The sequence below is a fragment of the Phaenicophaeus curvirostris genome, chromosome 17, assembly GCF_032191515.1.
Source record: "Phaenicophaeus curvirostris isolate KB17595 chromosome 17, BPBGC_Pcur_1.0, whole genome shotgun sequence".
NCBI classification, from domain to species: Eukaryota; Metazoa; Chordata; class Aves; order Cuculiformes; family Cuculidae; genus Phaenicophaeus; species Phaenicophaeus curvirostris.
The window spans coordinates 6892680-6953627 of record NC_091408.1 but is presented as its reverse complement, the minus strand read 5'-3'; the positions used below and the strand labels follow the sequence as shown (position 1 = coordinate 6953627).

Here is a 60948-nt window from a genome sequence, read left to right as displayed (position 1 = left end):
TCAACTGGGAGGCTGCATATCTCTTCAGGCCTCAGCTATAATCCACTTGCAAGCTCACACCTTTACAGAAACCATTTTCCTCAACTCCTTTAAATATAGCTTATAAAACAGCCCCACTAAACCCAGCTGCAGCAGCAGACCCAAGGTCAGAAAAGCATCCTGACTAGTTAGGACCATAGGCCAAACCTGGCAGGTATAACAAGGCACACATATCTTTCTCACTGTGTTTTCTCAGCCTCCAGCTGTCTGTGGTTACAGACTTTCAGTGCTCACATCCTTTCCTTCTACTAGGTTATTTCCTAGACAGATTTCCCCTCACAGCACAACCAACAGAGCAATATCAGCACCTACAACTGCTGTTGCTACTGATGGTGCAACAGCTCCTTAAAATTTCAGCAGGTATAAACAGCAACTTTTCTTTTCCCTGTGATGTCTAGGAGAAAAACTTAAAACAGAATGACTCCTAGAAATACCATCCTCTTCACAAGCCAATCCAACCCCTTAAGACAAGCTTAAGGGTTCAATGGAGAGACTAAAGGCCACAAGAACTAGTTTGTCACAGAGAAGGAACTGCCAAGATCAAGGGCAGAGCCACTGTCTGAGGTCCTTAAGAAGGTGGGAAATGTTCTCAGTGAAATAAATGCTTAGCATGATCTTTAAGGCATGGAGAAGTGACGATCTCCTCAAAGGCAGGTGGAGGATTTCACGTGATCTTTTCCTGAGAGGTACATGCATGGGTGGAGGCTGAGAAAGAAAACCCTCAGCCCTGGGACGGTGCAATACTGTCAGTTGTGATGGGCTTATGATAAGCTAAAACACATCCATAAGCATTCAACTTCAAAAGCAGGGAAAGGAGGAGGGGAGCTGCAGAGTCAAATGCCTGGGGCATCCCGTTTTCAGTCAGCCTAAGGAGGCTATTTTTAGAAAGCCTGCATACACCTACAAGAGTCCTAAGGCTGGAAAGGAATTCTTCATTTTAATGACTCCCTTCTTCACACAACCTTACAGGTGGCATTTCTACAAGAGCCACTCCATCTGCTATCACCCAAGAAAGCTGCCTGCAACCCATTCTCCCTAAAAAAATATCACGACAAAAGGCATTAGCAGCAAAAAAAAAAAAAAAATTCCAAATGTAGACGCACATAAGTTTCTAGTCAGGCCTCTGTTACCCTCTGCACAGACTCCGTCCCACTTCCCATCCCCTGTGGTAGTTTGCATTAGCCTGTGGGAAAAACAGCCAGAATACCCAATGGAGACCTAGAGCTATGAGCTGCCATGGGAGACACGTACCAGGTGGGAAACCCGTTCATGAAAAACAGGCACATGAGACACCTGAATTGCAACTATTGCACTGGTTGCTTCGGGGGCCCCTGGAGGGTAGGTAAATATCTGATCCAAACTGACATTTTCCAACACTTCTTCATATTAAAGAATCACCAGTTTTGAAGGTTACAACCTAAAAGTACACACTTCACTCACACCAAAGACAACATTAGTTTTCTATGGGATGAAGGGTATGAGGATGGCCATGGTTTGTTTTGAGGGTTAAGGTGCTGGGCTTTATTTTTTGTCTTGTCTTGCTTCCAGCTCAGAGGGACATATTACCATCAAGACAAAACAGTGGTAGGTAAGAGCCAGGTTATTTACTTCATCATTGACCATTTTCAGATGTCTGAATACAATGAGAAGTTGGTCAAAAAGGAGACTTGTGGCTAGACAGACAATTGCAAATACCTATAGCCTCACAGCAACAGATGCCCAGTCTCCCCAGAGACTGAGCCTGGCAACTCCTTCTTCCTCCCCACATTGTCACTATCTGGGAGTACGCAGCAGACAACCCCCCCTTCCACCTGGCCAGCTATGAAAAACAGCAGAATGCTACAAGTCTTTTGCTTAAATGAGATGCCATCTTTCATTCCAAGGAGCCAGCTATCTTAATCTCCTCAAAAAACAACCCAGAACAAAGCTGCCAATGATCCTCTTTCCTTCTTCACTGCGCATATCAGATGTTGGCTAACTGATGGAGTCCAAAACATGAACACATGCTTCCAGAAACAAACCACCTTGAATGCTCTATTTCCAATCCTTCTATTTCTGCTGATTATATTTCTCCTGATTAGGAGAAATTCCACCAAGACAAAGCCATCTTTCCATCATCTTCCAACAGTCCTGGAAGACTGGGGAAGTCCCACTGGACTGGAGGCTGGCTGATGTTGTGCCCATCTACAAAAAGGGCCGCAGGGAGGACCCAGGAAACTACAGGCCTGTCAGTCTGACCTCAGTGCCAGGGAAAGTCATGGAACAGGTGATCTTGAGTGCTATCATGAAGCACATGCAAGAGAACCGGGTGATCAGGCCCAGTCAACATGGGTTCACAAAAGGCAGGTCTTGCCAGACTAACCTGATCGCCTTCTATGACAAAGTGACCCGGCTACTGGATGAGGGAAAGGCTGTGGATGTGGTCTTCCTGGACTTCAGCAAAGCCTTTGACACAGTTTCTCACAGCGTTCTGCTTGAGAAACTGTCAGCCTCTGGGCTGGACAGGCGCACACTCTCCTGGGTGGAAAACTGGTTGGATGGCCGGGCCCAGAGAGTGGTGGTAAATGGTGTGAAATCCAGCTGGAGGCCAGTGACAAGTGGGGTTCCCCAGGGCTCAGTGCTGGGTCCAGCCCTGTTCAATGTCTTCATCAATGACCTGGATGAAGGCATCGAATGCACCCTTAGCAAGTTTGCGGATGACACTAAGCTGGGTGGAAGTGTCGATCTGCTGGAGGGTCGGGAGGCTCTGCAAAGGGATCTGAACAGGCTGGACCGCTGGGCAGAGTCCAATGGCATGAGGTTTAACAAGGCCAAATGCCGGGTCCTGCACTTGGGGCACAACAACCCTATGCAGTGCTACAGACTGGGAGAAGTCTGTCTAGAAAGCTGCCTGGAGGAGAGGGACCTGGGGGTGTTGGTTGACAGCCGACTGAATATGAGCCAGCAGTGTGCCCAGGTGGCCAAGAAGGCCAATGGCATCTTGGCTTGTATCAGAAACGGCGTGACCAGCAGGTCCAGGGAGGTTATCCTCCCTCTGTACTCGGCACTGGTGAGACCGCTCCTCGAATACTGTGTTCAGTTCTGGGCCCCTCACCACAAGAAGGATGTTGAGGCTCTGGAGAGAGTACAGAGAAGAGCAACAAAGCTGGTGAAAGGGCTGGAGAACAGGCCTTATGAGGAGCGGCTGAGAGAGCTGGGGTTGTTTAGCCTGGAGAAGAGGAGGCTGAGGGGTGACCTCATTGCTCTCTACAACTACCTGAAAGGACGTTGTAGAGAGGAGGGTGCTGGCCTCTTCTCCCAAGTGACAGGGGACAGGACAAGAGGGAATGGCCTCAAGCTCCGACAGGGGAGGTTTAGGCTAGACGTTAGGAAAAAATTCTTTACAGAAAGGGTCATTGGGCACTGGAACAGGCTGCCCAGGGAGGTGGTTGAGTCACCTTCCCTGGAGGTGTTTAAGGCACGGGTGGACGAGGTGCTGAGGGATATGGTTTAGTGTTTGGTAGGAACGGTTGGACTCGGTGATCCGGTGGGTCTCTTCCAACCTGGTTATTCTGTTATTCTGTTAAAGCCGCATTCCACACTCCCAAAACCAATCCAAATCAATACCGTTTTGCACCTTAGCCTATGAAGTTACCAAACAAGCCAAAAATCTCAACAAGAAACGCCCACAAAATAAATATTTGCTAAAAAAATTACTGTTCTTTGTCCTTGCATAAAATTTAAGGTATAGCAAAGGTGGAGAAAGTAGATTAGGAATAGAAACCCATCTCATTTTTCTCCCCAGCTTTGTCATTAAAACTGGTCAGGGACCAGCACATCTTCCTCTGTCCGCTATCTCTTCCATCATGGAAACATTCTTCAGAAATTCTTGCCTGTTCAAATATTTTAAGATGGCAAAGAGAAACCTTCTCTTGAAATCTTGATAGCATCCCTTTAAATGAGCATTGTGGTTTCAGCTCAGCATTTTTCTTGTTTGCATGCTAGACACACACTTGGATGGCACAGTGTTTCCCAGCTGAACCCAACCGCATCCCTGCACCTGCATAGCTAGCAGCAACATGAGAAGTCTTCAGCACACAATTCAGATATAGATCTATTCAAACAGCTTTATTGATGTTAATGGAGTTACTTGGGATTTACACACACATAAATCAGAGCACAGGTGGATGATAAATTCTTGCAACTGGCAACAATATAGGGAAGGCAAATTTCACCCCTGGTATAACACTACTGATGTCAAAAGGCATGCACCAAGCAGCAGCTGTGTTCATAAGCCACCTTAATCAGGCAAATCTCTGCATTGCAAGTAAATCTGCAAATTCAGACAGAATCACTTCTAGCTCCAGCAGTGAGCTACACAGCTTCAGGACCCCACCCAAAGAGATTATGTTGCAAATCCACTGCTTTACAGCACTGCCTTAAAATAACATTTCTAGTAGGTACGGGCATGCAATAGGTGCAGTTACGGTAACGCAAGATCATCTCATCCTTCACAAAGACATCACTTTTGAACACGGATCGCTTTGTTATAGCGGTTGCATTTGAAGCCGCAGCAGAAGGTCTTGGGAAAGTATAACCCAAACTGGCCTTCAAAACACCTATCAGTGTGACATGCAAGAAGGGCAGCTGGTAAGAGCTTTCAACCAGAGACACAAAAAGTTGTGGCATTCTTGTGCACAGCACTGCTCATCCCTCGGCACAGCTGACTGGGAATCAGGATACTTTGTCTCTTGCATTTTAATCATTTGCCTTCTCATGTTAGAGTTGGCAACCCACTTCCCCATGGTCACTACAGGCCTGACAGGTCACTCAGCAGTGGTTTTTTCCCCCTGATTGAAGCCTATAAAGGCAACCCAATTTCCTGGACCTTCGTATGACAAGAGAAGCAAGAAAGTCAGCTTGCAGTACAGATCTCAGCATTACCTAAGAGGAGTTGAGCAGCAGTCAACTAATACACTCAAGACCTGTTGTCCTGTGAATCCCGAGTATAATGATGACCTGGGCAGCACAGGTCAGAAGCAATCAAGGTCAAAGATACAAGAAAGATGGTAAACGGCTGAGCTACAACTTTCTCCCCTGGCTACAGGACAAAACTCTGAGTCTTACAGCAAGACTAAGTACTACAGAAGTCAGTCAAGCAGGTCATAACTAATAGGGACAACTACAGACAAAACTGAGCAGATTACAGAAATATGGATTGTTGCAGGAGTCTCAGGCTCTCAATCCTTCCAAACAGGAATTTCATAGGCAGATGGCCTCAAGATGTCCTTGCTTCTCCATCCAGCCACCAGGGTGTATTCACTCCCCAGAGGCTGCAACTCACACTCCCAAGGCTTAACCTCCTGTTCCATTCATTGTTTGCCATGACTAATCTGGATTTACAACCTGGAAAACTGTAGGAAAAGAATCTGATCAAAAGGATGATCTCCACAGCCAGAAAACAGGAAAGAGCTGTGTAGCCAGTTGTTCCAGGACACTCAAGCCTTCCCCATTCTACCCTTGGGCTTAGGCCTAGTCAGTTGTGATTTGCTTAAAACCATGAGAATTCCCTCCTCCTCTCAAAAAAAAAAAAAGCCAGTAGTAAAGTTTATCAAGAAGGGGAAAAAGCAGGGGTTCATGCTGCACTTAAACATTATGAATCTGTCAACTGACAATTCTCCATCTGGGGCATCTCCATGGTTCTGAACGCCAAAGCAAACACTTCATTTTATCTAAAAGTCTTTGCTTTCACCTGAGCAAAGGCTGCTCTTATGCCAATAGTTACACCACAGGTCCAGGACCATGAATCCTACAAGAACATCTCTCAGCATCTTTTGGGTTTAGCTGCTACAAAAACACCCAAGTTAAGCCTTATTGCAGTATCACTCTCCTACTGGGAGGAAAACTAGAATTTTGGGTCCAGTTTTTTCAAAGAGAAGCCACACATTGTCACAGAGGCCAAGCAAGTAGCAGGAGTCGTAAAGCATCAGTCACCCTCCTCTTATCTAATAAAGGATATATCAGTTCATGAGTAGCTGAAATACCCCAGTACACACAGATTTATCACCCTTCTATACCCCAAATCCCAATTTCTACCATTTTGGGTCAACTGCTTGCTCCAATACTAAGATCCAGACATTGCCAAGACTTTTTTTCTACTCCCAGGAGCAGAGAATTTCCCTTGGCTTCTAGATCTAACACAAGCTGGGCTCAACCTTTCTCCAGTGCTCTCCACACTTTGAAAGTGATCCAATATCCCCTGGACTCAGAGGTTTTCCATTGGTTTTACTGAGTTCTGGATGAGGGTCTTAAGATGTTTTCTTGCCTTTTTTCCCCACCACTTAGCAGAAGTCAGAACCACTTTGCCTGCAGTTTTACAAGAGGCAGCTGGTGAAAGATTAGATAATCTGACAACATAGCCAAACCCAGGGGAGTCTAAAGAAACCCCTATTTGTGAGCTTTTATGCCGTGTTATTGCTTACAACTTTCTTTTTTTTCCAGGAAAAGGCTGTCTTATGCCAGAAGTTCCTTTCCTCTTTATCTAATGATCAAGTACCCTTTACAAGATAACTCAAAACCACCGACCAGATGTGCATTTTAACTGCAAGTACATGGGAAAAATAGCAATAATCTACTGCAGAAACACCAGGTATGAAAACTGCCTAGCTTGCAAAGTGCAGTCCATCTTTCTTCACTCACAGCCCTTTTAGGTGATGTTCATCTTGAGCCTGCTTTTAGCTGGAGATTGGACAATGATCTCAGTAGGTTACATTCACAGTCTAGATGATTTCCTGGCCCTGTAGAAAAGGTGAACACCTCATAATATCTCCAGAACCCTTTCAGAATCTTTGGCAATGCGGGGCAGAGACACATACAGCACATTTGTACACTGAGCAGGCAGAATTACAGGTGTCTGAGCAATGATACCCTCAAACCTGAAATAGAATATTGTTTTCCATCACGCGTGCAGGAGAAACTCATCCCGCCTTTTTTTTTTTTCCACCAGAGAAAAATTCTGAGAAGAAACTAATCCTATATTCTCCAAAGCAGATAAACAATTTTGTGTGCCTTGTTTAGGGATTAGGCTTGAAACCTCTTCTGAAAGCTGATTTTAGGGTCTGCATTCAGCATGTTGTAGAACAAGAGGAGAAACACCTCAGAGTCCCTACAAACACCTCACACAGATGTCACTGAAAAAAAAAAAGAACCCTATAGGTCTTGAACAAAAAAAAACCCTAATGAAACGACAGGCAAGAGATTGTCTCGCCTGAATTATTTGCTTATCAAACACTGGATGCTCTTCTCTGGACCACAGATAAGATCCCAGGGAGAGTCACCAGACAGGGCTTTTCTATGAGTTCCTCCACCTTCTGGACAAGCTCACACTCTCCACCGTAACAGGGAGATTTAGAAGAACTTACTCTAAGAGTTACAGGCCACTTGAAAAACCCACCCTAACACAAGTCTATTATTGTCCACCCTGTTTACTTAAATTCATTCCACAGCCTGGGAGACTTTGCACAAGGAAATTTACAGCTCAAGTTAATAGAGCAAAATGTAAAACTGCTGGCTTTTGGCTGAGGCTGCAAGCACAGGACAGGCACAGGCTGTGAGTGGGGGTGTTTTCACAGGGCCACTGACACAGAATGCGTTTTCAGGGAGTATTTATTTTAAATAAGGAAAGTTTATACAGCTTGAGAAAATTATTGAGAAGGAAATTAAATCTCATTCTGTTGCTCTTCCGTCTCACCTTGACGCTTGCCGTTCTCCTCCCTCCCCCAGGGCTTGGTTAGGGCAGGTTTCACTTGCAGAAAATTGCCTTCCTCGCGCGTACTGATTTACAACCAGTTCGTGGACCAGCCTTCTACACCCATTTGAGGGGTGAAGGTGCAAGCAAGACCCACTCCTCCCCTACCCTGACCCCAGGCTGCAGTCTGGGAGCACAGGGATTCATGGCAGAGGCGGTTGCATCCCACCCTGAGTAATCTGCAAAGAGATGGGTGGGACCCACCAGTTGGGATCTCCCCTAGGCAAAACTACTCCCAGACAAGCAGGGAATGGGAAGCGAGCAGCTTTTCTCCAAAGCTGCTTCAGAAGCAGCAGAGCTGATGCTACCTCTGCCTGGGAACAGCTTCGCATAGGAAACCACAGCACCAGCAGGACTGTTGGCAGAGCATGGCATTCCTTCTTCCAGCCCAGGCACAGCACAACCACAGAGGGCCAGCACAGCCTGTTACTCTCCTGCCCCAAACCTCCCCACCTCAGTAAACCAAACCAGAAACCCCAGCACCACGCACCAGCAGCAGGGTCCTCCGGTGCAGCCCTGCTACTATTTAGCAGACATCTTTTCCTATTTTTCCAGGAGCATCCTCCCCACCTTGCAGTGATATTTCCAAGGACTCCAGTGAATATAGCAGTGAAGACTTGGATGGTGGACAGAATTGCCAGCATGCTGGTACTATGTGGTGAGAATGACAGAATATAAGGCCAAAAGGAGTCATTTGAGGCAACACCACTCCGGTTTCCTCTAGACACAGCTATCCATGCTGTTCTCCATCCCAAAGGGCCCACTGCATACCCACTTCCCCCTCCTGCGTACCACAAAATGCTCCTCAATTCCCCACATTGCTAAAAGGCCTGAAATTCAAGAGACCAAAAGTCTCAAGAGACACCATGCAATTAGCTGTGTGAATTCATCACATCCCCCACAGTGCCTAGATCACAAGGGCTCCAAGCCTACCACCACTGCCACCTAATAAAGTCGGCAGCAACAAGACTAACAAAGTCTGGAAGTAAAATCCTCACAGTGATATGTTGGTAGGTTCGCTTGCCCAATCCCACAAAACTAGTGGTCTGAGCAAACATTCAAGCACTGCAGAAGGACCTGCACTCCACAGAACAGGCTCAGCTCGACTCCAAACACTCAGGAACCATTCCTGCTCTCTTCTGCATTTCAGCTTCCAGAAATTCCTCCTCCCACAGGTAAAAAGTCCTGTCTGAGATCTTCAGCAGGTGTCAGGCAGTGCATTTCACTTCCCTTCAAACCCAGCAAAGAGATTGACACAAGCAGGTACTTCCTATGTTTCAGCTGGAACTAAACCTTCCTGACGTAAAAGCAGCAAAATCCAACGCACTGCAGCTTTGCTGAATCCCCAGCCCAAAAGAACTCAGCAGCAAGTTTCACTTTAGCTGTCACAGAGGGAAATTATTCAGTGAACAGCTATTTTTCAGCATGATCTCTAGAAAAAGCACTGGGAGGAAAATAATGGCTCTGAATTGATATGAGGCAGGGGCAAATATTTTCAGGACAAAAGCTCCTGGCTTCAGAGACAAGGTGTCTCAGGCTTGTTGCTTCCTTTCTAAGTTGTGCTTAACTGGATTTATCCGTTGGTATCCAGCCCCTCTTTTCACGGTACGTGTTATTTCAGCTCACACTGGTTATACCAAAAAAAGAGCTATTTGCCCCATGGCCAAAATGTAGATAAAACATCCCAAACTGAGTAAGTTCAGTTGCACCAGTTCCAGCAGAGATATGGAATTCAAAGGATGAAAGATGCGTTTCTCAGCTGGATGACCTGAGCTCTGTCCTGGGGTGTTACCACTGACAGCCAACAGCCACATATAAAAGAGCAGCTTGTCCCAAGGTTTCTATCTGAAGGCTGGTTTACTCTTTTGAGCAATGGGTCTTGCTGAGAAGCCTTCATCTTTTCTCTTTGACCAACTCCTAAATCAAGCTGCTCCTAAGAGCATAGGTATTTTGTCTTGTGCACCATCAGTTCCTACCAGCATCAACAGGCACAGACAGCTCTTGGAATTTTTTGAGGGCTTTAGCTTGTGTCACTGAAGGGACCTCAATCCTTCAACATCAGTCTCTCCTCTAGGAGACAGGAGGCAGTAGTGTCTTGTAAATTCAAGCAATAGGATGCACAGGGGTTTTTCAGAGCACTTGAAACTTGATGAGTAATTAACTCTGACACCCTTGGGTGTTATTAATCCCACTAAACAGGGAAGGAAACCTAGAAAGGAAACCAGACAAACCTTTGGACCTATTCCAGGGAGCCTCAGGAGCAAAGCTTGGAAGAGCAGCATCACTTGCCTCAGGCGCCACAAGCAAGTCCATATCAGAGGAAAGAGGGACGCAACTTCCCTGTCTGCTCTAGAGCAGGTACTTCCCCAGCTGGCGGCAAGGTGCGAGGCAAGGAAGAAGACTTGTCAGCCCCAAGGGGAGTCTGCCCCACAGCCTTCCCTGACAGCGCTTACACCTGCCTGCAGCACTACAAAGCCTCCAAGATCACATTTTACTGCAGACTTTTGTGCCAGCACATCCCAAAAAGCAGACTTCACAGCAGCTCCAGACAGCTCCTTCCCTGCCTGTGTTTCCCGTCCTAACTGACTTATTTAGAAGCCATCTCCTTCTGAAGGACCACCAGGCCACAGGCTCACTCAATGCCCTGACCCAGCTACTGTTTTGTGGTTCCCCGGGTTAGTGATTTTTCCTATCTCATCCATCACAGAAGCTCCATTCATTAAAGCCTCCACAGGAGCTCATCAGCACCCCAGAGGTAAGCACTGCTCACCTGCAACTATCCACAGCTTCACATCCCTCCTTGTTCCCAGAGGCTGAGGTTTGAAGTATGGACCATAAGCACAGTGCAGGCTCTACGCTCCCCTCCTAACCTTAAGATAAGACCATTTGCTGCCTTAGAAATGAGCACAGCTACCACCTTTACTTCCAGATGACCTGGAGTTATGCCAAGACCTAAATATCCAGCTGGAATCCTTCTTCTAATTGAACTAAGAACTAGAACTATAACCAGAACAAGACCACATCCCCTTGCAAAATCAGCCTTTAAGGTTCCCTTGTACAATAGTATAATGGAAAGGCAACTTGCTTCATCATCCCAGCTAGAAGACAGCGTTCTGAACAGGCTGCCCAGGGAGGTGGTTGGGTCACCTTCCCTGGAGGTGTTTAAGGGACAGGTGGATGAGATGCTGAGGGACATGGTTTAGTATTTGATAGGAATGGTTGGACTCAATCTGAAGGGTCTTTTCCAACCTGGTGATTCTATGAACAGCAGCTCTGAGCCACAGTTCCACCATTCCAGCCAACAGGCACCGGGGGTTTACTCATCACAAGGCTGCGTGTGTCATCGACCCTAAGACGCGACTCCAGGCACAGCTGTTAGTTCGGTTTCAGGTAGAGAGTGCTTTTTATGGGCTACTCAGGACTCCAAGAAACTCAGCTAATTCCCCAACCCAATTAGGACCACGGCGCTCAGAAACGCAGCCTCCAGGCTGGCTGTAGAGCCACATGCCAGGTTTGCTGGGCTGCCACCTGCTTCGCCACTGGGTGCTGAGACAGGGCACGCCGCAGGAACAGGCAGCTCATGCCATTGTGAGGAGGAGGCACCACACCTGCATGCTCGCCTGCACCCCAGAGCACGCTCCCATGGCAAAAGACCCAACAGAAAGCGTTTTAAAAGATAAGGCTGTGTGGGAGCCCCAAGTTCTCCCCTTGTTCTTTCCCACCAGTGGTGTCAGAGCGGTTGGACTGTGCCAGCCCTTCCCCAGAGCAGGGAGGTGAGCAGCCCTGAGGCTGGGCCAGCCAGGTGCCTGCTGAAGCTGCCCTCGCCTCGCTCCCTGGGGCCCCACAGCCTGAACCGCCTTCTTCCTGGGGCCATCTAGTGGCATATTTTAATATAGTTCCTTAAAACACAAGCACGTTCACCTGGGGTTTATGCAAACGTGGCTCTATGAGAGTTTGATGTGCATCCTTCTGCATCCGAGCACAAACTGGCATCTCCAGCACAGCCACCACCTCCGGCAGCAGCTCCCCAGCTCCTCATCAGAGCCAAGCCATTCCTCTGACAGATCAGTAGCAACATATGCTCCCTTTTCTCATCTATTTACTATCTTTATGCACAGAGCATATAAGGTTTCTTAATCCAATACGATGCTTTCACCAAGGCAACAACTGATTAATCATGAAAAAGCCATTTGGGTCACCAAGCCTGGCATCACACAGCCAGGTCAAAAGGATCAGAATTGCTAACTTCAAAGTAGAAAAGCCCCTTGAAGTTAAGGGCTTAGACATCTATGCCTCTACATCCATTCCTTGGTTAAAGCAGACATGCTCCAAATTATTTTTCACTTAATGTGTACATAGCCATCCCTGTGCATTAAGCCCCAAGAACGTCCTTCTGCCTGAAGTGATTTAAACAGAAAAAAAATTCCAACAAATCCCACTCAAGTCTAGAAAAAGAATTCCTCAGTCTAGGTGAGGCTACATCACTGTCAGGTCAGTGAAATGCTAATGTTTTTCCCACATACAGCAAAGTACTGTTGTCTTCAAACCATGGCCCCAAAAGCCAGCCCTAACAGACCAAGTTATCACCATGGCATGAACTAAGAGGATGAGGACAGCTCTCCTCTTACATTCAGGTTGCAGCTATGCAAAAAAAGACAGGGACTTGGGCCAGCTCTTCCCATGCAGGAAGAGATGTTAGTGGGCACTGGAAGTTATTTGCAGAGTGCTGCTGGGTTCACCAGGAAAGCAACACTTCTCTCAGCACAGCCTCTCAAACAGCAGAGGAGACTGATTTCTGAGCCCAAGAATGGCCAGAGCAAGGATCTTCACCCTTCCCACTGATCTATTCCCTCAGCACAAGGGCAGAGGTCTTGAGTCTGTTTACCCACCAACTGGCTCTTCAGCCCTCAGCTGTAAGACATGTCCATAATGAGCCCATTCCTCCCCTCTGGGACTGACAGGCCATCCACAAGTAATCAAGAGACCAGCATTTTTACAATGGATTTGAGTCAGGTGTGTTCCTGCCTCATGTCCTTCTAGAAGGAAAATGGACTCCTAACATGAACATAGCAGGTATGTTGCTTCTAGAAACATAACAGAGCCTAGAAGGTTGTGTTGTTCACTCCAACATACATCATCTCATTTTCTTGCAAAAGAAAAATTAATCCAGGACATTAGTTTTCCTGGAAAAATAGATCTTTTTCCTCAGTGATCAAGTACCTGGTATTGCCCTTTAAGTTAAAGACATTCTGCAGCCCAGTGACAAAAGGCACAAGCAACAGTATCTACAGCTTTGAAGACAGCAATAAGAAATAAAACTGTTCAGAGGGATTATTAACCACTAGAACTAGTCAGAGAAGCGAGGGCGTCTCCTACAACCTTGATACCAAGTCAGGATGGACCTTCAGAAGCTCTTTATCAGACTTAAACAGGAGCAGAGCTGGATGAGGCTGAACAATCAATAACATAGAAGATCATATTAGAACAAAGCCAGAAGTGATCAAATGGTCCCATCAGTTATGCTCCCTCACAGCAGGGGAAAAAGAACAAGGCCAAGGACTTGCAAAGCAAACCTGGCACTCCGGACACTCTGGCAGCCTGGCAGATTTCCCACCAGTAGACACGCCTGGATCCACTCTTCCCAGGACTGCTACTCTTTCATTTTGCTGCATTCAATCTCTAGAGTGGGCAACAGGTTGCTTGAAAGCCAAGTTATCACAGTTCCCTGGGAACAGTTCCTTAAAAACAATACTTATTTCTACTCTATTTCAGATGGAATAAGACCATAGTTTGAGTAGCACCCAGAAGCTCCTATCACAACTGCCACCACATCCCTGCATCCTGGTTACTGACAGTACTTGCCCCCGAGCACCCACAGCCCCAAGTGGGGGTTGTTATCAGCAGATGTCTGTCCCAGATTTACCAAGGTGTGCCTTGCCAAGAATGGAAAATTATACATTGACTGAGGTCCTTAAAAATAAGGAACATCGTAGGTAGTCTGGGGACTTCTCACATAAGAAAGCAGGTGTTGAACGGACCAGCCAGGCTGGCAGATGAATGCAGTATGATAAAAGGCTGCCAGGCCAGCTAGAGGCAGGGTGTCACTCGTTTATCAGGTTCCTTCCCTTCCAGCTATACTCCTGACTCTGGAACAGAATCTTTGTCACACTCATCCCCAAGTTTCAACATCTTCCCCAAATCCAGGTTGCCTCCTTTGTTCTCTAGCCAAGGGACTCCAGAAATCAAAGAGCACGAGAGACTGATACTACAGGACCACGTGTATAACTCAGATCATTTCACATCCACCGTCAGGCACAGAACAGATTGGCTACAAGCTCTCTACAACGACTCCTTGGCACCTGGGGACCAAAAACCAGGTTGGGCTTGCTTAGCTTTAGTTTGCGTTCTACAGACAAGCAAGAATAGGTCTGGAAGAGCCTCAGCAAAGAAGAAAGCCAGCTTGATATCTCCTCAGGCACCACAGCAAAAAATGGACCTCCTGTTATTCTTTAACACTTCACCTGACCAGCACTCATAGCCACGAATCATAGAATCACCAGGTTGGAAAAGACCCACCTGATCATTGAGTCCAACCATAACCATCGAGTCCAACCATAACCTTCGAGTCCAACCATGAGATGAAGGCCAGAAGACCCAGTATCAGCTGAAGGACTCGGGTGATCCAGCAGTCCAGGGAGAAGAAGCAACACCACAGGGAGCCTCTACCCGAGCTCCTTCCCTCAGGTTTTCACACACACTAATAACAAATTTACACAGAGCAGCTTTCTCATCCACATTTCAGTTCCATGGGAATTACATTGCTTGCATCTCTATTCATCACTCTGGTGCCCACAGAAGCAGTAACCAGAAATGCCAAGCCCCCAGAGCCCTCCAAGACACAAGAAGAGCACAGCTAACAAAGCAAAAGACCAGCCTCTCAGCTCTTAAGGGTGGCAAAGAAACCACACATCAAACATTTCTAGTACTGTACCAACACCACATCCCCATCGCTTCCCTCCTACCTCCAGAGTGAATCCAGAGCTCCCCATTGCTGTCACTTACAAGTCCTCTCAACAGCCTCTCATATTTCTCTTAACACTGCAGCCTTCCAGAAAAGGCTCTCCCTTGGCCTGAATCAAGCTTATAAAGACTCAGGGCCTTCTTCCTCCTTGCAGGAAGTTCACACCTTAATTTTAACTCTATCAATCACAGCTGATTCCCATTGCTCCTGCTGGGTAGAGGCTTGCATGGGTGCAGACCCTGAGATCTGCAGCACAAGGGGTAGCACTGTGCCAAGCAGGAGAGGCCTCGCAGAGATCGCAGCATGGGGGGCACTAAGCTAAGCTTGGTTTGGGTCCGTGACCAGAGACACGTTGGGTCCTGCTCAGGGGTTGGGAGGCATTTGGAGGGGTGTTCAAGTGTTAGGGTAGGAACAAAGGGCAGTCTTAAAAGCCCTTGCTGTCTCAGCTTACAGATTGTCCACCCTTTATTTTTCTATGAGAAATAGGGTTTAGCCCCAAAATGGGTGTCATTGCTGTCACAGCTTGTTTCAGTGCAAGAGGTCCCCAAGCCATGAAAGCTGATTAGAAAATATCACCCTCTACTACCATGTCTTTGGGTCACAGGCACAAGAGTGTTTGCCCAGACCCAGAGCACACAGCCAAATCAGACCCTGCTTGCTATTTCTTCCGTCACTTGCTCACGTTAACACCTAACAATCTGATGGAAATACTTTTTGAAGGGAAACCTCTGTGCACTTGGAGTGGTCTCACCTCCTGATTGCACTGGAGTGATGTGATTTAAGAGGAAGCTGAAAAAGCAGCAATTGATTACCCATAAAACAGGGTTATAATCCAATAAATAAATGATAAATCAGCGTGTCTCCTCTTAGTGAGGAGCTGGAGACCCGAAGTTCCCCTCAAAGGAGCTGAACAGAATATCCATTATTCAAAGCGATCACAGCTACCCAAGTGGAAAGAGCAGCTGTGCCTTCATGTTTCCTGACACTTTTTCTCATGCATTACACCAACCTCACTGAAAATGAAGTGATTTGGACTTGAGATAACTCATTAAGGAAAGGCAGGGATGGCTGTTTTCCAGATTACCTAACTCCTGTCAATTTGGATCAGAACCCAACACGCGGGCAGCAAAGCAAAGTTACTTTGATACACCTCAAATTAATCCTTCTACTCCCAGTGAAATCACTGCCCTTGCAGTTGTGGATTCCCCCAGAGCTCTGTTCGTGCAGCTTCACTAAACATTTTATATGCAGTTGCACAACGATCGTCCTGTCACCCCTACCCACCACTCCTGGAAGCACTGAGGCTCTAAGGGTTTAACTCTTTCAGAAACGTTTCAGGCTGCTGAAACGCGGGAATTACCTTGAGCAGAAACTCTGTCCACCCCTCCCTGCCAAACAGCTCTAACGCCGACATGCACACACACAATTCAAGGGCCTTAATGAGAGCACGCACCAGCCTGGGCAGGGACAATGGGCATTTCTCATCACCCATCAAAGACAGTTGGAAAGTAGGACACCACTTTATTTGGAAGCCCCGCTGGATCTGGAAAGCCACTTCCCTACAGGATGCCCTGAGATAAGGTCCCATCTGCACTGGTCCAGAAGTTTCACTGAAACATGCGTGTCTGCTACCAGTGTCTTAAGTGGGCTTATTTTCTTTCCCTGGGAAGGCTTTCTTCCCCATTGTGTGACCACTGCACATTAAAAGGCAATCAATATCATTCCCATTGTTTACCCTGAAGGTTGATGCATGTCTTCCTGCTTTTACATCCTTGTTCTCACATTTTAATGCCCCCAGTTCCACCACAGTAAGTTGATCTCTGGCCCAGAGTGGTGTGTGTCATGCAAAATGGTAATTTCTGGTGCAGAATAGTTTCGTAATGAGGGAGGAGGCAGAAAACAGAAATAAGGGTATAATAAGACAAGCTGCTTGTGAAGCTCTGTGTGTGTAAGAGAGAGCGAAAAGTGTAACACAAATAGAACGAATATAATTATGTGGCAAAGTCTGGTTTGTGTGTGCATGTAATTAAGTGTGTATGAGTAAGCAACTGGTAAGGAAAGCATATAAGACAAAAACATGGAAGCAAAATAGCTCAGTACATGTGTGCATGTGGATATGTGAGGGAGGGGAGCAGAAACCCAAGGAGACAAAGCAAAGGAGGCCTTGTGCCACACAAACCGTCCCGCAGGTGCAGCTGGGGGGTGTGATGGCTCATTTTAAGAGCCCTCCTGCTTCCAGCCCAGCCACACACACTTCTAGAACTCTGAGAGGTTTTTTCCTACAAAAAAAACCACCAGGCCTAATTCCACTTCCCTGTGAAAGCCTAGAACCAGCGTTCTCATGTGGACTCCACTGAAATCTCTGCCGGGAGCCGTCGTGTCGGTGCTGACTGCAGTCTCTCGCACACATGCTCTCAGCTCCCCTCCCCATGATTATAAGCGAACAGAAGGAGGGTGGGCACGCAGGATGTCCAGAAGACACCCTTCTTTCTCAGTCTCTGAAGAAGAAACACTTTCAATTTCTATTATTTCCCTGCTAATGCCGCTTTTTGCATCCTTAGCCACCCTCGTGCCCGAGCAGCTGGGGATCCCCAGCCTCTCCTGCCGCTGCCCCGCTCCCCCTGCCAGCTTTGGGGAGACCCTTCCCGGGGCAGGGGGGTGTGAGGGACCCCTGGAACCGAGCCCTGTCGGCGCTGCCGAGCTGTCCCCACCAGATGGCACTCCAGGAGCGGCTGAGCAGCCCCGGGAACGGCCCCGGCTCCAGGGACCCCGGCGGCTCCCCCAGCACCGGGGCTCCCTCTCCTCCTCCTCCTCCTTCTCCTAAACCTGCGGGCGAGCTGGCACCCAAGTCCTGGCTACTGCTTTGATTTCATGATTCCTCAGTTTCATTATTTCGGGATTCCAGGGCGGGGATGGAGCTCCTTGTTGTTCTGCCCGGTGCAAGGGAAAGACTCTGGCACCGTCGGTCCATCCCCTCGACAACAGAAGGTTGGAGCCGTGGGATGCCGAGCTAGGGAAAAAGGAAAAAAAAAAATAGGAGGGTTAGATTTATGTTTTATCTCTCTTCCCCACCCCGCCCCCAGTTAAACATTTGGCAGAGGGAACAAACCAGAGAGCCGGTTGTAAAAGGGGTGTGAACACAAGCACCGGGGCTCCGGGGAGGCTCCCACACCTCGAGGGGCGACGAGCAGGGTCCCCCAAACCTGCCCCGGGGGTGGGAAGGGAGCCCGGCGCTGCTAATATGAAATTGCGGGAGACAGCGAAGACGATGCAAAGCTCACCGATACCAAATAGAGCCTCCCAGCCCCAGCCTGGCAGCGCTGCTGTGCTCGGCCAGGCGGGACAGAGCCTGGGAAAGTCGGGGTGGGGGTTGTTTGAGGGCTCCCGGGGACAGGACACCCCGTGCCCCGTGTCCTACACCGCGCACATCGTGTGCGGAGCGAAAGGAATGCGCGCACAGCCTCGCCTCTTTGCATCACCTGTCTATAAAGACACACATATTTTAACTATATAAATATTTGAAACCTACAAGCCTGCCCAGCGCTTTATACTTCCGTACGGAGAGGGCTGTGTCTGAATAACGTGATATACAGCTACGGAGAGGCTTTGAAGCTATGCATGTGCTATGTCTGCAGTCGCAGAAATGCGTGCATGGCTACACGGCCCTTGGAGCGACGCTGCCGGGAGCTGCTCCCCGAGATGGGATGGGAGCTGCTGCCCGGGAGCATCCTCCGGTCCCCGGGATGGGATGGGAGCTGCTGCCCGGGAGCATCCTCCAGTCCCCAGGACGGGATGGGAGCTGCTGCCTGGGAACACCTTTCTGGGATGGGATGGGATGGGAGCTGCTGCCCGGGAGCATCCTCCGGTCCCCAGGACGGGACGGCGGCAGCTCTCCCCGCTGCCCGCGGACCCCGGCGGCTGCTCTCGCAACTCAGCTTCTTCGTTTACCCCGTCGTAATTGTTAAGAATACTGAAACACACCGCAAGGTTCATTAAACAAAGCCTTTGCTGGCCCAAGCCGCCGCTTTACCCGGGAGCGAAGCCTTCGTGGTGCAAACCAAAACCGTGTTTCACCAGCGATGGGTTATTCGTCCTCCTCGGGACGGGTTTCTGGAGAGAAATCATATTTTAAACAAACCCAAGAGCCGCAAGACCACCGCCGTGGCGCGGCTCTCGGGTTAACCCCCCCAGCTAATGACTGACGGCTGGTGCCACTGAGACAAATAAATACATCGTAAGGAGGGCAATGGGTCGCGAGTCGTTTTGGCCCTAAGGTGAGATTTAGCAATGACCGCCTATTAAAACAAGCTTTTCACTTTTCCTAGGGGTAGCTCCTACCCCCACCCGCTCCAGCAAGCGGAGCCGGGGAGCCTCCCGACCTGTCTTACATTTGTATTTAAGGTTCGGGGTTTTTCCCCCCCCCCGTCTTTGTTGTTTACGTCGGAGTCGGAAGAATGAAAATCGGCTGAAATAGGACGCAGAAGAGCGGAGGAGTTAAAAACCGCCCCTCAAAAAATTATTGAGAAGGCCCTGAATGGACAACAAGCTGGAAAAAAAAATATAATTTTCAAGAAACCTGCGGAAAAATATAAATGCGAGAGCGCCTAGGGAAGGTTTCACGGCAGAAGGGAAATAATCCTGCCAGAAGATCGGGGTGACCCCTTTCCCAAGGAACGCGATGGGGCAGCGCGATGCCGGGGTCTGCGCCGGGGGAGACCCCCTGCCTGCAAAGAGACCAGCAACAGGACTCCACATTTTGCATAAAAGCTTGGCGCAAACCCTTCCAGCTCCCTTCCTGCCCCAGGAAAGGGTCCTTATGTCACCCATTCTTCAGCCCAGTTGGTGGGATGCTCCAACCCGGACCCCCTCTAACCCCCAAACCCAGCCGGTCCCCCCACTTCCCTGGAAGGAGCAGGTCCGAGGAGGGGGGAAGCATCACTGGCTTTTTCTATCGAGCTAATTTCCTTGTTACCTTTATTTTGTCAGTGGCGCTTTGGAGGCTTGCAGGGAAATCGAGCTTGAAAGGATTTCGGAAAAGAGAGAAGCCGAAGCCGGAGGGGGCTGCCCCGAGACGGGAGGGGGCCGGGATGGTCGTGAGGGATGTCTCTTGCCATCAAGGTTGGTTTTTCCTTTTTCAATGCCATGTTGAAAAGCGTCCTGCTCTAGGAAGGGCTGTATTTGGGGTAGTGAACGAACGCCAAGTTTGCTGAAACCAACGTGAAATTCAGCAGAAATTACACCCACCGTTACCTGCACTCGAAGTCGAACTCTTTTCTTCGGCTGAGAGCAGTTTAAAAATTTTTCTTTCTCCAAAAGAATCTTTTTTTTTTTTTTTAATAAGTGGATTGGAAAAGGGAAAACCCAAAGCTGGTGTCTGCGGGCTGAGCTCCCAAGGAGGAGCGTTAGCAGACGAGAAGGATGAAGCTCCCGAGCCCCACAGAGTCAGGAGCTCCAACCCCACCTTGAGCGGCCACTTCAAGCTTTCCCCTCGCTGTGTTCTTACACGCTGTAATTGTTCACTCACAACGCCGGGTTTGGGGAGAAGCGCGTGGGAAATTTGGGGCTGGCTGGGAAGGGAAAAAACCACCCAGACCCCCAAACCCACCCTCCAGAGCCGGTTGCCCTTGGGTTTTTCCTCTCCGCCCGCAAGCAGAAAGGGTTCAGGTGTAAAGGGAGCTGGATGCTCGGAGGGGCTGGATGGACAGGGAGAGGCTGGAGGGTCAGAGCGAGCCTCGGGGCGTCCCCGGTGCTCAGCGGGGACAGGACGGGGGCTCGGGGGTGCCCCGGGGTTTCTCCTCCAGCCGTGAGTAGGTGCTGCAGGAGGGAGGGTTTGCCCGCCCCGTTTCTCCCCCAGAGCTCCCCCCAACCCCGCCAGCCCGGCGCCTCCAGCACGGACCCGCCCGGCCGGTGCCCCCACCGCCCCCGCCCCGAGCCGCGGTGACAGGGACCGAGGGGACAGGGAGCGGGGGGACCCCCCAATCCCCGGTGACCGGACCCTCGGAGAGCGCTTCCCGGCACCAGGAGTAAAGCTCCAGCTGCAGAAAGAGGGGTTACGCACCCCTCCCCCGCACACCCACGGGCACACGGAGCCGCTTGGGGTTCACCCTGAACCCACCCTTGCGGGGGCTTCTTGGGGGGAGTGGGGGTGTCTCAGACCCCGCGCCTCGGGCTCCCACCGGGACCGGTGCTCACTCTCCTGCAGACACACGGCTGCTAAATTTCAAGCAACTCCTCTTTTTTTTTTCCTCTTTTTTCTTTTCCCCTCTTTTTTTCCTCTTTTTTTCCTCTTTTTTTCTCTTTTTTTTTCCTCTATTTTTTCTCTTTTTTTTTCCTCTTTTTATTTCCTCTTTTTTTTTTTTCCTCCTCCCTTTTTTTTTTTCCTTCCCCTTTCCAAAATCGTTTCCCGGTGCAATCCTGCAGCCTGGGGCGAGGGAGGAGGCGGGATGGTCCCCGCTCCCGAGACTTCTGCGAACAATCGTTCAAGAAATCAACCCTTTTTTCTTTTTTTAACCCCGGTTCGGAGGCCGGAGAGGTCCCTTTGATCTGCGAGGCCTGGCTGCTCCCAGCTCGCACGCCGGCTGTGTGCGGGGTGGGGGCCCGGCGGGACCCCCCCAAGCCGAGACATGAAAGAAACGGGGGGGCGGGGGGGGAGAAAAAATAAAAGGGCAGCCAGGGTACGGCAGATCGACCGAAGGGCTTAAAATTTGATATTCCTGGAAGCTGTCAAGGCCAAAAACAACAACCCGCCTCCCTCCCTCGGAGTGTTTGCAGAGGGCAAGAGCGTGTGTGCGTGCGAGGGGGCCGGGGGGTTAATAAATTTTCACTTGTAATCAATCAATAATTAACTAATAGCGGAGCGTGGGCCGGCAGGACGGCGGCTGCAGCGCTGGGGGTGTCGGGGCGTCCCCCCCTTCTCCTTCTCCCGAGGCTGTTGCGGATCCCGTGCCCCCCCCCCCCGAACAGCAATGCAGCCCCTCTATTATTGCGCTGTTTTCCTAAAAAACCTGCACACGGGGCTAAAAATAAAATCCAGTGGATAAAGCCAGAAGTGGGGTGGGGGTACCGTCTCACCTCCCCCACCCTCCCACCCCCCCATTCCATTTCCATGGATCCCCTCGGGGGATGCTCGGCACCATCTGAGGGGGAGGGAGAGAAAAAGTCTCCCTAAAACCCAAACCTCCCCATCCCTGGACCCCCCCCCCGTCTGTTCGTGCCCTCGGGGGCCGCTCGGCACTGCTGGGGCTGCCCGAGAGGTGGCGCCGGCTCCCCGCGGACCCCCCCTTCCCTCCCTCCTCCCCGCCGGACACCCCCCCCCCGCCCCCCATCCTCCACCCAGCGCCGGGTCGCCTGCATCAGCCATAAAACCATTGAGGATATCAAGACAGGCGCCAGGTGAGTAATAGACAGGATAATCCAGAGAGATTGCTCGCTGTTTACCTCCTTCCACAAGCGCCACAAGAGTTACTCATTAACGTTACTATATACAAATAAGATACACAAGAGATAAAGCCATTTGCAAGTCAGAGTTACACCTGCGGTACTCGGATTTCTTGCAAGGGCATTGGGGAGGGGGGAGGTCAGCATTAGGCTTGTTGGGGAGGGGTGGGGGGACACGACAAATCAATCACGCTGCACCCACAGCCTTTAAATAAAAGAAAGAAAGCGTGAGCTCGGGTTTTGCGGCTCCCCGGTGCCCGTCTGGGCTGCGAAGAGGCTACCGGACTCCTGAGTGGGTGGGGGGGGTGCTTGGGAAAGGTTTGCTTTCCTCTAAATATCAGGAGCGAACTCCCTCTCCAACGAGGAAAATCTGCCCCTCAGAGCAGAACAGCTTTCCCTCCAACAGAAATCTAGGGTCCAGCAGAGGGGGAGAAAAAAAAAATAGAGGTTCCAGCGTCATTCCTGAAGCCAAATAAATAAGAGCGAGATCTGAGTGGAAAAGAGGGCTGGGGGCTGCAGGAGCCGCCTGCTTCTCGGAGTGGGTGGGTTTAATCTCTTTTTGCGGACCCAACAGCATCTCTTACCCCCAGAGCCCCCGCCTGGCTCAGGCCAGCTCGGAGCAGCATCAGCTCCAGTGGCATTTCCAGCAGCTTGGGTGAGGGAAGAAGGAGAGAAAACGTCCTGTTCAACCCAAACCTTCCTCTGCTGCAAACGCTGCAGATTTAAAACATACCCCCCCCCCCCCAGTCTGAATTGGGAGGGGTCCTGTCCCCCAAAGGCTGATATGGGAAGGGTCCCGCTTCTCCATGAAGGGGACTTGATGTGCATGGGGAGGTCCCGCTGGGAACTTGTTAAAAAAAATGAGGGAGGGGGGCTTTATAGCCACTTTTACCCCCTAAAAATCTCTATCTCGCCGGCGCAGGAGCCGGGGGCCACGGGCCGAGGGGCAGGCAGAGCATAAACCAGGATACGGGCTGGAAGTACATCCTTATAATATTTATTACTGGCAAAGGATGAATCACTTTCCAATATACGAGCCGCTAGCTGTTGAAGGGAGGGGAGAAAAAAAGAAAATCTCTTTAACTAAAAGAAATATGTATGTTCTGCTAAAGGATGTGCTCACGGACTGGCAAAGGGACAAGAAGGGGCTGCAAGTCTCCTTAGTTCTCTTCCCAGTGACTTCCCTGGTCCAGCCTGGATGCTTGTCGCCTTTTCAGTTATTTTCTAGCTTAATCTCAACATATAATGAGCCCACGGGCGAGAAGGGGCGATTCCAAGGGAGGAAAAAAAACCCATCATGTATTTTGAGGTGATAACTAACTGGAAAAGCCAATTCCTCTGCCGGGACGAGAGGGAAAACAAGCCCAGCGACACCATCGTCTCCTGAGCACTTTACCTGGAAACTTTGGAGGAGGGTTCCGCATTAAAAATTTAACCAATCTATTCTCTAATTTTTCACTTTTTGCGTTATTAATTTATGACAGATAAAAGCATAGCTGAGCCTTTCTCATTAACTTTTCAAACGCCACTTAATATTGTTCCATTAAAAGAGGTGACTTAGTAGCCTCTGGATCGACTTTAAAAGCGAGAGGGATGAGGACGGAAAAGGTGCATTAAACAGCTCGCTTAAAGCTCTTATTTCTCACCAACGATTAAAACACCATCCCGACTGGTTCGTACTAGCTCCTTCCAGGAGAAATATCTTAATATTGGGAAGGGGAGGAGGAGGAAAAAGGCAGAAGAGAGGGTTATATATCTTTCAACCCCTCCACCCTCCCAGGCGTTTTCAGGAGGGTTGGGGTGAAGGCATTTCACAGGACGCCCAAGACATTTCAATAAAAATTTATTGAAACTTCAGTGACTTTTAAAAGGGAAGAAAAAAAAATTACAGGAAAAAAAATAGCAAGAATTCTCAACATTTATATAACACAAAATATACCTTCATGTTGGTTTTTTTCTTCTCCTTTGAACCAGCTCTGAGCACCTGACTTTCAAGCCAAGAAAATATGCACTCACTCAAACAAAGACAACAATGAGCACAGTAGTAAAACTCCATCGTGGGGTTGGGGGTTTGACACACCAAGGAAATGGGGGAAAATAATACAAAGTAAATAAAATCCTAGAATCTTCTTATTTTTTTTTCTCTCAAGCCACTGGAGAAGCCTGTGGTCGTGTATTAACGTATGTAATTCTGTTGTTGATGATGTTTTAGACATGAAGTAGCGCTCTGAACACTGAAAAATCGAGGATTAAAAGCTACAATGGCACATTGCTTTTTCTTTTTCTCTTATTTTTTTTTTTAAAGGTCCCTGATTAATTTTGTTTCTGCTTTGCCTTTTGAATTCAGCTCCTCTACAAAAGGACGAGGTCAGGTTTTCCAGGGTGAACTCCGATTGAAAAAATGAGCCCTCCGAAACGGGGTATTTCTCCTCTAGGTCGGGGTGTATGTTTAAAGGAATTACGAACTTGAAATGAAAACGACTAAAAATAAGAACAGAAAGGGGGGGGAAAGACAGCTGCAGTCGTATTTACAGAGATATGTACAATGTCAATAAATTAAAGTTTAATTTCGAGTATTCATATTCCACGTATTTACAAGAGTTATCAAATAATTACATAAATACTTTGTTTTAATAATAGTGTCCGCTCTTTTCTTCTTCTCAGTATGTTTAAACCTTGTTATTGCATATACAATTAAAGAGGGAAAGCTGCGATCAACCTACAGTCAAGCTACAGAGTTGTTTAGATAAAATAAATTCACTTTTTTTTCCTTTCCAACTACATTTCTTACTGTTGTTGCTACAGGGAGGATGGTTAAGGTAGAGGGATGAAGGTCTTATGTTTGTTTTTATTATTATTAGTATTAGTATTTTTTTCCCTGGGATTTGAAATGAGCATTAAAAATAAACAACAAAACCCCACCGAAATAAAAAAATACCCCCCCTCCCAAAAAAGGCAGACTACTATGGAACATGCAAAAAAAGCCACCGCCTGGCTCTCAGACATCACAATAATATTTTAAACACACAGCTTCCCTTAATATCGACTAAGGGGGTTGCCGTTAACAACCCACCCAGGAAACAACTGTTGAAGAACCGATATGCAAGTTACTTACACACTTTTCTGTCGGAAAGAAAAAAAAATCACTTCTATTACTTAATTTTTATTCGTATGTTTGTTTGATTTTTTTTTTTATTTTTCCTTTTTTTTTTGTGGTTATTTTTTTGGTGCTTTTTTTTTTTTTAAACATGTTTGAAAATAAAAAACACAACAGACCAGAGGATGCCACAGCCCCAGCCTGCTCCAGCTCTCCCACCTCGGCTCTGCTCCCCCATCCCTTCCCTTACAGCACTGTTTCACCAGATACCTTTTTTTTTTTCTTGCTGATAAGCGCACACACAACACTGGGGGACTTTATATTAAAAAAAATAATAAGAGAAAGAGGCGGGGGAGGAAATTAAAGAGCGGGGGGAAAAAAAAAAACAACATAAAAGAGGGGGGTAAAAAAGAAAAAAAAAAGAAAAAAAAAAAGAAAAAATTGCGGGTGGAGGATGTGGTTTCTTTTAAACAAAGTGCACTGCGAGACTGATTTGAAATGCGCTCCCGGGGTGCGGGGGGGTCACGGGGAGCCGCTGCGGGGTCTGTCCTGCTTGGGGTCGAGCCCACTGACCAGCCGCTGGATGTTTTGCAGTTCGCTGGTGGCCGCCTCCTTGTCCAGTTTGGGGGAGAGGGAGACGGAGCCCGAGGAGAGGGTGGAGGAGCGGCTGGTGAGGTCCGAGGCGGAGTCCAAGGGCCCCGAGCCGGGGCTGGGGGTCAAGCCGCTCGCTTTGCCCTCGGCCGAGCCCGCAGCCAGCCCGGGCAGGGCGGTGGTGAGGAGGCTGCTGCCGTCGGGAAGGGGCACGGGCAGCGGGTAGGGGCTGTAGCGGAGCCGCGGCCGCACGGCGCTGAGGAACGGGTGTCGGTGCACGGAGCTGGAGGCGGCGCTGGAGGCGGCGGCGGCCGCTGCCATGTAAGTGTAGGGGTAGGGGAAGAGGCTTCCGAAGGGAGACATGGCCAGGCCCTGCGGGAGACGAGGAGAGAGAAAGGAAAGGGTTACCGGCCTGAGCATCCGCAGGGATGCTCCACAGCATCGCACCCCGCACCCCAGCATCCCCTGCCCACACCAGCGGGAGAGCCGACAGCGCTGCTGCCCAGGGCAGGGCATGAAAACCCGTCCCCCCAGCGCTGAGGCTTAACCCCCTACCAAAGCAGCCCCTGCCCTGTGCAGCCTGGGAGCGAAATGAGACAAAGGCCGTGGTGTCTCCCCTCGACACTGTAAAGCCACCAGCCCCATTGCAGGGCAGCCCCATGCACCTCCACCCCAATGCATCCTCACCCCACACATCCTCACCCCAATGCATCCTCACCCCACCCTCTCCTGTGGAGCTGGGACAGCCCCTGGGGATGAGGAGAGGGGGGTGGCACACCGAGACCTGGCTCCAGCAGTGTCCCAGGGAGCACAGCAGCAAGGGGACAGCAGGGAGGGTGGAAAAGCTCTGGGAGATCAAGCTGGGCCACCCCTCACTCCCCCTCCTCGAGGCTTTCCCAGCTCCAGCTTTCCTCCACAGAGTCAAGGAGGGAACCCGCAGTGGGGAGGCTAAAGGGGTGCCACACATTCCTCCCCGCATCCCCCTGGGATGGGGCTCCAAGGGGCAGCCATATGGGGTGGGATGCCATACCTGAGAGGCCAGGACATGCTGCTGCAGATGGAAAGGCAAAGCAGCCGCTGATGCTCCGGAGAGTCCTTGGGCCGCCGCCGTGGCCATGACCGTGTTGTCCAGTCCCGAGACCCCAGCAGATGCCCCGGAGACGGTGGCGAGCAGCGGCCCCATGCCCGCAGCCATGCCGGAGAAGGCCCCCCCCATGGCGAACTGCCCGGGGTGCAGCAGCAGCGGGTGCCCGTTGCCCAGCGGGTTGAAGAACTGCTGGCCGGCCAGGGCAGGGGGAAACCCGAGGTTTTGCAGGTGTCCCTGGCTCAGGTGGGCCGCGCTGTCGGTCTGCACCGTGAGCGGGGCGAAGGGCTCTTTCCCCAGCAGCCGGTTCTCATCTACTTTGGGGCCATCCCTGAGGGGGCTTTTCAGTTCCTCGCCACTCAAGCTGCCCCCCCGGGTGCTAGAAGAGATAGTGGCCGGGCTGTGCCGGGAGTCCGGAGGGGCTTTCTCCGTCCTCTCTCGGCTCCGATTCCCTGTTGAGTCCCCGGGAAAGAAGTGGCTTTTGGAGGGGCTGCCCCCTTTCTCCCGAGGGTCGTCTCCGGGGGTGGCGGCGGAGCTGCCGGGCGCTGGGGTGGTGGAGGTGGTCGTGGAGATTTTTCCCGACTCGTTGGCTTCTAGCAAGGGATCGTCTTTGCTGTCCGCATCGCTGTCCCCCTCGCTGGGGCAAAGATCTGCAAGAAAAAAGGGAGCCCGGGGCTGGGATCCAGCACTGCACGGCCCTAAACTTCCCGGTCGGGTTGGGAGAGGGGGCAAAGAGGCTTCCTGGCCAGCCAGGGATTTAAATGTAAATACTTCCTTTTTTAATTATTATATAAATAAATACACTTCCCTGGCTCCCATCGCCTGCCCCTGTCTAAGCCAGCCTGAGTTTTACACAGCAAAACTGGCTGTGAAACAAAGCAGTGACCCGGGGAACGACCTGGGGGTGGCAGGGAGCCCCCGGGAAGCCCCCCTGGGACAGCCTCGGAGATGCTTTTCCTAAGAACTTGCCCAAAGTTTTCTTTCCTTTCAACAGGCAGACTTTAAGTACAATTACACACGCCTCCATCACTCCCCGGACACCTCTTTTCCTCCTCCTCCTCCCCAAACGCACACACAGCTTCGCTGGACTCCTCTGCACTTCACCTCCTAATTTCAGCGCCCCAGGTGTGAAGCTCTGGTTTGCTTTTTGGGTCCTCTCCCAGCTCCCCTCGCCTCAGCTCAGCAGGACTTTAAACAAACGAGTAAAACAACAACAAAAAAAGAGATTGTTTCCTCCTCCCCCTGCACCCCCCGCCCCAGAAGGATTAATACACGCGAGCACGGAGAGAAATCGAGGGTGACTTTTCTATAACAAAGTTCGGGACTGTATCCAGGGGAAAGATCCTTCCTCTAATAACAGATTCAGAAAGGAATATTAATGGTGTGACTCCAGTTTTGAACTTTTGCCCCGTGGTCTGTCTTTGCTCCTTTGACTCAGAGCTGGCTTCTTTCTGAACCAGGAGGGGAGGAATGAACATAGAGTGGGAAAAGAGGGAGGCCGGGGGGAGAGGGAGAAGGAGAGGAAGAGAGTGAGTAGCACAGAGAGAGAGGAGGAGAGGGAAAAAGAGGGGGAGAGTTACGGTTGGACTCGGTGATCCGGTGGGTCTCTTCCAGCCTGGTTGTTCTGTGATTCTGTGAGAGCGAAAGAGAAAAGAAAAGGAGGAAGGAAGGATGGAGAGGGATGGGAAAGGAGAAAAGAGAATGAAGAGACAAGAAAAAGAGACAAAAGAGAAAACAGAAAAGGTGGAAAGAAAGGAAGGAAGCAAGAAAAGAAGTAAGGAAGAAATGCCAGTGCCAGAGGGCAGTGGCACAGGCCAGGACTCATCCCCTGCAGAGCAGACACCCAGGCTCTCCCCAGGGGCCGCAGCTCTTACCTTTGAGGCTGGAGGTGCCAACGGTGGGCACGGTGGGGCAGGAGGACTGGGCAAAGCACTTGAAGGCCGTTTGCTCGTTGGACGACTCGTCCGAGGTTGGGTTTTCCTTCTTCTGCCTCTCATCGTACACCCGCATGGACTGCAGGGTCAGCTGCTTCCTGCGGGCACACGCAGCCGCTGGGCGAGCGGACCCTGGCACCCCCTGGGCACCCCCCTGGAGCCCTCCCAGTACCCCCCATCCCTTCCCCAGCCCCTCCTGAAGTTCGTATCTGGGGATGACTGGGGAAGAAGAACTCAGGGCCAAGGTTCCCTCGAGGGGAGGACACAGTTTCTTGCAGGCAGGACTTGGCTGCTAATGAGAGGAGATTTCTTGGAAGCAGCCAGCAGCTCCTCAGCAAGGGCAGATATTAAAGACAAGGGGCGGAGGGGAGAGAGAAGCATTCCCCGGAGATTAGCTTTTAAAATGCGAGGATGTTCCAGAGATATGAGCCATCGTAATGGTTGCTAAGATTGCTAGGAAGTGGTTATTTTGTTAGGCACTTTATGTAATCTTCTCACCAACAATTAACCCGGAGTAAAAATCTATTTATATTTAGAGAGAAATTAGAAATCATTTCCGTCCTGTGGCTCCAGCATTGGCTTCATTTTTACACTGATGGACAAGAGGAGCTGGGGTGGGGGTGTGTGTGTGGGTGTGTGTGTGCTGGGCAGGGAGAAAGGCCTCTTGTTTTACATTACACCTCCCCCTTTTTCTTTTGGGGGGGGTGCGAAAAAAAAAAAAGTAACATAGATTTATTCATTATCTACACTCAACTGCAAATGGCTAAAATACCCTGTCTTCTGCAACAAAACAAAACAGAGACATAACCCCCATTAAAAGAAAAAAATAATCTCTTTCTCTACTTTCTCCGATATTAAAAATAAAAATCTTGAGTCCTGATAAAATGAGTTCTGTCCGTCTGCCTACCTGGGGCACTAACCACGTCCTGTTGCTTTTGGAAAAAAATAAAGAGTCTCCTATCATGAATTGCTTCCATATCCAGGAGACACCTCTCTGCCAAAACAGTTTATTTCTATGCTTCTCCTCTACTTTTCAATACACTCCCTGGGAAAATGCCAAAGGGAATTCACCCAGGGATCAGCTCTGCCCTCACTTCTCTTTCTTTCTCAGTCCCATTCCTCTCAAAAAAAATTAAGGGAAACTTCTTTCTCCAGTGATATTTGCACAATTCCTTTGGCCAGTGATCCCCTGCGATGTAAAAAATAAACGTGGGGAGAAAGAAAGAATTCCCTTGCAATCAGTTCAGCGTTATTAACAAAAAGATCCTTACGAATTTGGGGGGAGAGGATGTGCTTTGGAGATTTTGATTTCTGCTCATGTTGTGAGCATTTACACACAAAAACTAAACGAGGCGCTTACATACGATATAGCCAGACTCACCTTTTTTCCCTCCTTCCATTCCCAGTGTCCCGAAAACCTTTGGCGAAGGGGTTGTTGTCAATTTTTAATTGAGTGATCTATAGGATGGAGACAAAAAAAATAGATAGGCGGGTGTTGGGGCAAAAATAAAGAGATTTTGTACTAAAATAACAGAAAATAAGCGCTCTCCTCATTTTCCCCAGCGCCGGCATGAGCAGGGAGGGCAGGGGGAGAGGTCCCCAGTTTTGGGGTGAATCTCTGTGTTTTCCAGAGCCAGTTGGGAGGCAGCTCGCACCCAGGGACGGGGACCCCGTGTCGCTGCCACCGCAGCCGCGTTAATTTCCCCGTGCAATGCGATCCATGCGAGTTATGCCCGCGCTTCAAACTCTTTAAATGCCGCGATTAAACCGCAAAGGACTCCTACCCACCCCCTCGCTATAATAAAATACTTGGGATAATCGCATTACGCTCCGCGTGTGCGGGTGTATCGGGGCGTGGGGTGCCAGGAGCCAGCTGAATTTCTTTTTTGGGGGTGGGGGGGATGTAGTTGTGGGTTTTTTTGGTGAATGCTTAAAAGTTTTTTTCGGCATTCAGGTTCTAGCAGGGAAGTTTCGTTTCATCCTGCGTTTGGGAGGACGGGGAGGGAACGGAGCATCCCGCAACTCTCTCCGCAGGCTGCGGGGAGGTGGCTCGCGAACGGGATGCGGCGGGGATGGGGATGAGGATGTGCCTGCTCCCAGCTTAATCACCGCAATTTCTAATTAGAGAGGAGAGCAGGACCCCGAGGAGCAGTGCGGGGCAGCACCGGCCGCGGCTCCCGAGCCCCCCCGGCTCCGCACCCGCGGGATCGAGGAAAGAGCACGAAAATCCACTGCTAAAAACCAAACCAGCAGAACTTTTAACCCAGGTGATTTCGTGCTTCGTGACCTGCCGGCAGGGCAGCTCCCGCAGCGCCCGAGCCGAGCGCTCCCGCACGCCGCTTTCCAAGCGATTTCATGGCAATCAGACAAAAAAATGCTCCTTTCTGTCCTTCCCCAGCTGATCGACAGGGGCCAACAGCCTCGCTGATAACTCCCAAACCAAAGGCTACTCTCTGCACACGCATTTTCTTTCCGTTTCCTCGCAAACGGCCGCGCTCAGAAAGAAAGAGAAATAACCCGAGCCTCGGGGGAGAAATGGCTTTGTGGAAATCGAGGGGGGAATGGTGCAGGCAGCCCCCCACCCCCTTAATTTTTAATAGAGAGGGATGTGAGGGGCAGAGAGAGACGCGGAGAACTGCAGCGAGCGGGCACTGAGCATCCAGCCCCTCAGCGCTCGAAAAGTTCGAAGTTACAGACAGGAAAATAAATTAAAAAAAAAAAAAAAAATCAGAGTCCCTTTTTTTGGCTCCTTCGTTTCCTTCCACTTGACTTAATTATCGTAAATTCGCCATTTGCCACTCTCCCAAATATACCACCTCGTCGCAAGCGACAATAAACCAGCAGAAATGGAAAAGCAACCTCTGCAGCGCCGCAAAACTTTCTCAACGCGGGTTCTTTCGGACCTTGCAGCTAAACACAAGCGAGATACCCCTCTCTGATCAGAGCATATTTCTGCACCACAAAAAATCATAAAACACTGCAGGATGCAAAAAAAATTTCATAATATAATAATAATAGGAACCAGACGTGTGCTTCAGCCTTATTGCCAATTGCTGTTAAAGGAGCTAAAACAGCACAAAGGCCAAGAAGAATTACAAAATCTCCAGCCTCGCTGCTCTCCCCCCTCTGTCTTTCGACACACGGAGCCGATTCTGTTTTGGTGTTCCTTTTTTTTTTTCTCCTTAGATTAAATCCACACCGACAGCAGCAATCTCCACCCCATCCTACTCCTTTCCCCGAACCGAAAAGCGAAAAGAAGCCCTAAAAAGCCCCTCTCAGACCTCGCTTTTAATTGCTTTCCCCGAGATCGGTATGAAGAGAGTGCCCGACCCCCTCCTCCGGCGCCTTCCCCAAGTTGGATCAAGGTTTAGGGGGAAAAGACAAAGAGGGGGGATCGGAGCGGGATGGGCTTCGTGATTTTGAAGGGAACAATGCGGAGTAAAAGCTCTCTTAAAAGCCAAAACACGTAAAACAAATCCTCTCCTTAATCTCCTTACCTTATCATTCTGGTATGCGGTCACTGCGATGAATTCAGTCTCCGGGAAAACGTAGGTCCTGAACGTGCTGTAGGGGAGCTTGAGGATATCGTTGGCTCGGACGATGTGGAACCGGGGCTGGTACTTGTGCATGGAGTTTAAAATGGTCTGGGGGGCAGCAACCGGCAGCAGAGAGGGCACAGAGGGGGGGAAAGAAGAGGGTCAGCTGGAGCAGCACCCCCCGCCCCGCACCCCCCCCAGCCATCGGCACTTTCTCCTCCTAATTTGCCTTCCCCTCTCCTTCCTCCCCTCCCTCCTCCTCCTCCTCCCCGCCGAGCACACTCCAAACACATGCCTTGCAGCATCCAACAAAAAGCACTGACAGCTCCAGCTCGCCGGGGTGAGGCTGGACGTCTAGGAGAGGGCGAGGGGGTAAAACCCCTCTCCTAGGAGAGGGGGAGAAGCTGTTTCAACGTGAAAATAAAATTTAAAAATAAAGAAGAAGCAGCAGCAGCTCCAATAGCAACGCCAACACGAGAGCCTTGGCCAGGTCTAATTGCTCGCCCCAATCCACTTAAGGCCTTCTGCGAAAGGCAAAAAATGTATCGTCTAATCAAATCTCAGGCAGCAAATGCAATCTTCGGCACATTAGAGATCCCCCGACTGCGGCCACCAGCAACCTCGGCTCCGGGGCAGCAGCTTTCCCAGGAATAGAGAGAAATGGCAAGGAGCGTCAGGGCACTTATCAGCAGGTTTGTTTGAATTCACTCTTAGGGTGAGTTTTTATCGCTGCACACCCAGTAAATGTAAAGGAGTGGAGAGACATGAATGGGCAACTTGACCTCTGATTTAGGTCCCTGTTTATTTTCACTCTGGCTCGCTTTACATTATCCAGATTAATATATATTTAAATGTTTGCGCACTTAGGCCTTTAAGCCCTTTATACACACACGCATATCATTTTCCTATGCTTAAAAAAGTGTGATCGACTTTATTAAAAAAAATAGAGAGAGATAAATAAAGTCACCGCAGCTCCGAGAAATATCAAGTTGCGCTGGGCTGGAAATATATCCTTCAAGTTAATGCCGAATGGCACGGAGAATAAACGCCAGTGTTTAATCCCGAGCTCAGCAAGAGGGAAAAAAAAAATAAAATCAAGGAATACTCTAAACCGGAGAGCTGTGTGCGTGGAGTGGGGGTTATTCCCAGTTTCCCTGCTCTCCGGACAAGGCTCCGGGAGGACCAGGCGGCGAGGAGGGGAAAGGGAAGGCAGAGAAAGGTGTAAGAGGGACTCACAAATCCGTGCTTGTCAGAGATGTTGTTAGTGAGCTTCAGCTTGTGAAAGGTGACGACTTTGGACATCCATTGTTCGCCGGTGGCCGGGCTGTCCGGGTGGATGTACATTCTCTTTGGCATTTCAGGGTCAGCTTTGCCAGCTACCATCCACCGGGAATTATGGAATTTGTACCTACAATCATCAGCCGCCACGATATCCATCAATAAAATGTACTTGGCCTTTTTATCCAGTCCAGTGCATCTCACTTTAAATGGAGGAAACATTCTCCTATGGGCAGAAGTGTTGGAGGGGTGGGGGGGGTGGAAAGAAAAGACAAGACGAAAATAAAATTAATTACAGCGTTTAAATAAGGTCCCGAATCTCGGTAGCGTTTCTATCACGCTCTCAGAAGCAGAAAAGCCGTGTGTCCCAGCAAAAAGGTTTCCCCTCTCCACCCCCAGCGAAAAGGTTTCTCAAACGCTTAAAAGTTTCAGGAGAAAATGCTCCCTGGGATGGGAAGACGTATGAGTTCCCTAGAAGTCAGCAGGCGCCTACTCTCTGCCATTCCTAAACAGCAAAGCCTCATTTGGGGCTCTCCTTATTTCATTTTACCTGCGAAACAAAGAAATGAGAACAGCTCGCGCCCCGATAAAATAAATATTCTGCATTATTACAGCCCACTCCACCGAGGAGGAGCGGATAGGGGGGTTTTTCACTTTGCAAAGGAGGAAAAAGAAGCCTAGAGGCTTCCCCAGCCTCCCGGTGATAACCCCAGTGTGCAGAGGGCTCTCTGCAGAGCCCGCTCCCCTCCGAGTCCAGCTCCAAAGTGCAACAGGATACCACAAATTTGCTGTTTATTATATCGAGCGGTTGGCATTCAGCAATTCTCAACTTAAAAGGAAACACATGACTTTGCAAACATCTAAGAGCGCTTAATGCTCGCCGAGGCTTCCGCGCAAAAAAAACTTCTGACCACAATTAACAGAGAAAACTTCGGGAAAGCAGTAAAAAGGGCGAGGGGATTTTTTTTTTTTTACCCCCTCCTTGCTGCTCTTAGGGCTTGGTTTTGTTTTTTTTTTCCTTGAGTCTGTAGTCTGCAACTGGTGCTCTGGTAGTAGGTGAAGCTCTGAAGGCAGCTGAAGGCCATCTAAGAAGACTTTTCAGGAGTGGCTCCCTCCTGTAATTCTAGCAAATTACACGCCGATTGTTTGGGAGGTTTCTAAGGAGAAAAACACCCAGGTGCGAAGGGGTTTTCTCCCTCCATGTCATCACAGCGATAGGGAGAGTTGTAAAAGGGCACCGATGTCAATGAGTAGCGAATATAGAGAGGGACTGCAGATAGGAAAACCTTGAAAAAGCAGAAACGCCGAGGGTGCAGGCGCCGTGTCTGTTCATTCATTCCCACGTGAAGGTTATATAAATACAGGCAGCGCGGAGCTGCAAAACCTTCCCTGCCCGTAGTGGCTGCAGGAGCGCTGGGTATTTTTCTCAGGTTTTTGTGCATTTCCAGATGCAATTAGTCAGCACAAAGTCGAGCCTAGATCCCAGCAGAGGGACAGGCACAAGCGAAACAACCGATAAACTGAGCCCTCCCGCAGCTCCTGCCTCACTGGCAGCCCTACACAGCTCCAAATAATTTTTCCTTTATTCCCCTTTTCTGGCTTTTAAGGAAGAAAAACTACACGTAGTAAGGCTGAGATCAGGCCAGCTCCTTTTCCAAGCCCAAATTACTTTCTTTCCGCTCCCAGCCGTCTCCAGAAAGTATTAAGCTACTGAACCATGAAGGGACCCTCTTGCCCCCTGCACACGCACACGCTGAGCGGGGCCGGTTCGTGGGTCAGTGCTCGAGCCTTTCCCTGCACTGGGCTCGCATCTTAACTGCCTAAAACTTCACATCAATCCAGGGGAAAGAAGCTTTCTGGAGGAATTTGTCAGCTTGCTCTAAAGCAGCCAGGTGGAGTGCAGAGATTGAGAGGTACAAGAGAAGGGGTAGGGGGAGGAAAGGTACGAACCCCCCAGCCCAGACCTACCTTCCCGATTTGGTAATCACCATCTCCGTGCCTCTTTTATGGAATTGTTCCCAAAGTTCTTTGGCTTCCAGATGCACTTTCGGATCATCTTCCACCTCTTCTTCTGGCTCCAGAGTTTTTAAAGGCCTCAGATGAGCCGCTGCCTGGTGACCCAGGGAAGAAAAGGGGATACCAGTCTCTGCAGCCCCCACTAACTGATCCATGATGGGTTTAGCCAGAGCCCCGGGAAGGGAGAGGGCAGCTGCCCCGTTGGGAGGCAAAGCCAGAGCCGGGAAGAAGGGAGGCTGGTGTCCCAACACAGCGCTCATGGCAAAGTCCGGTGCCCGGTGAGGTAAAAAGGGATGATAAGCCATGCTTGTCCCAGGGATCACTGGATCTCTCATCGGTATATTCATCCACTCCACTCCTCGCTCTTCCTACTGTTGGAGTAGTCCCAGAGTGGTTTCTAACAGCACATCATGAAGAAGAAAAATTAAGATAATAACAATAACAGCAATAAAGCACCAAAAAAAATTAAAAATAGGGTGGGGGAAAACAAGCTCTAGACAGCACAGTACATGGGAGAGAGGCAGAACTTCTACAGCCTACAACTTCCCGAGCCGGGGCACATCCCTAGCTCTCGGGAGAGCGGATTAACAGGATTGTTCATTATTAGTCTTGCTTTTTTTGTGTGTGTGTGTGTTCAGTCTCTGCGGATTTTTTTTTCTCCTGAGTGGAAGTCCTTGCGCTGGAAAAGAAACGCCGAAGAAAGGGGGAAAAATATCCACCGGGATCGCTGTCTGTTCCTCTTGCCGCAAAAGGGCTGGACGAGCGGAGATCCTTTTTTTTCTTCTTCTTCTTTTTTCTCTTGGTCTCAATCTCCCTTCTCTTCTTCCGTGGCGGAGGGTGACGGTTCGAAGCTGGGTTTTCTTTTTGGGTGGCTGGATCTCGGCCCCCCCTCCCCCCCACCCCTCCACCTTTCCTCCGTTCGGTCAGGCTGCAGAGCAGAGGCTGGAGAGGGAGGGAAAGCAGAAAGAAGCAAACAAACCCACCCCCCCTCGGCGACCGAAGAAGGCTCCTGAGCAACCTTCAGCAGCAAAAACTTGTAGGGAAATCTCGTTTCCGCCTCGCCTTCCCCCCTCTCCAAGCAGGAGCTGGTCAGGGTGCCCTGATTTCCATCAGGATCTCTTCTTTCCTTCACCCTCCTCCTTTTCTGTTTTTTTTATTTTTTTCCCCTTCTCTTTCTCTTTCACTCTGCTTTAAAAAAAAAAAAAAAATCTGGAAGGATTACACTGTCTCCGCTCCAGCAAAAGAGAGAGGGAGAAAGAGAGAGGGAAAGAGAAAGGAAGAGAAAAGGGAGGGGGGAGAGAAAGAGAGGAAAAGAGAAAGAGAGAGAGAGAGAGGGAGAAGGAGCCTCTCAGCTCTGAGAATTCCCTGTGAGTCTGTGCTCTGCGTGCACCAGATTGTATGGATGTGTTGTGGGTTACAAGGGAGCTGGAGCCTCCTTGATTGGCTCTTTGACGCTTTCGGACCAATTGTGTGGCTCCATAGGCGTGGTTCTGACAGGTCGAGTGGAAGGGGGACAGAGCCGAGTTATAAAAAGAAGGTGTCGGAAACTGTAACGCTGCAGCAAAGCATCACTAGTACTCCGGGCCGTGTGAATATGTCAACATGATCAGAGGGGAGGGAGCAGGCAGCGCCGGGGAGGGACGGAGGGAAGGAGGGAGGCAGCACCGACCTCTAGGGGGGGCGCTGGGGGCCGCCTCGCCCCCCAGCCCCAGCCGGGCATCCCCACCTCCCCCTGCCCGCTGCTGGATGAGCTTCCGAGGCAGCGCTGGGAGCGGAGAAAGGGGGGGGGGGTCCAAGCTTAGGGGTGGGGGGGTTGGCTCTGCGCCCCCCCCCCCACCGCCCCCAGCACAGCACCGGGTTCTGTGAGCTTTACCCCCACCAGTAGTTGGGGAGGGGACGACTCCAAGGGCTGCCCCCCACCCGCCCCGCGGGGCGCTCCGGATCATCCCCGCACGCCCATCCCCGCCGCGTCGCGGCTGCCGCCGGTCCCCCCAGCCCCCGGGGCCGGTGTCACCCCTCCTCCCGCTGTCCCCCCAGCCCCCGGGGCCGGTGTCACCCCCCCCATCTGCCGCTTTGCCCCCCGCCCCTCCCCACCGGGAAAGTTTCTTTCCTTAAACGAGACAGTGATACCAGAAATCGGTATCAACAGCACCTCCAGGCCTGGCGCTTCCTCCTAACCCTAAATCTGGGGATGGGGGAGCCGGAGAGGGGGGGAGCTGGCTGGGGAGGGGGGTTCATGTGGGTCGTGTCCCCCCCCAGCCTGGGGCTCGGCTCCGGCTCCCCGAGCCGCTGTTATTGTTGCGGGTTGCGGGCTCCGAATCCCAGTGGGAAAGGTGGTGGCGGGGGAGGAAGGCAGCTGGAAAACGGGATTTTTTTTTTTTTTTTTTTTCACTTATTTTTTTTTCTCTTCCTTTCTTTGGCGCTGAGGATTAAGGCCACTCGGTTGGCCCCGGCGCCGAGAGGGTTACGCTCCTCCACCCCTCCTCTTCCATGAGGTGCGTGGGGAGGAGACGGGAAGTGCGGCTTTCCCTGCGCTCGGGCCAGGGCTGATGGGGAAAGGGGCGGGGGGGGGGGCATCCCCGGTTGCCCCCGTGCCCGGGGTCCCGTGGAACCATCACCCCCCACCCCCCGGGGGGAGCATCACGCGTGGGTCCGGCGAGGGAGGAGCCGGGCAGGATGCGCCTGGGAAGTTTTGTGGGGAGACATTTCCCGGGGGGGGGGTGTGTGACAGCGCAAGAGCAGCAAAAAGGGGGGGGTGGTGTGGAAAGTGGAAGGGGGGGGGGGGGTCGTGGGCATGCGGGGCACCCACGCGTGTGGCAGGCGGGATGTCCCAGCGTTGGGAGGTGCCGAATCATCCCACCAGCCCCCCGGGAGGGAGGGGGCGTCCCTGAGGGATCTCCCGACACCCCCCCCAACCCCTCCTCCCCATCCTGCTTTAAAGAGGGGGAGATAATCCTCCGGGAGCGGCGCGGGACTCGTCGCTGGCTGCGCGCAGATGGGAGCGGAACCTCTAAAGTGATTAGCTCTTCTAACATTGCATTTTTGACGCACATGGTTAAGAGCGCTTGGCGCCAGCTCGGTGAAGTCCCTGTAGTAACCAGCGTCTCGGATCGCTTTGCATCCACCAAAATATCCCCGCTTCGCTCGGGGAGGGGGGGTGGATGGAGAGGAGAGAAAGGAGGGAGGCAAGGAAGCGGGAGTAATGCGTTCAAAGAGGATGGGGGGGCAGACAGAGCCGGAGGGGGGGCAGTTTGATGTGTTCCAGCTCGGCTGGGCTCGGAGGGACCGAGTCTTTTCTGCAGCCTCTGCTGGGAACCGGTTCTCGGGAACCCTCAAACCCTTAACCAGAGCCCACACCAAACGCCCTGCGGCTTGACGAAGTTCGCCTCAATTTGCCCTCTCCCCGAGGGGGGGGGGGGGGCCCGCAGGAGGAGCCCGCACTCTCCTGCACGAACAACCGCGGCCGCTCCGGCCCCGGCGCGCCCCGCGCCCCGCACCCGCCCTCCCGCTGCCCTCCCCGGGCGCCGCGCTGCGGCCGCACCCGATACCGAGCTCCGAGGCCGAGCTCCGCGCCCCATGCCGAGCTGCGAAACCGAACCGCCGGCCGCTTAATGCTTCGCGATTTCGGCGTCTGGCTAATGGCGTGCAAACTTCCGCCAGTTCCGAGTGACCTCCCCGGCGAAGCCCCCTGGAGACTCGTATTGTGGAGGGAGCCTGCGCTAATCTAAGATCAAAAGCGGGAAGGTGCGAACAGTCTTTGTCTCCCTTCGGCCGCCTCAATTCCTCCTTCTGTGTGTGATAAATCTACCCCTGGCGCCGACTGCGCGCTGGATGATTAATTTGCAAGCAAACAAAAGGGACCTGATGGCCACAGCCATCTTAGTTAAATATTGGCCAGTGCTTCCAGCTACTTGTTAGCCGCCTCTTGTGCCAGAAATAAATAAATGAGATAAAGAAATAAATAAGAGAGGTAAAGAAATAAATAAATAAGGAGCACAGCAGAAATGAACGGCAAAGTTTAGGGGTGGAAAGAGGGGATAAGAAAAAAATAAAGAGGAGATGAGGGCGAAGGGCAGGGAGGTGGGAATGGGGCTGGAGGCGGGGGGAGGCAGGGTGATAGCAGGCTGAGATAGCCGGCTGCCTCCCGGCTGGGCTGCACCAAGGCCGGCGCTATCTTGGCTCTTCAAAGAGGCATGAAAGGTCCCCGCTGTCTCCCCGGAGAGTGGCTTCTCTAATCTCGGAGCGCAAAGAGCCAAAGGCCGGGTCGGGGGGAGCGGCTCCCAGCTCCTTCCCAGCTCTCCTGCGCTCCCCGATGCTGCCAGCACCTCCCTGCTTCTTCCCTGCTTCTTCCCTGCTTCTTCCCTGCTTCTTCCCTGCTTCTTCCCTGCTTCTTCCCTGCTTCTTCCCTGCTTCTTCCCTGCTTCTTCCCTGCTTCCAGGGAAAGCGGAGCTGGCCAGACCCTGGGCCTTTAGGTGGTCGAGCGCTTGGGAGAGCCCCGCTTGCTCAGATTTCACTCTCCTAAGCAATTTTTAGCGTTTGTACGAGAGCTCGGGGCGTGCAGCGAGGCTGCCCCGTGCGTGTGCGCTGGAGGGGTGGGAGGAGAGAGGCTCCGGCACTCTCCCGGTGGCCTGAAGAGTCAGCTGGAGGAAGGAGGCAAGAGGCAGCCCAGCTTTCTGCCCCACGTCTTCTCCCAGGCCTGTGGGAGCAGCTCCAAAGCGTGTGTGTATACGTGCTACACAAACTGTGTGTGTGCAAGCAGAAATCATAGAATCACCAGGTTGGAAGAGACCCACTGGATCATCGAGTCCAACCATTCCTATCAATCACTTGACCATGTCCCTCAGCACCTCGTCCACCCGTCCCTTAAACACCTCCAGGGAAGGTGAATCAACCCCCTCCCTGGGCAGCCTCTGCCAGTGCCCAATGACCCTTTCTGTTAAAATTTTTTTCCTAATGTCCAGCCTAAACCTCCCCTGGTGGACCTTGAGGCCATTCCCTCTCGTCCTGTCCCCTGTCACTTGGGAGAAGAGCCCAGCACCCTCCTCTCCAAAACCTCCTTTCAGGTAGTTGTAGAGAGCAATGAGGTCTCCCCTCAGCCTCCTCTTCTCCAGGCTAAACACCCCCAGCTCTCTCAGCCGCTCCTCATGTTTTGTGGGTGTGTGCAAGCGGGAGGGATTCGTGCCCTGGTGTACATGGCAAATCCCTGCTCCAACAGCAAAACCTGAGGAGTCCCTTGCACACCCTGCATGTGCTGGGTGCTCTGCGGGAGAGGACAAGCCCTGATGCACGGTTAGCTGGGATAAAGCACACAATATAAGTGGGGTTTTGCATCCTATCTATGCATTTCCTTATCGTGCTGCCGGTCCCAAGCATCCCCAGGGGCCTGGACCCATCCTGCCCCGCACCCTGCAGGATTCATCCCTCTCCTCCCTCCCTTTCTTCCATCTCCAGCCTTTCGGAAGGCAACACCCCACCGTGGCTGCGCTGTGTTTATCTGAAATAAAACGCAGCAGGCTGGTTTACTTTGGCAGATTTGCAGTAAATACTGGTTGGAGCGCGGGGGGCGTCTGGTGAGCGGCGATTACACGCTTCTTCCCAGGGAAACTCTTCCCTGCCCTGGGCAGGCCCTTCCCCAGCCCAGCAAAAGGTGTCACTAAGTGGGGGTTGTGTTTATATAGATCCATGCCAAGGTGGCATTGCAGGCCACAAGTGTAATGAAGTGGGTCCCTTAGAGAGCGAGTTTGTATACTTGGACTATATCAACTGCTACAGGCAGAGGGGGAGGTCACTACAGAAGCTCTTTGACTTTCCTCTTGGCAGAGCCCTTACTCCATTTGCCAGATGAATTTCACTGAAAGCTTGGCCCAAAAACTTGGTAAAATAACCTGCCAGGGTCCAAAAAAGCACGGCAAGGTATTAAAAATAGCGAGAAGAAAAAAAACCACGTCTCTTCCTCTGAGCAAGCTGGGCCCCATCGTGTCCCACCGCAATCAAAGGGGCTGTTCCCATCTCTCTGAACAGAAGTAGAGGAGGGGAGCAGGAGGGTCAGGTCGCCTTCCCAGCACGGCCAAGCTCAGGGCTCTGCAAGGCTGGGGCACAGCCCGGAGACAGCGTTACACTTGCCTGGGAGAACCCGAGTAAAAAGAGGAAAGAGCAGTTGGAGAGGTTTCTCACTCTCCATCCCTCCCTGGGATGCGATCCTCTGGGAAAGGCTGCTTGTGCCCCCGGCACAACCCAGCCTGGTGGGAGCAGCTTGGCACTGACCATGGCACCACACTGCTCCCGGCTCCGCTGAGCCTGCCCTGGCCTGGCCAGGTACCCAAACATCAGGGCTCCAGGATTAGGATTTTTCACTCCCCTTGCAAACATCACTCACACTCAGACCACTGACTCTACTCCAGTTCCTCCCCGCAAGACCTGTGTTCACCTCTGGTGCTTTCCAGTTGTCTCCACTTTCACCACCGATGGGAAAAGAAAATAAAGGAGCACTCAGAACCACCTCCTGCAGCTCTCTCCTCTGCCTCCTGGCTGGGCCCAGCCTCACCCCTTAGCTCCCATCCCCTTCACCCTTTCCAAGCTGTTTTGCACCACTCTTTTCTCCTCGTCACAAAGCGTCACCCGCTGCACCCGCAGCCCCAGCGGCTCTTTCCACACGCCCCAGTCCTCATCTTCTTCCCGGTGTGTTGCTGCAGAGGAGAAATGGAAGCCCTGCTCCCTCCCTCACCCTCTCTACACTCACCATTCTGCTTCCACCACCGTGGGCCAAGCAGAAATTGTAAATAGAGTTCACTATTTGGAAAAGGTGGTATATTTTTTTTTAAATAGCCAGGCGTATACATACAGTTCACCGCTCAGGAAGTAGCACTAATTGTCATTTCCTATAGTCAAACAGTTCTATCTTTTCAATGCTGTCTTTGTGTGTGTGTCTGCGTGCGAGGGAGACGGGGAAGGAGTGGATACGTTTATTCAATTATTTAAACACACACACAACACAACAAGAGCGCCGAGGAGGGACGGTTCCTCCCGCAGCAACTCTTCCAGCTCTCCAGATGCGGCACTGCCCCCCACCTCCCTGCAGACCTAGTAGAACGAGAGCACCCGGTAAAGAAACCGATTTTATCTGCTTTGACCATCAGCCGTGTTCTTCAACAACCCAGAACCGGAGCCTTTCCCACCTCCCCTCCCCTGCCCCGGGGTCTCCTCCGCGTCCCCCGCCCCGGAGTGATGCTGAGCATCACCGGGCACACGGTGAACGCCGGTTCGCATCAGAGCAAAGAGACGATGCGGGAGCCTCTGACACGCTTTGCTCTTCTTTTCTTCGAGATGCCACCAAGTCACCCGGCCATCGATTGATAACTCGGGCCGGGGGAGGGAGGGGGGCACAGCAGCTGTTGCAAAAGGACATGGTAAATCTAATAGGGGCTGCTGTCAATAGAGAAACGACAAAGAAGAAGAATCGGCTTCTTAAAGTCTGCTGAACTAACACTCATCACGTAGCCGCGGACACGTACTCTCCATCGGAGCCTGGTATCCATTACTATTTTCCTTACTAGGTTTCAATTAAAAAAAAACCTATAACCCCACACGCACCGCCCAAGGCAGGAGACGCATGAAAAAGAAGAGGAGGCAGCAGACAACTCCTGCTCGTACGCGACGGCTGTTCCCGACCCCGAGCCCCTCACATCCCCAAGAGAATCCACCCCGACCCCGAGAGCCCGGCACCGCTCCCTCCCCGCACAAAGCTTAAAGTTAAAGGTGGATATTCCCGACTCGTTCGACCAGCTGTGAAGTTCTGGGTGACAGCGAGACCGTGTCCCCAAGTAATTTCATTTCACTCGCGTGAAATAGAGCCCAAACTATTCCCAGTGCAGATATGTAAAAACCCCACCGATTTTCTGGAGGAGGAAGAGCTTTAGTCTTTTAAATGCCCCATTTCGGAGGGTTGAAGGCAGCTGGGAACGGTGTTTTTTTTTAACTCTCCTGCAGCCCCTCTGTATGTTTGACCCCTGGCATCTGCGGGCGCAGGGCGAGGGAAGGGTTTTAGCCTCCCTGCCTCCTCGCGGGGGTGCAAAAGGCAGCTGAATCGTGCCAGCTCAGCCCTAGGAAACTCTTGGGTAGCGGCAAGTTTAAGAACTCGACCGCTTCGGCCAGCCTAGAGCTGACACCCGACGTGCGGGAAGAGGAGGCTGCGGGCTCCATCCCAGCCGTGCTCCACAGGTTGCGGTGTTGAGGGGAGAGGCTCCTCTGCCCCTTCCTCACCGCTTCCCTACTCTTTCTGCTGCAAGGGGACAATCCGGCAGCCCAGATCCTCACCTGGGAACGCTGGGGCCCGGGCGACACCCTTTGCTTCGCTAGAAACCTCCTTTCCCTACACGTTCACACATCCACCCGCGATCCAGCAAACCCCTCCGGAGAGGGTTTCCGTGGGGAGCACAAGATGGAAATGTTTAAAAAAAAGAAAAAAAAAAAAGCAGGGAAAAAAATTAAAAGGGAGCTCCTTGCTGTCTTTAGGGCGTGGGAGGTTTTGCAGCGCTGTTTTATTTTAGTTTAGTATTTTTGAACAAACTTTAGATTGATTTCCGGAAAGCGCAAACGCGCACGCATGGGAAAGTGAAAAAACCGGTCCTTCGAGGTCATCTGAGAAGGGGAGACGGGATCTGTACCCCCCTCCCAAAGAAAATAAAAAAAAAGGAACAGAAGGGGAAAGATCCCATGTTTTTATCGTTTAAAAGTACTTTGAATTATTTGCTTTTAATGGCACACGTGGCTGCAGAAAAGACAGGCTCTGCTTTCGATCTTGCACTTGCTCCTTGCTTCTCTCTCCATGTGTGTTGTCTACACATACACATCAGCTTCACAGCCCCCACCTCATGGCCAAGTTTCTCTCTTCCCGTCCTCCCCGCGACTCTTTCCCTTGGACCAAAAACAAGTCCCAGGCCACTCTTGCTCCTACGATAATTACCCTTCTGCTGGGATTCAGAAACACGGGCAGAACCGACTCCTGCCCCGGCGTTTCTCTAGAGCAGCAGGGGTGTTGTGAATATTTATTAAACCCAGATGATGAGCGAGTCGGGGCAGACGGAAAAGATTTCCAATTAAAGCCGAGCGGAGCAGCTTCGCGTCGCAGGTGTAAACAATATTTGTGCGGCTTCCCGAAGAGGATCCTTCCTTCTCTTGGAGCGGGGATTGGAGGGGAAAGGTTTGGCTGGAGAGCCGCCGGAGAGGAGCATCCTCGCCCGCGGTCGATGCGCGCCTGGGCGGCTCGGTGCCTGCAGCCCCCCGGGGCCACCACTCGCCACCTCCTACCCCTCAATAGTCCCCGCTCACCTGCTGCTGCAGCCGCTTCTTTAACGGCAGGGAAGAAAAGGGACGCGAAAACTCTCCCAGGCGCTCTCGGAAAAGCTTCAAGTTAGACGGGAGATGGGGTAGGATAAAATACACGGGGAGCCGGGGCATCACTCCTGATCATCTGGATAAGGAGGGGAATGCGCTCCCGGCGAGAACAGGCACTTTCTCACTATTTTTTATACCATTTCTTAGGGTTGTGAGTTTCAATTCAGCCGGGAAAGCGGTTCCCGGTTTATCAAGTGCCCAAATCATAGAATCATAGAATAACCAGGTTGGAAGAGACCCACCGGATCATCGAGTCCAACCATTCCTATCAAACACTAAACCATGTCCCTCAGCACCTCGTCCACCCGTGCCTTAAACACCACCCTCCAAAAACCTTTTTCCTCGTTAGAGCGAGGTTGGCCACAGGCTCTGTGCACCCTGGGTTCTGAGGTGACAGTCTAAATAAGGAAAAAAAAAGCATTAATGAATGTTTAAGCCGTGTTTTCTTTAAATACCATTAGGACAATCGTCCGGATCCCAGGTCGGGGGAAAATGCTGTTGAGTGGAGACAGGAAGGCGACGGGCTGGAAGGAGAAAGGGGGGATTATAAGAGCTAATAAGTGGGTGCAGCGTGCATGGAGTTCACCTTCTGCAAAGACAAGGCGTGATTAATGTCCCCCACTTGTGGTGCCGTCTGCCCTGGCGCAGAGGCAGCACAAATCCTGCTGCTCTTCCCCCCCCCCGACAGCAAAGTGACCAGAGCATCTTGTGAAAGACTGGGACGGGGGTAAGAGGAGAGAGGGGGGGGAGAAAGAAAATGCAAGAGAAGCCCGTCCCGAGAGCTGAAGTGGGCAGCGTATTACATGTCCAAACATCCAAACAAGATTCGAGCAGTACAAAGCGTCGAAAACCCCCGAGCAGCCACATAAAAAGAGAAGTTAAGTAGGAAGTGGTGTAAAAGTGTTGTCATTTATTTTGCCTTCCCTTACAGATGTTCTGCATAAAGCTCTGTCTTAACGGGGGAGAAGGGAAAGGGGGCGGGAGGGAGAGAAATGATGAACCGAGACTCCCGGAGTGAGGAAAAGGCGAGGGAGCCGCCTGCTCCCACCTGCAGGGACGGTGCCCACCTGGACACCCCTGGGGCCGCCCCCAGCCCCGGCTCTGCCCCCGGCTGGGGCAGGGGCACCGCTCATCTTAACGAATCGCAATAAAAGAGCGATTAGAAGTGACAGCCAGGCGTTTATGGGCTGAGAGACAATGCGCCTCCACGGCCGAGAGCATCTCTGCCGCCTCCTCCTCCGCCAGGGAACCGCGGGTCACGCTGAATAACCGGTCCCGGGGGTGGTGGGGAAGGGAACGGGGGGGGCAAGGGGGTCGGGGAAGTTCAGATCCAAGCAGGGAGAGTTTGGCCGTCAGAGTTCGCGGCGCAGGAGGCAGCTCCCGAGCTGCAAAGCTCGCCAGGAGGGAGGAGGGATAACCCGGCGGGGCGAGGGAAGAGCTAAATCGAGCTTAGGGACCGGGAAGGGAGAGATCTAGTCTAACAAAACAGCTAGACACAAAATATCCACCACCAACCTCTTGCACTTAAGGCCGGGTGAAGGTGTAGGAGATGCAAAATTTCAGGTGTCAAAAGAAGGGAGCAAACACCCTGCCAAAAGCGTCCCCGAAATACAGTGATCACCCCCAAATACAAATCTCAAACTAATAAATCCAAAGACAAGTCTGAAAAAAAAAGGAGTTTCATGAGCCCTGTTTGCCCTGGCAAGTCCAGGAAAGGAGCTGGTGTCCCCGCAGCCCCTCTCTGCCCCCTCACCTCGGGCAGGTGCCTCCAAGGTGAGGTTCCCCCCCTCCATGAAAGGGCAATCCCACCGCTGGGGACAGTAGCTGGCTTTAAGCAGAGAAATGAGCCTGTTTTCTTCTTTATTAGTGTCGAGCCTACTCTAATTACGAGAAATCGCTGCTCTCGGGCTGAAACGACGTGTTGTCTTGTGCTTGTAAAATACATTCCAAGCGATTCTTCTCTGTCTATAAAATACGGGGGGGAGATATAAATAAACCGCTGTCCATTTGTTTAATGCTATTTTAGCCAAATTGACCGGCCGGATTGGAATTCAACATAAAAGCTTTAGTTTGCAAAACATCCGCACTGTAACGTCTGGGAAGCAGGGTTGGAGCTTCTGCGCGACGGGCACGTTAACTGCATTAAAACCCCCCTCCATGCATTTTTTCCAGCTTTTTTTTTTGCTTTTTTTTTCCCTTTTGCAGCACATCCACCCGCTCCCCTCCCCGCCTCCGGGCGCCCGCGCCTGTTTTTCTCCAAATGAAGTATTTTACGTGATCGATGGAAGGAGTCATTTGGCCCATAATTAGGTCAATAAAATCAATGTTTATTCCTCTGATGGCCTGAAAGCTAATAAATTCCTCTTTTATATTCGCTCCCTCCGAAGATTAGAAACGGCGAAGTGGAGCGGGGCGGGAGGCAGCTCCCCACATCCCTTCAAAAACATTTATCCCACTCCTATCCCTCCTCGGTCCTCTTTATTTTTCAAGAGGAGACATTTCGCAGCGACTCCAGATTGAATCTCACCCCCCTTCACACACACGCTCCCCTCCTGTCTCGCAGATAACTTCATTTCACTTGATTCCCTTTGGAGCCCCTGATCAAAAACAACCCCCGGACCCAAGGCTTTTCATGAATACCCGGGGAGGTTTGGAGGCGCCTGGGAGAAATCCTATTAGAGTTGGGGGAAATGAAGCTTTTGGGACAAAAAAGGCACGACATTTTTTATTTTGTACGCAGTAATCGCGAGGAAAAAGCGTCCCGGTCCTAATCAGATCAATATAGAGACACACAAATCTTTGCAAAGGTTCAGCAGTTTACAGTGGGTTCCAGACCTTTGACATACATTGCGGATTAATTGGGCACTGCCAAAAAGGCGAGGGGGGGAGAGGAGGTGGGATTCCAGTTAATTAGTGGAGAAATGAATAAAAACCTAAACATTATCGGAATTGTCTGCGGGTTCCGGTTTGTTAGTGGGGATTTGGGGATCAGCTTTTGTGCGCCGTAAATTGGATCTGAGTAGCGTGGTGCTGCCTTACACTGTCGTTTTGTGAACTGGCGACAGCTCCAGCCCATGGGAAAACTTAAAGGGAACCTGGAGCCGGTCACGGAGCCTCATTATCTCATGTCGGATACCATCTTTCGGGGAGAGCGTTTAATCAGCAGTGGCACACAATCCTCCTCTCGCAACCTGGGCGAACCGCACCACCTTCCCTTCCCTCCGCCCCGCAAACGGCCTGAGAGCGAGAAAGGAAAATAATAGACCCCTTCCCGAGAGGATGAGACCGTCCCAGGAGCTGGGAGGAGGCGGCAGAGTCCCCCGAGCCGGCGATGCCCGTGCTTGCGTCTGAAGGGCTGGTTCTCCACGCTCTCTCGGGCTCTGCCTTTCCCCAAAAGAGCCTGGTCCGGGTCTGGAGGGAGCTTTCCCCGCTGTCCTCCCCTCGCAGAGCCTGGTTTCTCCTCCTTCCCGGCCTGCTTCCCTCAAGGAACTCACGGCTTGGTCCTGCCAGGCCGTCATCCCGGCTGGAAGAAGGGAGTTTTCCCTTCCTTCTCAGCCAGGTGAATCCCCAAGCACCCTTCCTCCTTCCACCGTGTGTCCGCAAGCTAAGCAGGGAACGAGAGATGGGAAGAGGGATCCGGCAGCACCTTCCCTCCAGCCGCACCTTCCCTCCCTTCTTCCAGGGGGAAAAACCTTCGGGATCGAGCACAAATGTCTCTCCCCGCCGTGCTGATGTCCCCAAGACGGGAGCCCGGCGGAGCCCGGCCGGGCTGGAGCGAGGGGAGCAGAGAGGGGGAGCCCTCAGCCCGCAGGAGCTCGGGGCTGGGTGCGGGTCCCCCTCCCCGAGCAGCTTTGCCTGCTCCCAGGTGGGGAGGGATGGAGGGGACAAAGCGAGGTGACCCTGGGAAGATGCGTCGGGGGCTGCGAGGCTCCGGGAACGCAGCGGGACGGGGCTGGGAGGCACCGGAGAGCGCGGCTCGGCGGCCGAGGAGGAGATGCTTATGGTAGGATGGGGTGGGGAGAGCCCGAAGGACGGACAGACGGACCTTTCCCACCGGTAAAATCCGCTGTAGGTAGCGGCGGGACCGCAGGGCGATCCCAGTCCCCCGGGCACGCCGCATCCCCGCTCCGGGGCTGAAGAAGAACGGGGCCCGGGGTTGCGAACCGCTCGTCGTCCCCCCCCTCAAATCCCGAGACTGGCAGAAGAGGGGGTATCAGCTCCCCGAGCATCCCTCCCGGAGCGAGGGCAGAGGAGGAAGGCGAAAGCGGCTCGGTTTTGGTCGGGGCAGCTTCGCTCCAAGAAGCGCATCCCCGTCGGTGCCCGGGAGCTGCCCTCCGCCTCCCACACCGCCCGTGCGAGCCGCCCGCGGCCACCGGGGGCCGGGGACATCCCGAGCGGAGCCCCGAGCATCCCCGCGGCCGGGCCAGTAATTGGGTGTGCTTAAAATCACCCCGGCTAACGAGCCTCTTGTTCTCCTCACCCCACCCCCGCGTGTGAAACATTGTCATTAGGCGTCTAATATCTCCATCGCTTGCAGGGGAGAATGGGAAGAGGCTGCTCGGGAAGAAAAACAAAACAAACAAAAGAAAGTGTGTGAACTCCCAGCGCCCGTACGCCCAGCACAATGCGAAGCGGGTTAATATCAGTTAGCAGTTCTGCAGTGACCTGTAAAGTTGCCTCTCTGGAAAGATTCTTGATGTATTACTTAACATGGCTACACAGTTATCTGTCTCGGCATTAATGCGTCCATTAAATCACTGTTGAGTAGCATCAACCTACTCCCGAGTCTTTCCATCCCCTGGGAATATGGTTTCTAAACAGGATCAAACATGTGATGCTGACGAGTCATGAGATAAGTTATAATTAATTAGAGTTTGCTACATCCACAGAATGGGTACTTGGGGGAGTGGGGATGGACTGGGCCATTAAGGACTTCAGCCGGGAGGGAGGATCTATAATATTGAGTTGGAAAACAAGAAGAAGTAATAATCAAAGGTGGCCGAAGAAAACTGCAAACCTTTAGCTTTCAGAACTCAGTCAAGATTAAAGTCGTTCTTGATGGGAAACACACCATCCCTTTCTTAATGAAAACCATGGGGAGACTGATGCTGCGGATGGCTTCTTAAAGAGGGAGAGGGAAGCCTCGCTCCGGGTTTGAGGATGAAAATCAACGGCACAAATTGCAAAGGGAAGAAGAAGGAGTTGGGTTAAGGGACCCGCCTTGCCTGGCTGAGCAGGGAAACCGCATCCAGAGGTCACGTCCCCACCCGACACACATTTTGGGGTCGTTTCGCAGATGTTCCCTTGATTGAGAAAGGCCCGTAGCATCCCCCTCGCCTGCCCCAGAAAGCCCTGGAAGCTGCCCAACCCCTCTCTCCTCCTGGCAGACAAATGGCCCCTCTTGCCCTGGGCTGGGGCCACCCTCCAGCCCTCCCCCTGCCCTCTCTCTGCTGGGAATGACAGTTAAAAATCAGACTGCAAACAAGTGGATTTTGGCCTGAGCTGCAATAGCTCTTATTTGCTTTGCTTTAACAAACAGCTGGGAGGGGGGCTTATTTTCAGGCTGGTTGTAAAAGCTCCGCACCGGAGGGGAAAGGCAGAGGACGGAGGTTAACCGGCGGCATGGGTGACTTTTCATGCCCCTTGCGAGTCAAAGCGATGGCTGGGTTTATTTGCTTGCTCTCTGCAATAAATGGGAGCCCTTCAGGTGAGAAGATGCTGGAAGGGTGGAATGACAGGACAGATTTACACCTGTCCTTACAGCTTAGTCTGACAACCCCTATAGCCTACAGAAATGACCAGTGGTGCCGCGTAGTCTGGGGAAGCCAGCAGGTTCACTCTGCTTTTCTGTTGGGTTTTTTTTTGTTTTTTTGTTTTTTTTTTTTCCTTTTCTCTCTGTTTACCCCACTCCCTCCTGCTTCTTACTCCCTCTCCCCTTTTTTCATATGGCACGACTCAGAGCACAGAGAGATTGGCCTGACTGATACGCTCCCCACCTCACCCCCTGGCCCAGGAAGACAAATATCACAGCCGACTCTGTGGAGCCCCTTCTCAGCACCTCCTTGGTTGCAGAGGGTGCCCAGGCTCCACGGCCACCACACTGTAGCCTTCCAATAATACCACCACTTCATCGCTGGTCTCCTCCAATTCTCAGCTGCCCCCTCCTAGTCAAGAAAGCAGAGGGGAGATAACCCCCCTTACGTCCTGTTCCCCCTCCCGCCGCCATCCCACTTTGATGACAGAAGCTGTCCAGATGCCTCAGGAATCTGCCTGGACCCAGCTGCCATCTTCATCTGTGGAGAGGACAAAGGCTGCATTCCCCATCTCCCAACCCAAGGCCCTGTTGCCACCTCCTAGTGCCTGTTGAAAGGCCTCCTTAAAGCCAGCTCTTGAGTGTGGCGTCTGGTGGAGCCAGGACCACTCAACCCCACATCCAGCACTCCTGGACAAAGGGCCGGCTGCAGCACTCAGGCTGAGGGCATGGGGGTATCGCTGAGGGTCCTGTCTCCTCTGGAGAGACGGGTGAAACAAGTTTTGGTAGCTTCTAGCCAAGAACATCTTGTGAGCAAGCAACACAGCCCAACATCTCATCATCCAGCCAAGTGGTGTTAAACAAACACCACTTAACCGGACCTTTGGATGCTCTTTTTCCAGCATGGGAGCCTTAAGTTATATTAAAGAGACAAATATAAAAGCCACATGAATGGCAGTGTGTAACTGAGGTCTCCTGATGGATCCCACATGCCCATGTTAGGTGCCCACATCTGCAGGACAGAGCTCCTGGGAAGCAAAGTGCTCAGGCATGGGATGCACAGGACATAGGGTGCCCAGCACGGAAGAAACACCATGTTCTAAGCTTCTCTAAAGTCTGATAGGTGCCACATTCTGCTCTGAACCTCCGGCTGTGATGCCTCTCCTGCAACAGTCAACGGAGCAAAAGTCACCTGCTCTTACAAAAGCCCCAAGAAGACTTCTCAACTCTGCGTGCCTATTCTTAGGCTCATTCCAGCAATGATTTCTCAATTACACTGAGTCAAACGGTTTCAACAGAAAAGACTGTGAATGCCTCACAGGAGGACTCTTGCCTCCCCGGGGCTAGGAAAGTAGAGAAAACCTGACCCAAATGAGGCAACGGTGGGGATTTGCAAACAGGTCCCTCTGCTCATGGCGACAGCCCTAAGCTCTGGGCTGGGGTTATGGCCAGAGGCAAGCACTCGAGATTCCTCTAACATCTTTGGGAACATCTGAGGGTTCGGCACTTCTGAAAATCTCTTAAGGCTTCTTCAGATGCCTGGAGAGAGATTTCACAGCTTGCTTTCTCTTAATAGCTGGGTTTTGATTCTGGGGCCAGAAAAATAGGCTGTGCAACTTCAGCGTGCCTTCTCTGGGATAATTACAATTAATAACTCACCATTTCACCTATGATACATACCACTATTGCACAATAATCATGAGATAACACCTTCCACATTGAAGTTCACCCCAGTGAAGAAGATGGACAAGGATATCATGAAGGGCCATGGGGTACAGGGAGAGGAGTTAAAGCTTTCATAGCCTGGAAGGAACAGAGGTGACTCCCCCTACTGCATTCCACTTGGGAGATTGAGGCTTACTGGGATGAGTCTGCCAAATAAGACATTGCAGGAAGCTACAAGGCCAAGAATATCCTTTGGAAACTTAAAAAAAAATTGGGTTTTGGTAATTTTTACTTTTCCATTATGCTTTTTTGGTTATCATTTTTGCAGGCTAGGAAAAATGAGCAAAACCAAGACAGGAGTCAATGCCCAGATAACAGCACTGGAGGAGCAGCAGCAGCAGAGCAGAGATGGGGTTGGTTTATCATCTGCAACTCTGTAGAGTAGGGTTGAGCATAGAGCCCTTCAGGGAAGAAGCAGAGATGCTCCTTGGGGTTGGCAGGGGGAAGAAGAGGATGGTATACAATGCTAATTTGAATCATCTCTTTTCCAGCCACTCTGGAGTTGATGGGGTGACGTTTCACAGGAGACAGCAATCCAGGAGACATGATCGCATGGGGTTAGATGCTGCACTGCACCTCTCCACGGAGGTAGGTACTCAGCCATTGCTGGCCAGAATTTCAGAGGGTTCATTACACCTGCATTCGGTGATCTTGGATTAACCGCAAAGTCAAGTTCAAGGTCTTGCCCTCAATGCTTTAAATGACTCAGACCTCTCAGGGAAACCACTTCCCCTCCTGTAAGCTAGGATCACTGAAGGTGCTGGAGTTTACACCAGGAGGAGGTTGCGAAGGGGAGAGTGCTGACAGCAGGATTTGCTCAGTGAGAGGCCCTTAGTAAGACAACCCACTTCTCACCTCCATTGACCAAAGCCTGGATGCAGTTACCTCCTTGTGGAGGTCCACTTTTTTCCCATTGGGGATTTCTCAGATGGTAACACACAGATATTCTGCCCTGCCAGGTCCCAGACAGGCTGGATTTCTTCCCTACTACAGCTCCCCTTCTGCAGAGCACACACAACACATCCAAGGCATCCTAGAAGTGCTGGGTTTGCTGTGTCTCTTCGAGACACAACCTATCTGCATATATTCAATGGCCACGCGTGGAAAGTCAGGATGTGTTCAGCCACGATCTAATTTCCAGGCGTGAAAAAGGGTGTGCTCAGAAACCTCAGTCATTTTCTAAGCCTATTCAAGACCTGCCATGATCAGACAGTTTGTCCAGCCGACAAAGTCCTGAAGATGGTGAACATGGCTGGGAATCATCAGATTTAGAGGAAGTTAAGGACATTCAGAAGACACGTCTGAATGTGCAGTTTTTCTTGCATGACACACAGGGTCACTCTTGTCAACAAATATCCTATTTTAATATTTCATTAAACTTTCATGGTGTACTTTGAGTCCCTGATATAGGCACAGTCAACAAACCTAAAAATCAATTAATCAGTCCCTAAGCTAATACACACTGAGAGAGAGAAAGGCTCCCATTAATTCCTCCAGACTACAGGTCAAGCCCTAAATGTATAAAGATCAAGAGACCTGGAGATTAGCATTGAGCAAAGTCATCAGCAGTGGAATTTCCAAGGGCCACACTCAGCCCCTTGCAAGCAGATGGGCAAAAAAAAAATTAACCCAAGATCTTTTAGTTCCCCTTCTTTTTGCAGTGAAGCAACTCTTGATTTTTTTTTTTCCTTAAAGAAAGGAAACAGTGAAGGATGTTGTTTGCATTTTTCACCACAAGTGATAGTTTTCCTAGAGGCGTGTGTGCCTTGCACACACACATCCACACACACATCACTCCTGAGTTCCTGAGAAGATGATTGACAGCCAAATTGCCTTGCAGCCTTCGTTCTTTGCACATCGCCCCTGCCAGGTTTGCACCGAGAACAGGTGGCTTTCGCACCTAGTGCATATTTCTCCTGGCTGAGTGTTAACAGTGAAATCAAATCCTTTCCTTTGACCCAGGAATTTTGATGGGAGAAGGAAGGGTGTCTTGTTTAAGGGGGTGTGGCACTTCTTTCCACAGGAACATTTATCATTTCTCTGCTGAAAAAAGAGACCAATAACCCATACCCCGTGCCTGTTATTACCCTGTGAATTCAAATGTGTCTCATTTTTAATGGGCCCTTAGCAATAATGCAGGCACCTCATCATTTATCATCTTGCGCTGACATCTTCCTTGATGCAGAAAGCTCCTGAATGGCATTTCTAAAAGAGGTTCCAGCAGAATGAGCCGTGAGGGGTCTTATAGCTTTTCCTACAGTCAAGCAAAGGGAAGACCTGAGGCATGTTTTATGCCTCTGCGCAGGAAAGAGTGACTGTATCAGACTCTCTATGTGCTCTTCTCTAGTTTATCTCCAATGCCAGGCACAGCACAGGGGATGAAACCCACCCTCTGACGGCAACAACTCTCTCTTCAGCAAGGGCAAGAGGGATGAGACACAGCAGTGGAGACAAGAGAGCCTTGTTCCCACCTCCTTCCTGCATCCCGTGGTTGGAGCCAGCAGGGTGTGGAGATACCCCTGCACAGGGCAGAACTGACCACAATTACTTCCCCTCCCTCCCAAAGTGAGACAGAAACGAAGGGGTGAATCACAGCTTTGATCTACAATTTGAAGCTTGCTTTTTTCCCAGGGCTTTAAGGAAATCTCGTGTTAAATCCATAACCGAGTCCTGAGGGAGACAGGCAAAACATCCTCTGACACAGCTGACCTCCTTTCTCTCCCTCTCTCTCTCTCTCTGAGAAGATGTTTTTCAAGGAAAGAAGCCAAAAATTCTGCTTAGGGAAATGAGCAGAGCTTGGCTGGGTTGGCAGGGCTGAGCTGTCTTCGGCCAGGCAGGCGCTGCCTCCTAACCTGCTCCTATGCAAATCCCACCACCACCAGTCTCTGCTTTGGCAAGGCTGCTCTTTCCTCCCGGTAACCAAGTTTGTGCAAATAAAGTCTTGCCACAAATCCATTTGCAATGGCCTTAAATGACAACAGCTGATTTTGAGGCTTGCAACAGTAAATATTCCTTTTTGCCCTCGGAGGGCTTGGCAACGTGACGTTGATTTTCTTCCCCAAACCTTGCCTGGCAAAGGTTTCCCTATCTCATAGCCTCATGCAAGCACAACGCTCTGTAATTACCAGGTCCGGAGTCTTTCATTCAAGTGCCTCCAAGGACTTTGAAGCATGAAGAATTTTGACTGGGGGGCCCACCCTTGAGGCAAGAACCCAAGGATTACTTTGCCCGATTTACTTATGAGTAAACTGAGGCACAGCAGAGAGGAACCTCTAATTTTCACGAGTCTGTTCATTCAGGGTTCCTCGTTTTCCACACTCCCAACTCAAAAATGCCCTAAAGGCTTCAGTATTCAGGGCTGCTGAGCAGCCAGATATTTGGCGGAAGGATTTTGCAGTGCTCCAGAAAGTCAAATCCGTCATCTTCCAAACCACCCACTCAGGAAAAAATCAGGGCATCCAAAACTGGTGGTTTGTTACACTCAGCTGATAATAGGGTGTGCTATTAATGAGCCCCAAATCTCAACCTTTCTGTGCTTTCATTGAAGAGATATCTAGAGGGAAAAACAGGAAAGCAGGTAATATCTTCCTCCTCTTCTGCCCGAGAGCTCAGTGCGTGGGCAAAGGGTGGGAAGAAAGGAGGTATGTCCAAACAGCTTCAGAGGATGCTCACTGCCTGTGCTTGCCAGGAGACACCTCTGTTGCAAGAAGCACGTAGTGCCACGAGCACCAGAACAGAACAAACGTAGCCTGGTTTACAGCTGATCTGCACCCATGTTTGTTTTCCCCTTTTAACTAAGCTATGCTAAGGCTCAAGCATGAATTTTAAGCTTCAAGAGGGGAGATTGAGATGAGATCTTGGGAAGAAATGTTTTCCTGTGAAGGTGGGGAGGCCCTGGCCCAGGTTGCCCAGAGAAGCGGTGGCTGCCCCATCCCTGGAGGGGTTCAAGGCCAGGTTGGATGGAGCTTGGAGCCCCTGATCCAGTGGGAGGTGTCCGTGCCCATGGCAGGTGGGTTGGAACTGAATGGGCTTTGAGGTGCCTTCCAACCCAAACCATTCTATAATTCTACGATTCTATGAATTCATCTCTTGTTTGGCCCCAGGAGTTCTGCACAAGGGATGGACTCGCTGTTGAGTGTAGACACTGGTGGCAGTTTTATAATCCACTCTGGGTACCAAGTAGCTGCCCCCAGTTTGGATCCCCAGGCCTCTAACCAGAAATAAGTGCATGCTATAATACCCACTACTTTAGCGGGGATCACTAATGATCTCCTCCTCTATCCTATTGCCTCTATTTTCACAAATGTTTCAAGGAAACTTTCACCCTTTGGTCAACTTTGACTGAAAACACCACTTGCATTCAAAATTTACAAGGGGAAGGGGACGTAGGGAAAGGGCAAAGCCACTCAAATCTCCTTTTCTTAGCATCCGCCTGAAGAAAAATGGATAATTTTGTATTACCTACATGCAGCCTGAGAAGAAGCTACAGGAAAGAATCCATCAAAGAGGAAAGGAGATGCAGCTACTCAACTAAGAGATTTTCAAGCTGACTTATGATTTTCCTCCAGGATCTCAGTGGAACAGGCATTGTTCAAACACAGAGAGAGTGACAATTTCCTGCACTAGATATATTAAAATCTACGCTAAAGAGACAGAAACAATGTGGGAGGGAAAAGAGGAGGGCTAAAGAGAATTGAACTAATTCACCCCGAGTTACTTATCTGGTCAAGAATAGAGTCAGGGAGAAACAATCCAAGGCTCCAGAGTGCCAGTCCAACACTCTGTCCTTCTGACAAGGTTGTCTCTACCTACCCCTTTCATTTGTTCATAACACCAGGGAGCAAGAGCCACCTCCTATCAAACTGAGAAGCTATGCAGCAGCCAGAGAGCAGCAAATGGAGAAATACCAAGAGAAGAGCATCTGAGAACACTAAATATTTGTGAGAATAAGGTGTCTGTTGCAAAAAAAAAAAAGATGGTGTCACACCCAGGCTGGAGTAAATCAGCACAGTTTCCCAGAAGCCAAGGCTCTGCTCATTAAGCATCAGCAGGATCTGCTCCACATTATCAATAACTGGTGCCAGGTAGAGTAGAGGGGAGCTGCAAGCTCAGTCAAGGCTATACCCCAGTGAGGAGAGCACCATGATGTGGTCCCAAGCCAGTGATCTTGATGTGTCAGGCACGGAGAGAGAGCGGTGATAAAAAGAGAAAATAACACCAAAATAGGGATGTGAATTACTGCTGTGAGGAAAGGAAAAGAGGGTGGAATCCGGTGCTGGCAAAGGTGAACTAAACCTTTCTTATCCCTATGAGCCGCCGAAAGAGTTAACAAAATAGTAGGTAAAGGAGAACAGAGATTCTAATTTATGGAGAGGTTCAAAGGGCTTTTGATAAAGCCCTTCAGTAGAGTCTCTGAAGGAAATTTTATAATCATGGGGTTGGGAGATAAAGTGCTGTCATAGATTAAAAACTTGTTGAGACAGAAAACAGAGGAGAAGGAAATAAATGGCAAATGACCAGCATGGAAATAATTTAGGAGAGGTGTCCCCAGGATGAATTTGGAAAGTGGTTAACTGTAGTATGACTTTATGACTAACAGCAATTAGAGCTGGTAGAATAATAAACAGAAGCATACTAGCAACGTCGATCCTGTACCCACTGCCTGCATGAGCTGCAGAGAAGAGTCTGATCTAGAACAACCCATCAGTCTTTTTTGATTACTTCAGGGGAAAGAAAAAAAGCATTATTATTCCCATCCGTTCCCCATAAAAGTAAGAACAGAAACATTTCAACGACACCTCTCCGTCCTCATACTCCCTCCGGGGGCAGACATTTCAAGAGTGCACTGACAAAGAATACCTGGCACCAAGAAAGCGGAGGAGCAGGATTTTTTTGGCTTTTGATTGCAATAAAGTTTTCAGCAAGTCCCTCCTGCTCACTTCTCCCTCCCTTTGCCAATTGCCTCTCCCGAGGTCATACGGGCTGTGACCCATCAGCTGAGAAACACCCACAGGAGACAGTTAGCATCATGCTCTGCTGGCAACTCAAACCGAATCTTTTAAGTCAAATCAAGGTGAGAATGACTGCAAATACCAGGAGATCCAGAAGTTGTATACAGAAGAGTGGGATACCAGTAAATAAAGCTAAGCAGCAGCTAACTCCAGACTTTCCTAAGTTAGTTCCCCGAGTTGGAAAGGAATGAGGGAGAATTGGTCTTGCCACCTGCCACCAGCTTTGAGACCTGATCCTCACTGCCCTCGTGAGCATCCCCAAACCCTCACCTGCTCAGCCAGCCAAAGCCCGAGCCCTCCAGAGCTGAAAGGTGCTTTGCAAGGGTGGGGATTTACTTTGCAGCAGCTCAGCACTGAAGTGATTCTCTTGCATGCTGTGGGGAGATGTGAAGCTTCTGCAGGTGCCAGGCATGGTACAGGGCACACAAACAAACTTGGGGCATCTTTGACCAAAACAGGTGTAGAAAAGAAAATGGTGAAACCCTCTTTTCTGTTACCCAAACACCTGAAAACATCAACCACCTGGGATACTTTCAGGACACCAGCTGGCCCCCACTTCAGCAGCTCTGCTCCAAGACACAGGCTTGGAAAAGATCCTTTTCACTAAGTCCAGTCCCTCATTACCCATGGAAATAAAATAGAACAGCGTGGAAATGAACCAGGTTGCACTGTATGTTTCAACCAGACTTTCATCAAGTTATGTGATCTCAAGATCATTTGGAAACAAATGAAAATCGATACATAACAGGCATGCTGAAGGCAGGGAAGGGAAAGGCTGGATGCGGCTGCTGCATGGGCATGAAAGGCAGTGCAGATGCTCACGGTGGGTCTATGCCCTCCCAACGCCCCTGGGGAAGAGTGAGACGGCTGCTCTGAGCAAGAAGGTGCTTGGCATTTTAGTAGAACCCGACTCTGAGCAAGGAAACGGCTGCAGAAATATTGATTGCACAAGATGGCTGGTCGCCTGGCTTGTCTTTGTAAGTCTTTTTTTTTCCCCTCCCCAGCGCACCCACAACGTCAACCCTTTTATGACAGAATGATTTTAGTGAGCCTAAACACAATGTGCCTTACAGCTGTAATTCTGGGACTCCTCGAGCATGAATCATATGATGCACTGAGCTGATAGTGGGGGCAGAGGCATTTGCTTCATTTCCAGACAGAGGGATGGAGTCAGACTCTATCCGGCTGAACCAGTGCTACCACCGCTCCCGCACCTTTTTCCAAACCCCATGTCAAAGCAGGGCCAGGCACCTGTACGAGCCCTGTTTACTAAAAAATGCCCTCTCGAGCCGCAGTGTGTCTGAGGAATCAAAGCACGGCGCTGCTGTCGAGAGCTCAAGGCATTCGAGCCCCTGGACACTTGCAAAATCTCCTGACCTTGTGTAGGCAAGGCCACAAAATTCACTTGTGTGACTTCATTCTCAGACTTTCATTGGGTTTGACTCAGGGGGGGGGAAAAAAAAAAGCAACAAAAACCCTCACAAAGCATCAGAAATAAAAATAAGACCAAAGGGAATGGAGTTTGCAGGGAGGGAAATCTCACTGCCCTTCCCTCCCGCTCAGAGCTAGGGCTGTCGGGGACCCGGTGGCAGTCACTGTGAGCTGTCACCGCAAGCTGTGGATGGGCTCCTGGGCAGAATCCTGCTTGTCCTGGGAAAATAGGCAGCGGTGGCTCTGCAGGGCACTGGGGGAAGGCAGGGATGGGCAAACTAGGGGCTCACTGCTAGATGGATCCTCCCTTCGGCTGCAGCCAAGGGGCTGTGGTGGCAGGAGCCCGAGTAGCAGCCACTGGGGTTTCATTTTCTTTTTTTCACTCTTCTCTCTAAGCTTGTCAGTTCTGAATCCATCTATCCAGACCTCCCAGAGAAAAAAAAATAGTAAAGAAAACATTGGGACTGAGATTTGAAAGGCAGAGAAGGATCTAAGAGCATACACAGGTGCCTTCCTCCAAGCAGGATTGTGCATTTCTCCGAGGCCCAACACACATTGGCATCGTTCCACTGACTTCAGAGAAACCGTGCTACCTCAAGACCAGATTTCTTTTCCTTAAGCAAAGGCTCACAACACTTCTTTCCCCTCTCTTTGGTAGAAACCAACACTGTCTCCACTGTCCTCCTGTTATACAACGCATCCCCAACACTTCGCTTACGTTTTATTTACGTAGCCTTATTCAAAAGGTCACCAGCACAAAAAATATACCATTTTTACTATTTGTAGGTCATAGGATTTCACAGGTATGAGTGTCCTT

General features: G+C 50.9%; 1 protein-coding gene across 2 annotated transcripts; it reads right to left on the bottom strand.

Moving 5' to 3' along the window:
• Positions 1 to 24109: 24109 nt before the first annotated feature.
• Positions 24110 to 37362, bottom strand: TBX3 (T-box transcription factor 3). Of its 2 annotated transcripts, XM_069871282.1 has the most exons (8): positions 36803 to 37362; positions 35772 to 36216; positions 33762 to 34029; positions 32487 to 32633; positions 30371 to 30447; positions 28930 to 29087; positions 27002 to 27705; positions 24110 to 26343 (listed from the first exon to the last, which is right to left on the bottom strand). In XM_069871282.1, exons 2-8 carry the CDS (start codon positions 36164 to 36166, stop codon positions 25903 to 25905), a joined length of 2190 nt encoding a protein of 729 aa, XP_069727383.1. In that variant the 5' UTR covers positions 36167 to 36216; positions 36803 to 37362; the 3' UTR covers positions 24110 to 25902. The 2 variants fall into 2 exon arrangements, with proteins under 2 accessions (XP_069727383.1, XP_069727382.1); XM_069871281.1 differs by lacking the exon at positions 36803 to 37362 and having other exon boundaries at positions 35772 to 36701.
• Positions 37363 to 60948: the final 23586 nt, after the last annotated feature.

What these genes read in the sequence shown, in the direction of transcription:
- TBX3 (XM_069871282.1), bottom strand. Translation starts at nt 36,166, where the DNA reads ATGAATATACCGATGAGAGATCCAGTGATCCCTGGGACAAGCATGGCT. An exon ending in AATGGAAGGAGGGAAAAAAG is followed by an intron (nt 29,088 to 30,370) that starts GTGAGTCTGGCT and finishes GTGTGCCCGCAG; the next exon opens with GAAGCAGCTGACCCTGCAGT. An exon ending in AGCATGTCCTGGCCTCTCAG is followed by an intron (nt 26,344 to 27,001) that starts GTATGGCATCCC and finishes CGTCTCCCGCAG; the next exon opens with GGCCTGGCCATGTCTCCCTT.